This window comes from Cajanus cajan, chromosome 1, assembly GCF_000230855.2.
Source record: "Cajanus cajan strain Asha chromosome 1, NIPB_CcT2T_4, whole genome shotgun sequence".
In the NCBI taxonomy this organism is placed as follows: domain Eukaryota; kingdom Viridiplantae; phylum Streptophyta; class Magnoliopsida; order Fabales; family Fabaceae; genus Cajanus; species Cajanus cajan.
The window spans coordinates 11,434,363-11,489,749 of record NC_138517.1 but is presented as its reverse complement, the minus strand read 5'-3'; the positions used below and the strand labels follow the sequence as shown (position 1 = coordinate 11,489,749).

At 31.6% G+C, this 55,387-nt stretch overlaps 3 protein-coding genes and 2 long non-coding RNA genes across 10 annotated transcripts; 3 read left to right on the top strand and 2 right to left on the bottom strand.

Annotated features, from left to right (window-relative positions):
• Nucleotides 1-6,612: 6,612 nt before the first annotated feature.
• Nucleotides 6,613-8,254, bottom strand: LOC145958234 (uncharacterized). The gene is made up of 2 exons (XR_014433894.1): nucleotides 7,802-8,254; nucleotides 6,613-6,887 (listed from the first exon to the last, which is right to left on the bottom strand). It is a non-coding gene; the product is annotated as an uncharacterized LOC145958234 (long non-coding RNA).
• Nucleotides 8,255-13,494: 5,240 nt separating this feature from the next.
• On the top strand, nucleotides 13,495-20,078 carry LOC114915515 (U-box domain-containing protein 16). 5 transcript variants are annotated; one of them, XM_083074934.1, is made up of 4 exons: nucleotides 13,495-13,980; nucleotides 14,079-14,153; nucleotides 16,671-16,798; nucleotides 19,299-20,078. In XM_083074934.1, exons 1-3 carry the CDS (start codon nucleotides 13,564-13,566, stop codon nucleotides 16,737-16,739), a joined length of 561 nt encoding a protein of 186 aa, XP_082931060.1. In that variant the 5' UTR covers nucleotides 13,495-13,563; the 3' UTR covers nucleotides 16,740-16,798; nucleotides 19,299-20,078. The 5 variants fall into 5 exon arrangements, 4 of the variants coding, with proteins under 4 accessions (XP_082931060.1, XP_082931059.1, XP_082931063.1 ...); XM_083074937.1 differs by lacking the exons at nucleotides 14,079-14,153; nucleotides 16,671-16,798; nucleotides 19,299-20,078 and adding exons at nucleotides 14,875-15,004; nucleotides 16,142-16,216; nucleotides 16,336-16,417 and having other exon boundaries at nucleotides 13,496-13,980; XR_014433889.1 differs by lacking the exons at nucleotides 13,495-13,980; nucleotides 14,079-14,153; nucleotides 16,671-16,798 and adding exons at nucleotides 14,366-15,004; nucleotides 16,142-16,216; nucleotides 16,336-16,416.
• Nucleotides 19,904-23,847, bottom strand: LOC114915516 (FKBP12-interacting protein of 37 kDa). Of its 2 annotated transcripts, XM_083074945.1 has the most exons (6): nucleotides 22,719-23,847; nucleotides 22,344-22,632; nucleotides 22,152-22,216; nucleotides 21,979-22,056; nucleotides 20,281-20,340; nucleotides 19,904-20,041 (listed from the first exon to the last, which is right to left on the bottom strand). In XM_083074945.1, exons 2-6 carry the CDS (start codon nucleotides 22,363-22,365, stop codon nucleotides 20,033-20,035), a joined length of 234 nt encoding a protein of 77 aa, XP_082931071.1. In that variant the 5' UTR covers nucleotides 22,366-22,632; nucleotides 22,719-23,847; the 3' UTR covers nucleotides 19,904-20,032. The 2 variants fall into 2 exon arrangements, with proteins under 2 accessions (XP_082931071.1, XP_082931069.1); XM_083074943.1 differs by lacking the exon at nucleotides 22,152-22,216.
• A 14,918-nt stretch (nucleotides 23,848-38,765) lies between these two features.
• Nucleotides 38,766-40,790, top strand: LOC145958228 (uncharacterized). Its single transcript, XR_014433881.1, has 2 exons — nucleotides 38,766-39,285; nucleotides 40,413-40,790. It is a non-coding gene; the product is annotated as an uncharacterized LOC145958228 (long non-coding RNA).
• Nucleotides 40,791-53,988: 13,198 nt separating this feature from the next.
• LOC145958425 (F-box/kelch-repeat protein At3g23880-like) lies at nucleotides 53,989-54,684 on the top strand. The gene has a single exon (XM_083075686.1). The coding sequence runs from the start codon at nucleotides 53,989-53,991 to the stop codon at nucleotides 54,682-54,684; it is 696 nt and encodes a 231-aa protein (XP_082931812.1).
• Nucleotides 54,685-55,387: the final 703 nt, after the last annotated feature.

The following is a 55,387-nucleotide window of genomic DNA, read 5'->3' as shown; positions in this document are numbered from 1 at the left end:
AAGCCTCTCCAGGCTCAATTATTCTGAAAGAGTATTATTTCAGCAAGCCTCTCCAGGCTCAAATATTCTGAGAGTATTATTTCTGCAAGCCTCTCCAGGCTCAATTATTCTGCGGGAGTATTATTTAGGCAAGCCTCTCCAGGCTTTAGTTATGATGAAAGAGTATTATTTCGGCGAGCCTCTCCAGGCTCAATTATTCTGAAGGAGTATTATTTCGGCAAGCCTCTCCAGGCTCAATTATTCTGCGGGAGTATTATTTAGGCAAGCCTCTCCAGGCTTTAGTTATGATGAAAGAGTATTATTTCGGCGAGCCTCTCCAGGCTCAATTATTCTGCGGGAGTATTATTTAGGCAAGCCTCTCCAGGCTCAGTTATTCTGAGAGAGTATTATTTCAGCGAGCCTCTCCAGGCTCAATTATTCTGTATGATTTGTTGGATTTTCTGTATTTTGCCCTTTTTTCGATTTTGGCTTTTTCTGTGTTTTTGCCTTTTTTGTTGATTTTGGCTTTTTCTGTGTTTTTGCCTTTTTTGTTGAGTTCGGCTTTTTCTGTATTTTTGTTGATTTCTGTATTTTTGCCTTTTTGTTTGCTGCTGTCATACACAAGCAATTTTTCCTATTTTTTCTAATTTATGTAGTTGCCTCATGACGAGGTCTTTGAAAATTTCTTTATGGCCAATACGGCCGCATCCATTTCAGTATGCCCGTATTGAATTGAAAATTTGTTCATAACCCTAATTTTGGTACGGGCGTACTGAACATGATACGGGCGTATTGTTTTTTCTGAAGTTTATATATTTTTTGTTTTTTCAATAAACAGAGAATAAGTGATCTTCCAGTACACCTATCATCTGTATGCATGTATGTAGTATGATGCACCTAATTCTATTTGATTCTTTTTTCAAAAGAATTAACCGATGCGTTTTTGTGTTTGGATTTTGCCATTCCTCCAGACGGACTGTGCTCTGCCGATTTCTGTTACCGAGGAATGATGCATATTTGATTTTGGTGTCATCAACCAAATGATTCTTCCCTTTCTTTAGAAGATGTGTCAACCCTCCTATTGACCACTATATCTCCATGTTTCCACTAGATTATTCAAAAATCGTTGGGACAAGAGAGAAAAGAAGGAAAGGATATATATTTTCAAAAGTTTGTGTTTTAGAGGGGATTATTTTATTTTTGAAAAATGGATTTTGTAAGAATGGCTGGCCAATGGCAGGCTTATTGTGTTTAGGTTTGTTCGATTAAACATTTATGAAGTTAAGCACATCTTCGTTATTAATGATTGTGCTTTGACAACTTGGATAGCTTTTCTTGAGCTCCTTGTCGAATTCAATTGATGGTACCATCACGGATTTATTTTGTTCCCTTTTTTGACGGCCCTAACTTTTGCCTAAAACACCCATTTGTGATGTCTTAGCGGGCTTTTGTTTTTGTTCATTATTTTGTAACCCTAATTTTTGCCTAGGTCACCCTTTTGTGAGATTCCTAGCGGGTCTTTTGCTCTTATTTTGCGCAGTCCCCTTTTGGGTTTCCTGCCGAGCTTATTATCTTTAGGATTTCTTTATCCATGATGGCATTTATTGATGTCAAGAAAAGGTGCTCCAAGCTGTCATGCACATTTCCACATAAAAATGATGCGGGTTTATTGATTATTAAGACGATTTTAACCTCACTTATGTTCGTTCAAACAGGGTTAAATAATGTGGTCTAGAACTTTATTGTAAGCAAGAAAAGAATCAATAAGAAATTAATGAAGAATGATTTTATTATAATCATGATGGAAACATGTGCCCTATCGAGGCTCGGGGGTCGGGCTGTCCCCGAGGAGTGATCTCTAATAGTCACTGAATTTACACATCCCTATTAGAAGGAAAAGGACACTTGATGACGACAACTGGCCTTGATGTTTGTGAACCAGCCTTCTTAAAGATCTGGCTTAAAGAACGTTGAGAAGGATCTTGATTCCTCTTCGTTCTTTGATCTTTAACAGGGTTGTATCCTAACCCTTGTTTCCCCGGATTGTCCTTGATAATAGGTAGCTCCGGGATTCCTTGGGAGTACTTGCCCAATCCTTGTCCTGGCAAGTATCCGTTCTTTGTGAGCATATGGGCTACCTTCTTCATTTCTCGGGGAAACGTTTCAACATTGGCAATTTCCAATGCTTGGAAGGCGGTTTCCAAAGCTTCCTCTGCTGCATCCACATAAGGTATGTTGGATGGCTTACTGATGAGTATGTCATCTTCAGCTTGCACGGTCACCAGTTTGTCACCCACGATGAACTTGACTTTCTGGTGGAGCGTAGAGGGTACAGCTTTCGCATCATGAATCCAAGGTCGGCCGAGGAGACAGCTGTATGCGGGAGTAATGTCCATCACTTGGAATTCGACATTAAAGATAGTGGGTCCAATTTGGATTGGAAGATTGATCTCTCCCACCACTTCTCTTTTAGAACTATCGAAGGCTCGAACGATCATGTTGCTCGGGCGCATTTGGACCCCCTTGATTGCCAATTGCTTGAGCGTTCTTTTTGGCATCACATTCAAGGAAGATCCATTATCTACCAAGACTTTCGCGATGTGATACTCCTTGCACTTTACAGAGATGTGCAAGGGCTTGTTATGGTGCGGTCCCTCGGTGGGGATCTCTTCATCGGTGAAGGTGAGGTGATCACTAGCCGTGATGTGACTAACAATCCCCTCAAACTTGTCTTGGGAGATAGTGTGCGACACATATGCCTCGTTCAAGACTTTCGACAGAGCTTGCCGATGCGGTTCGGAACTTAGGATCAACGACAACAGCGTGATCTTTGCTGGCGTCCTATGAAGTTGATCCACGATGGAGTACTTGCTCTGTCGGATAAACTTTAACAGCTCGTCTGTCTCCTCCTCGGATTCTCTATCTTCCTCGGTTTTCTCCTTTTCTTTTCCTTTATTCTTGGGAGCTTTATCATGAAGATCATCGGGAGTGTAGATCGTGCCACTCCTAGTCATGCCCCCAAGTCCAGCGATGTTGGAGATATCGCTGTCGGCAGAAGAATGGATGTCGTATATCCACGGCACAGCCTTATTCGATTCGTAGGGGAAAGGCCTTGGAGCGATGATCCTTAACGGTGTTGGACCTTCCCCTTTGTTTGTCTTGATTACCAACAACGGAGTTGTTACGTTTTCGCTTGGCGCAGTTGTTGGCTTGCATTGAATAACCAATGGCGTGCGATCCATCTTGAACATACGCATCGATTATTTCTTTCTTTTTATTAATATTTATTAATGAATTACTAGGAGGGATGTACGAAATGCAAATCTAGATCCCTCCATGATGCATTGATAAGAATGCATGATATGAGATGATGACGTTGAATATGCATGCATTGTGTTTATTCAACTAAGCATTATCATGTTTTTAGGATTTTCCTAAGATGATGCATGATATTGCTTGGTTTGGGTAAATACATATTTTTCTTTTGAATATTTTGTATCTTTTTGTATTTTTTGGGTGAAAAGGGAAACTACCTATATGAATGCAAATGAAGGTAGATGTTAACACCATGTACTAGAAGATCTTTATTTCTATTTATTCTTTTTATTTAAATAGAATAGGGATGTTGTTTGTTTAACAAATGCAAATGTATGCTCATACAATGTCATATAGTCAATGCACAAACAATTCACTCATCCACGAACAGTCACGAGCAAATTACGAGGTAGGGGTCTCCTGCAGAAAAGTGCATATTCAAGGAGGATCTAACTGTTCTCACTTGGTCAAAGGCCCCCAAGGTGCCCCCATTATAGGGACCCAATTCCTCTTGTCGTAGGTCGATGGAAAGCTCCAACGCACCGTCGGACTCAAGTTCATGGTTATCACCTTGAGTGATGTTTTCCGACAACGGTCTCATAGGCTCCTATAAACCCATCAACCGGCCGTACTAACATCCACTCCCTATGGATTACCACTCATGCCCCCGGGTATAGAGGGAACTGTTGTGTGCAAAGGTTTGTGTACAATTTGTATTTCAAAACAATTGCGGAAATTAAACAAACAACAGTTATTAAAAGCCATATAATAAATCATGTTATCATACAAGCAAGGGGTAATGAAGTAATTTTAACTATTATTTGTTAAAAATAATCTGTCACTAAATGGGACTGACTCTCGAAGCTTCCCCAGTGGAGTCGCCATCTGTCGCCACCGGCCCGAAACGGGCTTTCGGCATTCGCGAAGGATGGTTGGACTCGTTTATTTTGTTTAAAAATAGTGGATTGCTAGAATGACTTATTCTCAAACTGAGACCTCGTCAAACGAGCAATTTTATTAAAAGGCTCACTAATCCATATTAATCCCAAGCGGGACCCTCCATGGATTAGTGGTTTTCATGAAAGGAGGGTTCGTGGAGTCGCCACCAATGTTTTACTCAAAACATTGGAAAAAGGGATAAGGCAATTGATTTAAAAATCAACTTTGGCCACTACAACCAGAGTTGGGTAAGGGAGTCGGTTACGCGTGGGGAAGGTGTTAGCACCCCACAGCGCCCCTTTCGGGTTCCCTATGACAGATTATTTTTTAAAATAACAGCGTAAAATTACTAAATTACCCCTATTTATTCTAAACAATTATGATTTGACTATCTACATGATGACAGTTTAAATATGCACACAGAAAGCAGTAAAAGGAAGGATTGAAGGGAAACCTCTTGAAGCGTGCTTTTTATAAAAAATGAACTGGGAAGCGTTTTGGCGTTCCCTCGCTCTACAAGCCCGCTCCTCGCTCTCCTAGAACAAAATTTTAACTAAGGGAATCCAAAAGATTTCCCCTCGACTAGGTTCGATCCTCAAGCAAAATGGCTCGGGGCTCAAGAACTTCGTCGGATCAACTCTCCGAGTGATTTCTAGGGCAGAACACTGCTCAAAAACCCCAGAATACTCAAGGAGAGGGTTCAAACTATGTTGAAAAGTGTGGAATGACGTCCAATTGACGTCATATTTATAGGGAATAGGCGCAATACGGCCTACAGGGGCAATACGGCCGTATTGAAATTTTTGAACTTCAATACGGTCGTAGTGAAGTTCAATACGGTCGTATTGAAGTTCAGAAATTTCAATACGCCCGTATTGAGTTCGCTGCGGTTGTATTGAAGTGTCAATACGGTCGTACTGACTTCAGTATGGCCGTATTGAAGCTTCAATACGGCCGTATTAAGTTCAGTACGGCCGTATTGGGCTTTTTCCCTCCACTTCTTTATTTTGAGCTATTCTAAGACCTCTGGACCTACAGAGAACCCTCCTAGGGCCTTCGAGGAGTCCTTCTGGCTGATTATCCTTCAGTCTTCGAGAGTCTTCAAGCTTTATTTCCGACCCGGACAATTTTAGGGGTCTACACAGTTTAAACCATGAACAGTTGTTAAAAAAAAAATTACTCACTGAATTTTCATATAAACTATCAAACAAGACTCCTGATTTTACTAATTGACTCAAGTATCTCTCACTTAAGCATAACTTAAGTAGATCTTCCTCCGCAAGAAATTTCATGGTCTAAAATACTCACCTCATACAATCCAAATTCATACTTAGACAATCTAGTTTAAATCTATTTTTTATGCCTAACAACTCAAAATATCATGATAGCATATATCTACCTGACAAACCGAGTTGTATTCATCCAAGTGATTTCAAACCTATCTCAAACGAAAGTTAAGTGAATAAGCTACAACTCTTTATGAAGACATAAGATTTCCAAGAGATCATCTCTTTAGCTAAAGATTCAAATATCACCACTAATAAATTCAGTGCTTACTAAATTTCTAATCACCAAGGCAGTCATAACTTGAAGTTCTAGATTTTTGTTTCATCTTATCCTAGTTCTATTGAAAAGATAATATCTAAAGCCATATTCTTCATAAAGACCTCAAAATATAAATTTTGTCGATATAATACTCATACTATCATAACAAACTATAATGAGAATATTTTCGACACCAAATAGCAATAATGTATCAATATATCTAATGCCACAAAATACCTCAACTTTTTCCAAATTCACTACTTAATTTCTCATTCAAGTCTCTCCTTACTTTTCTCAATCAAAACAACTCACATGCTACCTAAACCATAAATAATTAACATACCAATAATAACACTTAAGGGAATTAACATCATTTCGATCTCTCACCAAAGAGACAACCACCTTTAGATTCAACCTGCTACAACTATAGATGTCAGAAATTTCACCAATCATAAACTCTTAGTACACTCAATATATCACCTCCCATCCAAGGTTCTAATAATTCGAGTTGGCTAACACTATCATGATTATCATTCCTCTGATTACAAACTAACTTAACAATCTCAAACTCAACAATATCAACACAGGACGAACATCATCATCATAGTACACAACAAACAAGACATAGTCAGAGTACACAACAGAGTCATGATAAGCACATAACACACACGGTTGATAAAATCGACTTGCTCTGATACCACTAAATGTGACACCCTCTACCCCAACATCATTAATAAACATAAACTATATTTATAAAAGATTTTCATAGAATGATATAAAACAATAAGTATCATAAGGTAGAAGATGCACATTCATAATTCATACACATAAATATTAAACTCAAGAAGTTATTATAAAACAAAGATTATAAATTAATCCCAGTAAAGGTGGCAGAGCCTCCTAGTTAGGAATTAACTTATAATCTTTTAGTAAAATTATAATATGACAAAAATACACACTTTCAACATAAATAACATAAAAATTACAAAAGAAAAATAATAATAATTTAACAATAAGTCTAGCTAATCCCGATGTCACATCCTATCAGAGCGAAACCCAAACAGAAGCCTAAGCTTCACCACCAACATCCTCAGCCTCATGCTAATTATCTGCATCATAATTTAAATATACACAAAAATGACAAGGGAGTGAGAAACTTCTCACTCAGTTGCAGATATAGAAATAAAAGTTAAATAGCACACACACACGCAATATAATTCACATATATAATCAATCTCACATATATGCTTATGTATAATGATTTTCTTGACTTGACTCACTAATGTATGCATGTGGCGCCATACGGAAGTTTCAGAATTTATCACTGGTGACCCAAAGGTACACCTATCACTGGTGTTCATACACCTCGTTAGCATGTTACATCACTGGTGTCCCGAAGGCACACCTATCACTGGTGTTCATACACCTCGTTAGCATATCGTGGGTGACTCAAAGGTACACCTTGTTAGTCGTGGGTATGCGGCCTCAGCGGCACACCTGGAGTAATATGTGCATATGATGCATGTCATACATTCACAGACTCAACCTTTAGCATGTTACACATATCATATTCATATTTCATAATTAAGAATTATTTCAATAATCCAATTTAATAGTCCAATAGTCCAACAGTCCAAACAGTCCAACAGTCCAAACAGTCCAATAGTCCAACAGTCCAACAATCCAACAGTCCAGAGGTTGCTTAGGTATCATATTTTTCAATAATAATATATTAAGATCTTTTAAGTAAAGTAGGAAGCTTAAAAGGTAATATAAGATAATAAGGAGGCTCAGCCTTCCATTTAAATAATAGATTACAAATTTATAAATACTTAGGAGGCTTAGCCTTCCATTCAAATAACAGATTCTAATATGTAAATAAATAAGATATAAAACAAAACACATCAATAATACATATTCAAAGAAATAAACAACAGGTAAGGGATCGGGAGCCAATCCAACAAACAAACTATTTAACAATTATTCCCACACCCCCAAGCGAGGTTTCCCACTCCCCCCTTACCTGGGTTTACAGAAATTTGGGCAGAATCTCCTCCTCTCTATTTTTCCTTAAAAGGAATCGGAATTAGGGCAGAATCTCCTTTTCTTTCTCCTTCTCTCTCTCTTACTTTCTCTCTCTATTTCTCCAGAATTTCCTTCTCTCTAGAATTCTAAATTTTCAAAACCTTAGGCCTCTATTTATAGAATTTTTGAAGTTACTATGCACTATGCACTATTCATTAAAATAATATTATAAATTACTATGCACTATGCACTATTCATTATTATATTCAAATTAATTAAAATTTTGAAACGGAAAGAATCCGCAGCCCACGTTTCAGCCGCCCCTTCACTGTGCAATTGCATAGTAAAATACTATTCATTAAAATAATAATATAATTACTATTCATGAATAGTAAAATACTATTCATCCAAATAATTTGAGTTTTGCGTAAGCGCTTACGTTTTTATAAAATTACTATTCATATGAATAGTAAAATACTATTCATAAATACGTATTCGTAAATAGTAAAATACGTATACATAAATAGTAAAAATATGTATACATAAATAGTAAAATACGTATACGTAAATAGTAAAATACATAAATAAAATACTTATTCACATAAAAAAATATTTCTTTTCATTGAATAAAATTTGGGATGTTACAATGAATATCGGGCATGTGCATGGCCTATTAGTGCACAACGGCGATAACAACAAGAATTGTGGGATGCAATGTAATTGGTAGACCTCTAACAGCGTCAAGTGTCTTTAGTTCATATAGCTTGCTAGAACAATTATATGGTGTGTTAAGTTTTATCGATCTAGGTTTGGTTCATATAGCTTGTTACACCAGGTCCAACACATTACATCCAAGAGAATGAGAACTCATGAAATTTTCTTTTATTTTCTTAAAACTTTTTCTTTAACCTTTTTGAAATATGTGGGGAATTGTGTAACACCCCAACAACCCGCATGTGGATATTGTCCGCTTTGGCCGCAGCCCTCACGGTTTTGCTTCTGGCAATGCGGGTTGCTGGGGTGTTACATTTGGTATCAGAGCCTGGACCCGGGCCAGTGTGCCAGCGAGGGCGCTGGACTCCCATGAGGGGGGTGGATTGTGAAGTCCCACATCGGTTAGGAAGGAGAACGAAGCATGCCATATATATGGGTGTGGATACCTTCCTTGTGTGGACGCGTTTTGGGGTGGCATGAGTGCCATTGCCAGAAGCAAAACCGTGAGGGCTGCGGCCAAAGCGGACAATACCCACATGCGGGTTGCTAGGGTGTTACAAATTGTTCTATTTTTTTAGTGATATTTAAAAAGATTAACATGTTTATTTAATTAAAAAAATAAAATTAATTTTGTTTTATTAAATAAATATTTTAATTAAATTCAGTTTTGTTGACTTGGTCTTTTAGATTAAGTCTTATAATATATTTTGACTTGGTCTTCAAGAGATAATTACATTTTTTATCCTAAGACTTGGTAAAAAGGTGTTTTTGAGAAACAATTTCTCTTCATTATAAAAATAACATACAGAAGGCTTTGAGAGTATCTCCTCACACATCTTTTCTTGATTATATTATGAGTCTCATAGATTATTCTCACTTGAAAATTTGTTAGTTTTGATACCTCAATTATTAATTGGGAAAGACTTGTTATATCCTTGGGAGACTTGTGCATCTCGCAGATAAGTCCTTAAGTACAAAGTTATCACACATCTCAGGTTATTATTAATTCTGTGATTGTATAATTTTCATATGAGAAATAGGACTTATGATCAATCGTGAAGATGGACAGCATTGTACAATTACTACAAAAAAAAATCAAGTAATTATTAGCAGTTTTTATAAACAGCCAAAAAATGTTATAATTTTAGGGGTTATTTTAATTAAATTTCTTAAAATTTTTCGGCTGTTAGAAACGGCCGCAATGTTTACCAATTTAATTGAAATATTTTTTTAAATTTTTTTTTAAAAAAAGTTTAGGCTTAATCTATAACATTATATAAAGAGAATACAAACGTTTATAACTACCATTTTGTCTCCACTTTTACTATGACCTTTTTACCCTTAATAATATTACATATTAAATAATTAATACAATTAATTATGTCATTTTATTTAAGTAACTACTCACTCTTATTTCTTTTAACCGCATATTATTTAAGTAATTGCATTCATTGTTCGCACTTTCACATTCCTCTATTTCTTGCTTCCTCTTTTTTTTTTGTTAAAGTGACTTCATATCCCTGCATAATATATCTTCCATTTCATGGTACATCCTTTCTTATGGCAGTCGAGATTCGAGAGAAAGAGAATTTTTCCTCCCCCACTAGTCACTTTATTTCATTATTTTCTTTTCGCAACAAACCCCTCACACCTTTCTTCTTCTTTTTATTCTCTCTATCATATCCTGTTATCGTCTTTGTCTCTCTGTTTTCCCTTCAATCCCGTTAGGCCCATTTCCTTTAAATCTTTCTACTTTTTTTTTTTTTCATTTTTTAATCCACTTAAATTGCCCACAATAAACATTTCACCAATTGTATACATTACGACCATCATTGTTCGTTGGTTTTGACGTAGAATGAGAACAAATAGATGGACTAAGACCATGGGAAGGATTTCAAGGATTGCTAGTTTCACAATTGCATCTAAGGATTGAGAGTTTCTTACTTCTGCTTAGATTCCTCGGCCACGTTTTTTCAAGTTGATTCTCTTTTTTCAATTCTATTTTCTCACGCTTATTAAAAAATATTCTACATTAAATTATGTAAATTTAGTCATTTTTTACAATGATTTTTTTTGCATTACTTTTACAGTAAATTTAAATTTATTCAACTTTTTAAAAATTCAAATTTAAGATATCTCTATTTTCCAAATTCAATTTTTCCTTTAAAATTATAAAAATTCTTTTTTAAACTTATTATCTTAATAGATTTAAAATTTTACATATATAATTATATTTTATTAAAAATTCAAATTTAAAATATGCCTAATTTTGAATTTTGAATTTTATTTAATTTTCAATAGTTTTAAAATTACAAAAAAAATATTTTAAAACTTATAAATATTTGGTCTCCACTTTCTTTTATCCAATTTTACCCCTTATTATTATTGATATTGATGGTTACTTTCTTTCAAAATAATAACCGTAACGTAGTTACTTTCTTTCAAAATAATAACCATACTGTGGTTACTTTCTTTCAAAATAATAATCGCACAAATAGTCGTCGTTAAATATGTTATTTTCAAAAAAAATTATAAACCAAATCCATTCTCACTCTATTATGAGTCCCAATCCAACGTTTTGTAAGATAGTGTTTTTTTTCTCTCACCAAAATTTTCATTCAACGCTATCACCAAATCACACAATTATTGTATCTAATTGGGTTGCACATGATTCTTCTGACAACATCACTCCCTATACTTTCAAGCAAGAAAAAAGACATATTTTTTGTCCTAAAAAAGTCAAAATGCGTTGTTGAAATTGACTTACCTGCTTGAATCCTGGTTCCATGACTCATTGCCAATGATATACATCAATGTCTTCCATATTGTGTTTTGATCGATGAAGGTCATTAGTACCTTTGATCTTATGCTTTCCCATTCATAGTTTTTAGGTTAGTATTCTCTTATAACTTCTATCTATAACTTCTATAACTTAAGATTTTACCCTTATTGATGATTACTTTCTTTTAAAATAATAACTACACAATATATCTATAACTTTATCCATTTTTATCTTCTTGCTCTTAGAAATTTTCTCTACCTCATTTGTACAATTTTTTTTCCATTCTCCCTCTCTACATTTTTCTCATCCCAATCAATTCTCAACTTTCGCTTTATTCCAAACTCATCCCCACTATATCCGGGTATGAATCATATTTGCAAGCAAATTGTATTATATTTTAAGTCATCTTCTTTAATATTGGATATAGTGACACATGGTGTAGAAGAATAATACTCTGACCCCGATAAAGACACCATTAAGAAGGATGACTGTGGTTATGACGATTAGTACACCCTTGATAATCATGACTTACATGAGGATGAAGAAACGACTTAAGACTCACAAGTCCATCAAACAAAAGGTATGTTCTGTTTTTTTTTTTACATCATCTACAATTAGATATGCTAAAAATTAGAATAAAAGGAGTGTAATTTTATTTTTTTTTCTCAATGATGACATCGCATCAATGCTATTAGTTACACAAAAATGATATTTAACATGTCTACAAGTTATTCGATCTAAAAGTAATAGTAAAAATTACTTTTAAAAGTTTTAAAGTTTACAAAGACATAAATAAATTTAACTATATTTGGAGGACATCCTTTGCATTGAATTCATTTCAAGTTTAGTCAATAGTAAATTTAAATATATTTTTCTTTCATTTTATGTTTAATCAATTTTTTAAATGTCTATATTTAAAATATGTTTGTTTCTTATTTTGATTTTTATTTTCTAAGTTATAGATTTAATATTTTAAAATTTTATTTGAAAACTTATTATTTTAATATATTTAAAATTTTAAATATATTTATAAATATCTAATATAATTTCAGTAGATATTATAAATTAAAAAATGTTACAATTCAACCATGAAACATAAAATTTAATTTATGTTACCCAAATAATATAATCACTATGTTTGATTGAACTTAAATGTGTATCTTAAATTTATTCTTTTTTTTTCTCAATAAAATTGGGTTTACTAAATTAAATATGTTTATCAATTTTAATCATTTTTTTCATGAAATTATGTTAGTTTTTAAAAGTTATGTTTTTAATATCAAATTTTTTTTTTAGTGTTCAACTCTTTTGTATTAACTAAAATTTGAAAAATGGTAAAAAAAAATAAGTGTTATCTAAAAAATTAGAAAGGTAATATAATAATATGGTTGTGAAAATATTTTATATGTGTCAATTTAATAGATATAAAAATATCATTTTAACATTTCTTCATTTAAATCAATTCTAAAACTCATATTTTTCTCAATATTAAGACACTTGAAAATGCAAAATTAATTAATACCTGTTATATTGACAACTTTCATGCAAAATAAAATATCTCTATTGTTTAGGTTATAGTTATTTCTTTCATAAAACAATAAATTACATGAAATTTTAAATATCTCATATTGATACATGACATTGTATTATTTATTTTTGTAATTTTTTAAAGTCAAAGAAATTATGGATGATGTATTGTATAAAGAATTGAAATTCATTATTGAAAGATATGACATTATTCAATTTAATTATTTATTAATTCTGATATATGTTTTAGTTATGTTAATATTAACTAAATGTAATAGCAGAATGACATTTATTTTTATTATAAATTGCAAGAAATCTAAAAAGAAGTGTAATTTTCATTTAGTCTTCTTATTAAATTTTTTTTATGGTAATAAAACATTATATTATGTAAAATTATTTATATAATTATATATCAATAAATAAATTTATTTTATATATTAATTGTTTTAAATTTTTAAGATAATACCACACGTATTATAATAGGAAAATAGGAAAATACTTCATCGTCCCAAAAGATGAAGATGAAATATCGTCCCAATAATTATAAAATTAATTTAAATAATAAAATATTAGATTAAACAATTATTTTATTATAAACTTATTATAAAATAATAATATTTTAATAATTCTGACTTTTTTATAATATTTTAATAATTCAGACAGTGATTCGGAACATTTTTCGGCTTCTGTAGCATCGCTCTTCAAATAATGTCTCTGCTTCAACTCACGGATCAGATATGTTCCCTCACCAACACCGCCAACTTCCTCCTCAACCGCACTTCCTCCTCTACCATCCGCAAAACGCAGCTTCTTGGCGTCGTTTTCGAGGACCTGATTTGCGTTTCCAATTCCAACTCCGTTTTGTTCCCTTACTTTCTCATCCTCTGCGCCTCGAGAAAATGTACATCGTTCTCCACAAGATCAAAACGCTAATTGAAGATTGCTCCAATGGAAGAAGCAAGTTCAATCTGCTCGTGCAAATCGAAACAGTCGCCGACACCTTCCACGGGCTCACCGGAGAACTTTCCACGCTCCTCGATGTTTTCCCTCTCCAAGAACTCCACCTAAACGATGACGTTCAGGAACTCGTTATCCTCTTGCGGAAACAGTGCTCTGAATCCATACCGTTTGTCGGAGCCGAACAGATTTCTTGTGTAAGTTGTTGCTTTCTGTATAAATACGAAGATCTATGTTGCCAGTGTTGTAAGATTTGACTTTCTTTTCTTTTATTGTATTTTCATTTTATGATCAGGTTGGTGTTGATAACATGTGCATAATTGGAGATGTTGTGAAACGGCAACCGTTATTATGTATTTTGGACGGAGAATTTTATAAATTCAAGAAATTTTAAATTCTTGATATTTAAATTATTTTGATTTTAATTTTTATTATTATTAAAATATTTTGTTTAGATAAGTTAATTTAAATTTTTAAATTTTAAATTATTGAGTTGAATATGATAATTTGATTTTATCATGTTAAAATTAATTTTAAAAATATATTTATATATTAAGATTTTTAAATTAAATTTTATAAAAATAAATATTAACTAATTTTTAAATATTTAATAATTTTAAAAATTAATATTAGATAATATTTAATAATTTTAAAAATATTTTTAAATATTCAATAATTAAAAATATGAAGAGATAAGAGATAAGATAAAATTTATAAGTGAAATAAGAAAAAAAAATGAGGAATTTCAAATTTTCACTTTTTTGGAATAATTTAAAATTATACTATTTTAAGAAATTTCACAAATGCTTGAATTTTAAATTCCTTATAAATTCTCCATCCAAACAAGGTATTTCACCTCAAAAAATTTGAAAATTTTCAAATAAATAAATTACTCCATTTAAATTCTCTATCCAAATACACTATTAGGTTTACCAATTGAAGAAAAAATATGCAATGCAATGGGTGAAGTTGGACCTTCAATAACACTGGCCAGCTTATCAGAAATTCTAGCATTTGTTGTAGGATCATTTGTTTCTATGCCAGCATGCCGTGTATTTAATGCTTATCAGAAATTTAATGAGTTTGAACAGCAGATGGAGATGGTTGGGAGGATTAGGCACGACAATGTAGCTGCACTACGAGCATATTACTATTCAAAGGAGGAGAAACTTATGGTGTATGATTACTACGAACAGGACAGTGTCTCTTCAATGTTGCATGGTATGTTATATTGATAACCTTTTCTCCCTTATATTATTTTCAGATCATTTAATTCATTATCACATACCTATACAACTATACAATTAAAATTGATTTTCTGTAATGGTCAAGTATAAGTAGTCTTTTAAGAATACTAAGGCACAGTAGTGGTACTTCCTTTCATTTCTTTTGTCTTCCTTAAATGCATAGTAATATGGGTCTATTTAGACAAAACATCTCCAAAAATATTTTTAAGAGAAAAAAAATGAGAAAAAAATGAAATGAACTTCTTCATAAGGTAAAATTAGTTTATATATATGTGTGTATTATAATTTGTAAAAACTCTCTTTTATTTATTTTTCCAAAATTTTATTTGTAACGGTGTATAATTTAGTTTATGTTTATGAAGAAGCTCATTTTCATTTTTTTTATTTGTCTCTCCTAAAAGAAACAGACACTATGTCATTAAATCAAAATTTGTCACTGATTGTAATAACACCAAAAATTGTGACTACCTAAGTCTTGGAAGGGGTTCCATGCAGATATTGGTTTAGGTGAAAAAATGATTAAAGAAGTTACAAAATGAATGTTTTTTTCCCCAAATTCATGGAAACGTAATTTCCTTCCCTTCTTAATTAGCAAGAACAGGATTTTGGCTTAAATATTCATTTCTTGCAACAAGTCATGAGACTTAAATACGTAACAAAGTTAATTTGTTAACTTTTGGCATTAAATACACGGCATGCTTATCAGAAAGTGATTTTACAATTTCTTAACTCAAAGTGGATTTTCTTTTCTATAGCTTTGGCGGTTCTACTGGACTTCCTTCTACAGATTACTGCCTTTGTAGCTTTGGTTACATTAGACTTTAATGCTTCAACATGAAAGGACTCTCATGTAATGAAACATCAAACATGTTAAGGATATAATTCACTCTTAGTTAAATAAATAGGGGAGAATGAGGATGGAATGGGCATTCAGTGAGTTGGAACATTTGCAAGTAAAAGAGAAATCCTCTGTGAAAGGGAAACTGTTGGAGAACTACTTTTCCTTGTTGTGTTTAGTTTGAATAAATTGGTAAAGTTGTAGCTGAATTGGTGATGTTTCTATGTTTATTTATTTCACGATGACTAAATTCATAATCATGTGTTCATGTAGGTTAGGGTAAAAAATCTTAAACTTGTTGGTAGTGATGGCTGGAACCTAATGCGAGAAGGTGAAGCAGAGAAGCAGGTCTTGCATTTTGATTCCTAACTGGTTACTTTTATTTCTCTGTTCATGGTTTGCAGCTTTGATTCATCCATTATTTTATCTATGCATACATCCTAACTTACAATCTTAAAATTGTGTAGAAACAATATGCTGCTTTGGTGTGGATTTCTCGACCTCTAAAGGATGAAGATTTTCAATGTGTTTCTTCTCTCAAGGATTTGGTGAGCTTTTATGTTGTGTATTTCTTGTTATCAAACTTGTATTTTGTAAAAGAAGTTTAACATACAAAAGCATCACTTGTGTTGTTTTTGATCTTTTTTGCAAGTCTGCATAATTCGATTTAGGCTGAGTAGTGCTCAAAATTGTGTGTCTACTTTTGTAATGCATGCTGATTTTAATTCTGTCATTAAAGCCTGTGATTTATCCATGTCTGTTATGACATAGCCCAAAAGAAATAGTAAGAACAGTGAGAGAAAAGAGAAAACAATTCATCTCTGCCAAGGAAATGGATCCCTTCAACCAAGAAATCAGTCATTACAAATGAGTATCAAAATCTGACCCTATACAGTATCTGAGTTTCCCTATATTTATATTTATCCCTAGGTGCAAAACAAATTCCCTTCAATTACTAATTGTCTAACTCCCTTCCTTTTCCTTCTAGTGTACACACACAGTAAATATATGCATGCCATGAATCCATTTCTGTGTAGTGCTTATATAATTATATTGATATGCTATTGCATCATGTTTTGATGTAAATACTGCTACAATTGATTAAAAATAGGTCCTATTGTTCTTACTAGTCAATTTGGTTAATGTTGTGATTGTTGTCCAATCAATCACATACATGAGTATCAAATTTATTTTCATCTAAAAGCCTGATGGAAATAATAGATCCCAAGTTTCAACTTCAAGATAAGATTGAGGAAATGAAGCATGATAATTGATTTCATATTCTTGACTTCTTTGAAATTTTTTTATAGCTTGAGCAAGGTTCTTTAATGGGAATCAACACCTACCACATAGAACCACCTAAATGTATGTGAAGCTTTGGTGGGTTAAGTAGAGTTTTTTAAGCAAGTAACCATCAAATACAGTTCTTAGCTTTTGGAAATCAAGTACAGTGTAGATGGAATCGATAACATTAAATATAAATGCTAGACTTATAGTTAGATGTTGTCTTGATTTTTTTTATAATGTTAAAAGTTATTACTTTAATGTATCTTTATGTAATTATATTTGGACAAGAAGCATACAAAACACATAAATATTATTATAATTATAAGTAGAATTTACTAAAATAAGTGATCCTACACTACAAAAAAGGTATTGATTAGTGACAAAATATCAAAATATTTTGTGATTCGGTTTAAGTTCCCTTTAATACGTTTTTAGTCCCTACATTTTAACATAAAGCCACATCACTTTTGGTAAGTGTAGCAACTAAAAATCTATTAATTTTTTTATAAGAACTAATAACAAATTTTTGAGATATTTGGAAGAACCAAAAGCATTTTATCGCCTTAATTTTTTTTTTTCTGGTAATCATATACAGTTTGCTAGTGTGCAGTGCTATGCAATTCTATTGCCATATTCAGCATTCGAGCTTAATTGAATTTACTTTAGCTTGGTCATCACTCTGCTTGTTTCAATTAGCTTGGTCATCACTATGCTTGTTTCAATTTGAAATAGTTTCTGAAACCAAAACCCAAAAAGTGAACGCAAAAAACCCATGTTATATGCTTCCTAGTTTTGCAATCTCTTATGACTGAACTTTTCTATTCTCAAAAAAATAATATTTAACTATAAGTAAATAAAAAAATTATGTTGTGTAGTTTGACAGAAAATGTGAGAAAACTAAAAAAATGGTTTGCGGCATATATTTTGTAAAGGATAGACGTTAGAAAATTCAATTACTTTGTGGCGGTTTAAATCACTACAAAATGCATTTTAATGTATACAGTTTCTGATGACTTTAAACCGCCACAAAGTTCATCTAAGTTTTTCTTGATTTAACATTTTTGGCAGTTTTAAACCATCACAAAATTGCATTTTTTTTATCTGCCTCACATTTTTTGATATACAATTATGATGAAACGGCAAACCACAAATACTCAGTATCTTTCCCTTTAATCTCTTTCAATTGCAGAATCTTAGCACAATTGTTCATTCTTTATTCTTTATGTTTGTGTGTATGTTAAAATTACCTTTCCAAGTTAGTTATTTTGTGTTGGCAAAACTCATTATTGGTTTTATTGCTCAGCAAAATTGATCACAAGTTAAGGAAGAACACAAAGTTCAGAACCTTTTGCCATAGTGTGTACAAGGTGATGATCCATGAGAGGATCAGTATAGTTACACTAGGACCCCTGTAGAAGAGGGCATTGGGTTCTTAAATCATCAAATACTTAACAAATGTTGCTTCCATTTGCTAGCTTAGAGGAGCTTTGCTACTAAATAAAAACTTGGTTTAATCAATTTCTTTTACCTCTATAATATCATAAACTTTACTTTTAGTTAAAAATGTTCAATTTAGTCTTTATGCATTGTTCTTTTTTAATCTTTGTCTTCTATTTGTATAGGGTATAAAATTTATGAAACTATAAAAAGAAGGTACACTAAAATAAATTATTTTTAATTATAAAAACTAAAAACTAAAGTTCATGTAACTATATCAGATAAAAGGATAACTAAAGCTAAAAATTTCTACTAAAATTGGTAAACATAACTGATTTTGGTCTTATTCTTTAATATCAGAACAAATTACACTCACATTCCATGTAATTTATTTAAATTGCACACAATACCCTACCTCTTTAATCCATGCAGTTTATTTAAATTGCACACAATACCCTGCCTCTTTAATCCTTATGGCAATTCTCCTAAATTATTTGAAAGACATTAAGCTGTTATACCTCTCTTTCCTAAGAAACACATTACACCTAGTTTCTCGTATAGTGCACTATGCTAGTATGATCTATTTATATTATTATTTGAAAATAAAAGATATTTTAGAATTTAGAATGCAGTATGCAATATTTTTCTTGCTTATAACACAATGGCATAAAAGTATGTTTAAAAATAACATTATTTTATCTTATAGGAAATAAGTTGAAGCTTCGATGCATTTTGGGTTTTAAATATACCATCCAAGCTCTGACACAGCATAGGGAAGACCAAGAACACGAGCTCCAACCATGGCAGTAACATTGTGGAAAGCTGAGTACCACCATTTGGAAGCCACTCTTCAATTTTCCTATCCCTCTCTGATTTTTCCTATTTTATCAACAAACAACAAATTAAATGAGCCTCAACTTCAAGCTACACAATGGCATAAAATCACTTAAACAAGGGGCTATATGCTAAAAAGGAAATACAAGAAAGTGTGTAACCAATTCACAATAGAAAATCTTATGAGGCGCTACTAAGATGATTTAATCAAACATAACACATGTATACAATGTTTGCTTACCTTATAAATGCATTCTTCTCTAAGGAATGATTTTGCACTATCTCCACTTTGCCGCCCTGAAAGAGAAGTGAATGACATATAATCCAAGTCTCTAAGGAATGCAACTGCAGCTTCTCCTCCAAGTCCAGACTTTAATGCATAACAACGCAGTAACTGGGAACTCATGAAGCTTGCTGAAGCAGACACTGACACCGCCTTCAGTGTTGTTCATATGGTTACTTCATCCGGCACAAGACCTTCATCAATCATCAAAGCAAAAAATTCAACCACATCACCAACCGCATCACAATGAGACAAAGGTCATCAATGAGTTGAAACACTCCAAAGTTCTCTTGGGAACGCATTCAAATACAGCAACAGAACTCTCAATGTCCCTGCACTTTCCATTGAATGAAGAGTTTGTTTCTTTAATGCAAGTGTGAAATAATTTTCTCCATATAAAAACTGGAATGAAATATAGATAGAGAGAAATGCTAAAAAAAAAAGGGAAAGAAAAAATATATGCAAGAGGAATGAGACATAAGAAATGAGAAAAAATTAAGTTAGTAGCTGGAACTAGAGCTATTTAATCAATATCAAAACTATATTCATCAAACATATAATTATATATTACCTTAATGCCAGCTTCAATGCATACTCTCACAGCATCCTTGACTCCAGGGCGACAAGGATCCTGAACATTTAGATTAATGTAGTTAGAGGAAGGAATACACTATAGACGATTGATTTGAAAGCATAAGGACAAAGTAAACTCCAAAGCATTAAGTTGATATATCAATACCATTACCAGCTTCTAAATGTTTTTATAAGAATACTTTCAACATCAAAAATTGCAATATTCATTACATGTGATACTGAAGTACATTTAGATCATCAGGGTTGTCATACTTATGCATCCTACCAAAAATTGGATGGGAGGAGTTGACCAGTAAATCATGAATTCATAATACAGATTACAGAAAAAGAAAATAGATACACCTAAAGAATATTTTGCAACAATATGCAAAATACCTTTAAAATCACAACATGCTTATAAACCATTATACAAAATAGGAATTCTGTACTTGGTATAATAATTGGTTATGTGGCTCATTGTCTAATATCTTGGCGAAAAAGAAAGTAGAGTGTACTGTGTTTTTTATTGAGTGAGGATATTTCCCTCAGCTCTCCCGAGTCCCCTCCAACCATTGCTAAAAAAGAAGACCCACAAAGCAAGAGATACAACAGTTTTAGTCTTGCAGAAAGGTCTGGCATCATGGTTATAATCATAGATTTCAATAATGCCTACCATCATCTTTATGTCAGCAAGCCACTGTCAGTTAGAATATATCTAATTTTAGGGTACATTTGGCCTTAACTTTCTTTAGGCTTAAAAGTTGCTTTAAAAATAAAAAGTATAAGTTATTTAGTAGTTTTAGCTTAAAAGCTCCATTCCATTGTCTTACAACAATTGACCTGCATTATTTATTCAGGATGGGAGGGAGAGAGAGGTTAGGGTATGCAACTTTTATTAAAAGCTACATCAATTAGGCTATTTTTTAAAGCTACTTTTCCCCATTTTCTTTACAAAAATTAAACACCTTAATTTTTCAAGAGATTTTCTCCAAATGTCCTTGACTCAGCTTTTTCCTTTTAAGGGTAAGAAAGGATAAAAAAATAAAAATTGGACCAAACACTACTTTAATTGTAGATTTCATTAGCAGCCAAGGTCACAACAGGCAAGCAGCCACAACAATTTGGATTTCTCATCTCCATCAGTCTTCAGTTGTCATCTTCAGGGTTTGGTACGGTCCTTTAAAATGTTTGGCAGCTCATTCATCTGCATTTTATGGCTACGGTGGGTTCAGTAGGATTGTAAGATCATGACAATTATACGACAAAACAAAATATCTGAATATGATCCAAGCATAAATGAGTATGCTGGAATCAAGATCACTCCACCATTCCAATCTCACAGTAGCATTTAAATTTTGACAACCATGATAACCAGACATTTTACTACTAAACAGAATGAAACCAAAGCTCAAATCTCAAAAAGAGAAATTCAATTTCGAGTGGTGCAAAAATACTTTCTAAGTTCCAACTGCAGGTCAATAAGTGATACAAAACCCTTCATGATTCAAGGATATATAAAGTTTTGCAGCAATTTCGGCAAACAAAACATTGGACATCTCAAGCAAAATATATATTTTTTAAAGGAAAAATAGGAATCTACTCTGGTGACATACGTACACACAAAATAAATAAATAAATTAACACATACACATGGTATAAAGAATAAGAACCTTATGTTCAGAATATTGTTACCAACCTTCAACTCTGCTATCTCTTGTTCTCGTTTTGCAAATGTGACAATGAATGCAGCTTCCTTTTTCTTTGCTTTTTCAAGCTGATAACCAGTAGAAAAGTGAAATGGCTCAGTGAAATATGATCAACGTATATTGGATCATTTGAAGCATAAAAATTAAAAACTAGATTCTGAACCTGCTCTCTTAAAGACTCTTCAGGTGATTTCAGATCTTGAAGATAATTAATCACCAATTTTGGTGCTAGAAAGTATAAAGAAGAAATAATTGCTTAGCTATATATTTAAAACACAGAAAACAACTATTAACAAAACCATATCATGAATAAAAAACACAACTGTTACTTGCAAAATAATAAGCATAAACTAACCTGGAGTGGTCCCAGCAGACATAAAAGGTTCATTTTGAAATGAAAAATGCCACTTCTTAATCTCAGATTTTGCAACCTCAAGTTCATTATGGAATTATACAATGAACTGGTAAACATTTTTAGGAAACAAAGAAGGTACAAGTGAACTTATATACTGAACTTTGGGCCACTCTGTTAGGATACTCAACTCCAACAGCTTAGGCTCAGCTATCTGAATGTTTTCGAACTAACAAATGGAATTAAAAATAGTGCGTAAATTTTTTTGTAATCTCTGAAAAATTTGTTCCACCTAAAACGTTTGAACAAAAAAATTATTATGAAATATTATATAAAGCAAAAATAAGAAATCAAAATGAATATGAATCAAAAACTCACCTTAAATGGAAGTAATCGAAGAACAACATAGAGAAGAGAAAGCTTAAAAAACTCTTGCGAAATGCTTCCGTCGCAAATTGGCTCACGAACGACTGTGTTGTGCGTGAAATGAAACTGAAGGTTTGACGGAAAAAGAAGTTTGAGAGTGAACTATTCACATCACCACCGTCATTCATAATATAATAGACCATATTATTTGGTTTCAATTACATTCAACCAACTCAACATTACAATATATAAAAGCTCTCCACACGATATACCAAGTATTTTCCTTTTAAAAAAAGCAGTGCACCGTGTTTTAATAGAATATTGAAATTTTGCTACTTGATTTAAACAGTTTACGTACAGTTGGTTTTCATTCACAATTATTGAAGAAACAATGTATAGAATAAAACTTCACGACCGAAACTTCATAAGACACTTACGGGAGAAATAAAATCCATTTATATGCCAATCAAGCCGCATAATCCAACTTAATAATTCCGATTCTAAAATCTTTATAATATAGGTTCAACAATTCGAAATTAATTCTTTATCTTGTGTGATACTAGTAGCGAAAAGACTTTCACGAATCAACATTCTTATTTGCAGCTAAAAGAGAGAAAGAAATCCCTGTATTTTATAATTAGGATTTATGCATAACTGAAAAAGAAAATATCATTCATAAACACTATAATAAATAAACTTTTACTAATATTTAATATTATTTATAGTGATAATAAAAATGGTTATCTAATATTTTATAAATAGATTTGTAAGATGAAAGTTGTCTTATACTCAATAAATATTTGAAACTCATAATTTTTACATAACAAAGGAATATTGTGTATCTTTCTCCAAAGTGGGAATCCCCTTTGACCTTAAAGCACATTAATCTTCTTGATAGAAGATGAAAACTAAGATTTCACTCCCTTTGACTCTTCTTCTACACTCTTTATTTTTTGTGATTGCTAGGATTTAAGAGAATATTTTTCATTAAAGAGGGGGAATTTGTTTCACATTAGTGGATATTTATAATTGTTAGGTGAAAAGACAATGTTAGACTCCCTTATTCTTAAGTTTTGTTGATAACAAACATAAAAACAAATCATTCACTAAGACGCAAATCATTAATAAGAAGAATCATGTATATAATGATATGTTCATTAAGATGATTCTGTTAGAGGATAAGACAAACCCTTAGTCATTAAAAGAGATATGCATTAAATCTTTTATTATTTACAATCTCTAAACCATATATTAACTATGTTTGAGCAATTCCTTAACAAATCAATTTTTAAAATGTTTCCTTGGTACCAACGTTGTAGAAAAAAGAAAGAAATACATTTTTTGCATTAGAAAAGGATAAACAAATCTCTACAAACACAAAAAGTTGCAATCAAAATTTGTTTCATTACTGCATCATCCTAACACATGCATGGTCTACCTACTTGGTGTCAAAAGGTGATAAAAAACTTCCTTAATCAAATAACAAGTGACAATTTAATGAAAACATTTAGTGGAAACATTTATTACACCAACAAACACTTCTCTTCTTAGGGAGCAAATCATGAAGACAAAAGAAGCAAGTCATAAGAGAGAAGCCCAATAACTTGCAACTATCATCTTCACTAAAACCATATAAAAGGAAACTTAAAGTTAAAAAAAAAAAAAAGAGGTCGATAATTGCAAAAATTACATTTTTTCTATCTGTGAAAAGACTTTGTACTTAATTTATTGTATCATGTCTTGATAGGAAGACAAAACAACGTTGTAAATCTTAGTAAATCTAAGTTATTGGGTTTGAGCAGGAGAGACTTGACTATAAAAAAATACTTATTATTGAAGCTTGGACAAACTTTGTGCGAAAAAGAATACTATAGTAGATTGCTTGAAGAGACAATTCAAAGAATACTTAGGGTTGAGTCAGAAGTGACTTGGGAAAGAATATTTGTATCTTTGATGAGATAGTGGAATTTGATCTAGTTGGATGAAAAACTAGACGTAGTCTTTATGGTTGGGATGAACTAGTATAAATCTCTAAGTTCATTCTTTACTTAATTTGTCTGCTCTTTTATATCTATATCACGGTTACTACTTCACTACACTACAATAAGTGGGACTTTTTAGCAACACTATTTAACTCCCCTTTTCTCCATAGTTTATTGTTGGATCGAGTGCTAACCACTAGGCCAAAAACTATATTTGATAGTCAAGGCGTTACTCTTTCTACTTAATACTAGCAACCCAAATGCCATATGTCTCAACTGTGACTTGACCCACCTAAGCCTCTACCATGGGACAATTGATGTCACCCGACAAACAATCTCTCCCTCAACAATTGCTCCTATTGAGAATCAAATAGACAACCTTAGCTTTGATACCAATTGTTGGATCGAGTGCTTACCATTAGGTTAAAAGTTATAGTTGATAGTTAAGACGCAACTCTTTCTACTTAACCATAGCATTCTAAGCACATGTGTCTCGATTATGACTTAACCCACCTAAACCTCCACTATGGGACAATTGATGTCACCCAACAAACAATAACCCCTTAAAATTCTATTCCCACCAAATAACAATTTATTTTCAGAAACTACTTCATTAAGTCCATTTACAATTTAGTCACTAATTATTTAATTATTAGTCCTTTTATACATCACATACCTCTCGCATGAGACATAATTATCTTGCACAACTAAAATCCTTTCGCTATAATGCATTGCTTTCTAATCTCTACAATTAAATAAATGTAATGTGACGTGCGACACTCTCTACTCCATATACTAACATAAACATATAAAATAAGAGGATGGGAAAGAGTTTGAAAATAAAATTTACTGTAAAAGAAATGTTCACAAATTCCTTTAGATAGAGGTATCACATATAAAACATATCAATCACAAAGTAGTAACGTAAATCCTACTATGAATGGAATCAATAAGCCATGAAATCCTTGTTAAAAATTATTATGTGGCTCATATAAAAATTTATGTTTAGTTAATTATCCTATTAATATAATTAATTAATTGATAATAAAGAGTTGTTATAGAATAATAATTAAGTATTAAGAGTCATAATAAGTATGTTTATTAGTTTTTAATGGAGGAACTAATGGAGGATTATTATAATAATAAGGTACATGGCCCCTGATCTTGCCTATAAAAAGACCTATGGTGTTCTATTGTCTAACGAGCTTAAGGAAAGACTAAGATTAGAAGAGTTCTCTATTTTTTTAAATATCTAAAATACTTGGTTGCATATTTAGTAGTTTGGTAGCAGTGATTACAAGAGGTATGTTTTTGCTATTATAAGTTATATATCTTAAGGTTTTAATTTTCTTACATTTGGTATCAGAGCCTACTTAGTGAAAATAACAAATTACAATGGAAATAAAAATTCAACTACTCAAATTAAATAGTATGAATGAAATCTTAATTAGTCCTGACTAATTCCCCTGTGTCATGTATCCTATCAGAGCAAAACCTAACATTTGAGGTCTAAGCCTCATCACTAACATCATCAGCACCATGATGATGATCACCTATAATAGCCACAAGAAAACAACACAAAAGAAAAGGGAGTGAGAAAGATCTTACTCTGGCTCGCGATAAAGGAATGTAAACCAGTTAGCCAAATACAAACAATACATACAATAAGAAATAACATACATAGTTACACATTATCAACATATCTAATTCATTCATATCATAATCAACAATAACATGTAAGATTATGATGCATATGTAATGGGCATAGATGACATGTTGTCATGCACGTGTCCAGTAAAATATCACTCTTGTGCATTGCCACTAGCAACATACTAGAGTAGTCAAGGAGTATATGTCAGGTCACACCGTTTACGCACTCTCACTAGAAGGACATACTACCAAGGCTTGGTCAGGATAACTACCACGAAAGATACATCCCATGCTCACGAGGATAGGATTGGGACTTCCAAAACAAGTTATCCCTAAGGTTGGTTCCCAAGTTTTTACACAAGGGACCTTCCCTTCTAGTGTATTCCATATCGTACCCTTTAAAAATATTTTATGCATATGATGCATGTCAAATAGACTCTATGCATTATGTTCGTATGGTTCCATGATCTCACATTAACATTCTCCTCATATCACATTACCCTTCATTCATATTCATATGTTAATAAATTGATATCAATTCATATCACATTAACATTATAATATAGGATCACAACATAAGTTATTCATATTCATATGTTAATAAATTGATATCAATTCATATCACATTAACATTATAATATAGGATCACAACATAAAACTTAATAAAAGCATAATAGGAGATTCGCAAGCAAGACAGTGCCCAATGACACACACCTGACACCTTACACCTAGCATGAGTCCTCTAGAGGATCACATTGGTCTTTATTTAAATTGTTCTTGACGTGACCGAGACTACGCCCAACAAGAACACCATCGAGAGCCCTCTGGAGTGTCCACACCCAACAAGAGTCAGCTCGTGCTCAATGAAAGCATCATAGGGAACCTGTAACAGCCCAGCAACCCGCATGTGGATATTGTCCGCTTTGGCCGCAGCCCTCACGGTTTGGATTGTGAAGTCCCACATCGGTTAAGAAGGAGAACGAAGCATGCCATATATATGGGTGTGGATACCTTCCTTGTGTGGACGCGTTTTGGGGTGGCATGCGTGCCATTGCCAGAAGCAAAACCATGAGGGTTGCGGCCAAAGCGAACAATATCCACATGCGGGTTGCTGGGCTGTTACATTTGGTATCAAAGCCTGGACCCGGGCCGGTGTGCCAGCGAGGGCGCTGGACTCCCTTGAGGGGGGTGGATTGTGAAGTCCCACATCGGTTAGGAAGGAGAACGAAGCATGCCATATATATGGGTGTGGATACCTTCCTTGTGTGGACGCGTTTTGGGGTGGCATGCGTGCCATTGCCAGAAGCAAAACCGTGAGGGCTGCGGCCAAAGCGGACAATATCCACATGCGGGTTGCTGGGCTGTTACAGAACCCCTAGAGCTTTCAGGCTCTAAGAGATTCATCTCACACTTGATGTGAGAGACCTTGAGAGAAAACTTTGCTCTCGACCTCAATGACGCCTGATGTGCCCCAAGTGGCACCTAACGACGTATCAAAAGCAACACGCAATAGAAACACAAATTTTGTGAGTAACATTTCAAATTACCCAAACATACAACTCAATCGATAAAAGCATCCTATAGAAAGAAATAAACATTCCATATTATTCAATTTACACTTACAACCAATATCTTTACTCAAAATAGCATCAAGTCCCCTTAAGGTTTCCCATGAGAACTCAAAAAGACCTCAAATCATACAATTATCATCCAGAACATAAAGTTAATCACACATTCAAATAATCCATGTCATTAATTAGGAGTAACAAGAACCGGGAGAAAAATATAAGCATTAAGGGTGACTCCTCATACATAGGCATGCATACAACATACACAAGATTGGGACTAATCCCTCTACCTGACATACAAACTCACACTCAAAGCAAGGTTTCTCTCTCCCTCTTATCTGGATAAGCTCTAGACGATGGGTGCATGACTCTAGAATGATTTTCTTCTTACTCTTGTTCTCTGAGTTCTGAAGTGAATACATGAAAATAGAGGTGTAAAAGGGTTTAATCAAAAAACTCCTCTTTTAATAAAACTAACCTCCCTTTAACCCTTTCGTTAAAACATACTAACCATAGTTACAAATCCTTTCCCTTTAATAAAATATTATACTATTCATTAATAAAATATCATATAATATATTCTAAAATATTTTACATAATTAAAACAAATATTTAACAACCCTTGTTAATAAAATAAAATATCAAAATTATTAATAAAATAATTATATTATCTTTTATGAAAAATGGGGTGTTACAATATTCAACTTATTTTTGTTTGGTTATTAATTTCAATTTCAATTAATGAGTATAATATGTTTCTTTTTATTGAGTCCTCGTTATCCGGTAAATGTTATATCAAATATAATTTGATATGCACTAATGACCAACAATTTGTTGTTTTTATTTTAAATGAATGGATATGTGTATTGTTTATATAAAGATATGACAAGTCACTACACTTAGTACAACACAATTACTATGTAGCAAAAAGCATAAAGAATCAACTTACCTAGAGCTATCATGCAACAGTCCAAGCAACCATGTAAACAAATATATGTATAGGGTGTAGAAAACATAAAATAATCTCTGGCAATTTTGACTTGAAAACTTAAACTCTGTTAAGTCAAAAGATAATCTTAGATCCCTCAAATTTTGATGATAACAAACGAATGATTTTCCTCTAAAAAAATGAATTATCTAAAAAGATATTTTATATCAAATAAAATGCGAAAAATATATATCATTTATAAGATGAAAAAAATTAGATGAAGCATACAGTCTGTTTCATTATACATTAAAGGCTAAATGCCTAATTTGGTCCCTCATAATAATTAAAAATTTCAATTTGGTCCCACTTTATTTTTTAGTTTCAATTTAGTTTCCAATAATTTAAAAACACATTATTGTGGGACTTCCGTCCAAATTCCACAAACAATGTTAAATATGGATGACGTGGATGCCACGTAGATGCATAGGTGGCAAGGTCCCATACGTATATTGTTATCCTCCTCCTCCTTCTTTAATGCATCTGGAATGACCCGTTCTAAAATTAGAATGGCTCGTTCTGCTTGCACTCGTTATGTGTTAATTTTGCATCTGGAAGCATTGACTGATGTTTAAATTTAAGTGTTACATTTCAACAAAATGTTCAACAAAATGCAGCAATGTGGTTCAAAGATTGAAAACAAAAATTCATAACATAACATAAATTCAACGACTGAAATATGGTTCAGAGACTGAAAACAAAAATTCATAATATAACATATACTAAGAAAGTTCAAAGAAATTACTGAGGAGGGAAATCATCTGGATAACGCTGAAGGTGCAAATTATACATGTTGTCCACCATATAATTATATTGTTGTTGGCGTTCATCCATCTCTTGTAATCGACGATCCATACACTGAATGGTTGGCAAGATATCAGCATTATCTACCTGTACATGTGGTTGTGTGGTGAAATGTTGGTCTTGTGTGTCCTTTTCCTCTACTTCAGGTTGTACCTCCTCAAGAACAAGTTGTTGTTGTTGGGGTACATCAGTCAATGACTCCAAGGGGAAACACCATGTCATTTCATCCTTGACTATATAGTGCCGATTCGGTAGTTTCATCCTTGACTGTATATTGCTGCATTTTGTTGAACATTTTGTTGAAATGTAACACTTAAATTTAAACATCAGTCGATGCTTCTTTAATGGTCCTATACGTATGTTTAATGCATCTGGAACAGCTCGTTCTGAAACCAGAACGACCCGTTTTGCTTACACTCATTGTGTGTTAATTTTACATCTGGAATAGGCCGTTCCGGATGCAAAATTAACACATGACAAGTGCAAGCAGAACGGGTCTTTCTGGTTTCAGAACGGGCCATTCCAGATACATTAAAGTGGGACCTTATCACCTATGCATCTACGTGGCATCCATGTCGTTCACATTTAACATAATTTGTGGAATTTGGACGGAAGTCCCACATTGATGTATTTTTAAATTATTGGGGACTAAATGAAACCAAAAAATAAAGTGGGACCAAATTGAAATTTTTAATTATTATGAGGGACCAAATTAGGCATTTAACCTACATTAAACGTATATTCTAAGTGAGACTAACATTAAAGTTTATTAAATATATTATTCCTTAACAGATCAAACTAAAAAGAAATGTTGAAACTCTCAAAATTTGTTAAAAAAGGAAAAGTCAATTTATTTGTTAGAAGTAAAAGGAAAAATCTTGGATATCATAAAAAAAGGCTTTGTAAAGAACTGCTTTACGTTGACTTCAGCTACTCTACACTAACATTACTTCTACCATGCTCATTTTAGAAGGAAATGATGATAAGTAGCTTGTTAGATCAGTTAAGAGATACATGCCTTATTGAAAGGTATTTAATGCTCACATAAAATGCAATGATGGTAATTTCTCTAGGATCTGGAAAAAAGACAGAAGAAGCAACTCATGAAGCAAATTGTGAGTTCAACTCAAAAATGCCACAACAGTGATCTTCTCTAAACCTATTATAAAAGGATCAATTTTTCAAGAAAGACAAGAGAACAAACTATGAAGAAACATAGAGACGTGATACACATTGATAAAATTGTATAGAGAAGCATACTGAAATACACAGAGCAGAAAACTATAAAGAAACACTTATTGTAAATTATATATATATATATATATATATATATATATATATATATATATATATATATATATATATATATATATCTTTATAGATTACTTGTGTTTTTATTGTCGATTACACCATATTTAGAAGAGACGGAGCAATCTTGTGTCATCCATTACCTTTGTTGTAAGGGGTTGAGCCTGGAGACTTGTTTGAAAGAATACTTAGTTTTGAACTTGGAGAGACTTGTTTGAAAGAATACTTAGTGTTTGAGCCTCGAGAGGCTTGGTTGAAAGAATACTTGGTGTTAAGCTTTGAGAGACTTGTTGTTCAAAGAATACTTGGATAGTTGCTTGAAGAGGCAAGTCAAAGACTACTTAGGATTGACCCTGAAGTGACTTGGAAAAAGAATACTTTTAACGTTGTTCAAAGTTAGTGGAACTCAATCTGGTTGGATTGAAAATTGGACACAGTCCCAATGATTGAGACGAATTAGTATAAAAATCTCTAGTGTTTCATCTCACTCTTTTCCAACGCTTCATTTGATAAGTTATTTTCTTTTCACTACACAAATGTGAGTTTTTTATGCATACTATTCAACCCCCATTATTCTAGTGTGTCTTTTCTCCACAAGTTCTCTTATGGGGTTACAACAAAATCCTATATTTCCATAATTTTATATGGGATTTCTTTCTTAAAACTTCATGTTAGATTTCTTAGGGAAGATAAATTCCTTAAATTATGATTGGTATATATATATATATATATATATATATATATATATATATATATATAGAGAGAGAGAGAGAGAGAGAGAGAGAGAGATAGAGAGAGGAATGATTCATTTATTTAAAGAATATGTCTATTCACTTAATAATTTACATTCTACATTAAATTTTAAAGATCCAACTGTTACATTAAAAATTCTTAATACATAGATCAAGTTTACAAATTTTTAAAAAAATTGAAAACTATTGGATACTCTATTTCCTTAATTAAAATTGGCAAATGATCATAAAAGTATTTTATACGTTGATTTAAATTAACGAAACAAAGTATCCAATAGTTTTTAATTTAAAAAAAAACTGCAGATTTGATCTATACATGAAAATCTTTAATTTAACAGTTGGATCATTAAAATTTGGGGCAAAACATGTTACTAAGTAGAGTAAATAGACTTATCCCTAAAATAAGTAGATCCTTATATATATATATATATATATATATATATATATATATATATATATATATATATATATATATCCACCAAACCAGTTACTATTCAAGATCTTCAAGCTAAGATCAACAATCTTAAAATGGAAATTAGGAATATTAAGGAACAACAGGTCCTTCATCAAAGTATTCTTTCCCAATTACAAGATGATTTCTGACCAAGAAGAACCTCCATCTGAACCTGATTTAGAAAATAATAAAATTGATTGGAGTGATTTCTTAGGTCTTAAATTCATTTATACCTTGTGTACTATATTTTTCTAATTATGTATGATTTTTTTCTTATTTTTATTGAGATTTTGTTGCCCAATTTTAATCATTAAATTTGTTTCAGTAATAAGTATATAAAAATTTGTTCTCATCATTGGATATACGGCAATGGAGTAGTGGAATAGGATGGATAAATAAGCCAAGTTACAAAAATGAAAATTCATTACAAGAATAACATTAATAACATTTTCTTAATCCTAGTTAGAATAATTTTTTAATTACAAATTAATAATGAATATCAAACTGCTAATTAAATTGTTGATAAAGTGTTGACATAATTGAATATTCACTTATTAAATGTATTTAATAATTTATAACTGTCAATTAAATGTAATTTATAATCATTTGTTATTGATTATCAATTATAATAATTAAATATAATCCATAACTATCAATTACTAATTATATGTAATTAAGCCTTAAAATTTTATTAAGTTAATTGATTTTTCTATTAAAATATTTAATACAAGTTTTAATTCTACTATTATACTCTTTTTTGTGTTTCGTATTTCTTTAAATTAAATTAAATCAATTTAAGTTAAAGGGTCATCAAGTTTATATAAAACTTTTAAACCTAGATCTATCGGCATACTTCAATTTCAATAAATAAAAAAAAAGTATTAAAAACATTTATTTATAATTGTATATTACTATTAAATTTATTTTCATATAATTTTTAAAAATAATTTTGATAAATTTAATATTTAATAAATTTATACTTTGAACTACTTAAACTTATATATATATATATATAATTCATCTAATATATTTTTTTTTATCATATTTGCATGTTAAATTTTATAATACATAAATTAGGTATTTTCAAATAATTAAAGTCATTTAATTTTTTTCTTTTGGATTTTAAATGTTAATTAATGTGATTATTTTATCTTAAATATAAAGGTGACTTCATTTCTTTGTTGCATGGACACGGTATGCGATTGTCGTGGCCCCAAGTTTAACACTCTTAAAGAGCGAACACATTGTGGATGCAGCTCGGACATGTCGTGGATGCACCTCGAACACATCTTGGACTTGGACACACCTCGAATACTTTGACAGATTGTGTCCACACAAATTAGACACGTCTCCATCATGGACACCTACAAAATTGACGTGTCATCATCTACAAAACTAAAACTAACCTGTCTTCATTGCAAACACCTACAAATGAACACTTCTTCATCTCGATGTACTTTTAGATATGTGGATTCAAGATTTTTTTATATAAAAAGAATAAATCTCAATAAAAACAAAAATAGAGAAGTGATGATTTGAGAGTTTTTTTAAAACAAAAGAATAATAAATCTCAATAAAAGTATAAATAAAAAAGGGAGAATTTGAATTTTAAAAAAAAAATCTCGATAAAAATAAAAACAATGAAGGGAGGATTCGAGATTTAAAAAGAAAAATTATGAACATGATGTCTCTTAATAAGTTTTTTGAGACCTAGTAAGTTATTGTTATATTAATGTGTAATATTTTTGTCATGTTATTTATATTAAAATAAACATCAAAAGAGAACCACCTCTGACATGACTCACCACCGAACAACACTACCTGACTCACTAATCTTGTCTTGCTCCCATATCAAGTATGATCATAGCAGTTCCAAACCACAAGGGAAAACACAGGGTAAGTTAAGGATACAAAATCATTGTCATACAACAACTTGCAACATAAACAACTTAAAATGAACATCATTTATTACATCATAGCAAGTCTCATCATACAACTCAAGGCACTCAAACAATGTGTATAACTAGGCAACTTTATCATGGATAGAATACAACATAAAGTCATTGGACAATATCACACTCACAACTTTCATCAGATGACAACTACATCTTTACACCTTCAATTTAACCATTTTCAGTATGCACAGATACACATCGTTAGACAACATGTACAATTATATCATCAATACATCATAAACAACATAAAACAACACAAACACACATTAGACTATCATCCACCTCAATACCTTCAATAGAACGACATAATCTACAAACACATAAATCAATTGATGCATCGTCATGCATATCAGTTATAGAGATCTGCTACTATTGAGGTGAGTAGTTTAAGTGACTTGACTCTACCAAATCACAACAACTGATATGAAACCAGAAACAACAGTTGACATTATGGTCAAAAAACATTGGTTGACACTAAGGCCAGAAACAGGGACTAGCACAAGACTAGAAACAATGGTTAGCATTAGCTAGATTGATTTCTCAGGTTTCACCACTTAAACAAGAAAGTATGGTATTATGTCAAGATATAACAGTTTGGGTATCAGCCTATCACAACATTAGTCTGCAACACTAAGCAACCTATGGGATTAGCCCACCGACTACCCTTTGAATACCACAACCCTCCGATACTTGGTTAAAGACTAAGTCTTCGACCAGATACTTTACTCGATTGGTCACTTGTAATCAATATAGCTCGACCTGACCCCTATATTGTGGTTGCTTCATACACGTGTGTCTCGACCTTGCCCACACACTGTTTACCACGTAGAACCTAGAAGAGACAACTAAAAATAACATACCCATTTAGAAGCCAACTCACCTATTGAAGGGTGCAACACAACTTATATCCACACAATGGGATATAAGGTTCATAAACATCTTTAACTCTCCTCTAGTTTCTATGTATCATAACTAAGATATGTATCTAACTCACATATTTATAATTTATCAACTTAATAACTTATTCATCTTTCAGCATTTAACTTAACAGCTTTAACAACATGCAAAGTCCAACTTTCAACTTCACATCATGTCAACTTAAACAACATAACCAACATATATCCTTAAAACATTCACATCTTGAGAAAACAACATCATACATCAACTTAAGCATCTAGAATGACTTACAACTTTACAACTTTCAACTTTAACAATTATCGGTATCCATCTCACAACTATAGGGCAATTTAAAACATCAAAGTAATATAAAAAACTCAAAATCAAATTAGCTTTACAACTTTAAACACATCAATAGAAATGACATCTTGACAATCAAGTGAAAACAGCCAAACAATTTAGCAACTGAATAACTTAAGGCAAAACCTACAACATGTATAGTAGTTTAGCATATCAACTTCAATCACAACTTAAACAACTTTAAACATCCTCATACATCATAATCCATATAAAAAAAATCATCATACAATAGCTTGGGACACCATGTATTTACCATATGCTATAAAGGAATTAACATATATCATTTTCAACATGAAATCAACAATTAGCAAACCAATGCTCATTATCATTTTAAATACACAAAGATAGCACAACAATGCTAATTATCATCACCCTACATCACAAAACATGCAATAAACACAAGTATTATGTTCATGTTCACCAAATTCACCTATCATACAACATGATCAACATGCAACTTATCCAAAAATCATTTATCCTACACTGACAACCTTCACATAAAATGACGTATAGGGAGTTATACAACTCCTATCATGCTTATACTTATCTCATATGAAAGACAAGAATATTTTTTATAACTTTCATGAAGAACTCAGGTTCTAATTCCCTCATCTACGATGTTAAAAATGGTAAAAACCACAACAATTTACCTAAATCCTTAGAGCTTGACCCTTGCTCACTAAAAGATCATAACTGGAGTTTTAAACCTCTTTTTTAGGTGATTCCAATGCCATTGGAAAGCTAACATCCAAGGATACAACTTTCATGCAGACTTCAAGACCAAATTCGTCATCAATCCTCGTCACTGCAATGCTCAATTTATCACTCCAACTTTGGCTTTCTACTAGTTTCATTTTCTTTCAGGCTGTAGCGCCCAACTTGGAGCTACAACGTTGGATTTCAACTAGATCAGTTCCTCCCAAGGCTACAAAGCCCAACCTAGAGCTGCAACGTTGGATCTTGGCCTCCTTGTTTTCTCTCACAACTGCAGCACTGGTTCAACACTCTAGCGCTGGTTTAGCGCTCCAGCGCTAGTTTAGTGCTCTAGCATAGGGATGGCAACGGGGCGGGTCGGGTACGAGTTTCATGATACCCGTCCCCATCCCCGCGAGTTAAACCCATCCCCGTCCCTGTCGGGTATCAGGTATACTCGTACCCGTACCTGTCAATTTTGTTATTTTTTATTTTTTGTAAAAAAAAATGATATTTTAATTTTTTTTTAATTATATTATAATTATAATTAGGTTATTTCTTTATCTCATATTATAATAAATAATCACACATAAAAAATATTAAATTTTTTTAATATAATTAAATTGAAAGTGAGTATTAAATTAAAAATGAGAACGAGGACGGGTACTGGTACGAGTACGGGGCGGGTAAGTACATACCCGTACCCGATTTAATATATCGGCTTTTACCCGTACTCGTACCCGTACCTGGTCAAACCGGGTATTTCCCGTCAAAGTCGGGACGGGTTCGGGTATTACCCACGGGTACGAGTATATTTGTCATCCCTACTCTAGCGTTGAATGTAGAGCTTTCTGCACTTTCATGGCATCCAACTTTCATTTTTCACCCATAATCCATCAATTTACCTCTAAATATGATCTACCTTCATAATCTCTACTCATTTTGTTCATATAACCCAAAAAACCCAAAAATTTCAACATGCATGCATCAAGATTTCAAAGAATCATCGTATTCTTCAAAAAACTCAAAACTCCATTCTTCCAACTCAAAACCCCTCAAATTCATCCCCGTTCAGCCAATGCATCAAACCACATACAACTCATTGCTACACTCAACATTAAATCAACAAAGTTTTTAGCTTCCTTTACATCAGAAGGGAAGAAAATTCAACTTCGTGCTATCCGAGGAAGAAGAGAACAGGGATGAGAATTTGACTTTGGAGTTTTGAAGCTTCCTTGTACTCCTAAAGTTCAACAACCTTTGAGAACCTAAAAATGAAAGAGTTTAGAGGGAGTAAGGAGTAGAATGAAGAAAAGAGAGGGAGAAATCTCGGGTCTTACAAGGTGTTTTGTTATTACAAACTTAACTTACTTCATTTTTTTTATTTTAAAAACGATGCAACAAATTAAAATGAAATATTAATTTTTTTCAAGATCTAGACGCAAATCACAATGATTGATTTTTTAAGTTTGATTTGTTTGATTATAAAATATTTTTACAACACAATTTTTGGTCAATTTTTTTTAAAATTGCAATCATATTTTATAAATTTGACACCATAGATAACAACAACCGATTTTTTGTATCTTTGACAACTTTCTTAATTCATATATAGAGATATTTAGTTATTTAATTTTAAAAATATAAAATTTTATTTTTACCATCAAATTGACATTTATTAGTCATTATTAAATTTTAACATTTACTCATATTTAAGTGATGTTATTTAGTAACATAACATTTAGAAATTAAAGGAAATTAAAAATATATGTAAATAAGATTTTTATTGATAAAATAAATATCAAGCACTTGTAAAAATAAATATAAAAGAATTTTTTGTATATTATTTTTTTAATTTTATCCATATTTATCACGTTGTTAAATATTATGCCACTTAAGTTATGACATATCACTAAATAACATCAAAATTTAATAATCAACAAACATCAAATTAATAATAAGATCAAAATTTCATATTTTTAAAGATCAATGAACATCAAATTAATGGTAAGACAAGAATTTCATATTTTTAAAATAAGATACCTATATTTTAAAATAGAATTAAAATTGCATATTGACAAAAAATAAAAAAAAAAACTAGTAATACAATTTAGCCTAAATATTTCGCAATTATTTTATTATATGACTTAATAAAATATTTTTTCATTAATTTCAATTTCTTCAAGATATATTATATTTATTTATTTATGGAGTAGACACTACGGATAAATATCTGTAATGACCCAATTTCGCCCAGAAAATATTAATTTTGTATTTAAAATAATAGCAAAAAAAAGGTATATAAAAAAAGGTTATAACTAATACAAATAAAATATTAAAATAAAATAAGTTTCAATTTGAATTTTATGAACAACAATCATTCAAAAAGAGATATGTGCAGAAGATTTTCGATTTCCATTCGCAACACGTAAAGTGATAGCTACGCATTTATTGCGAAGGATACGCGTGCAGCTGCAAGAAAAACAAAAATGGCTATTTCAACTTTTGATTGAAAAAAGCAAGCTCAGACAGGGTGGAGCAGGAGTTTTTTTGGGAACTTTTTTTTCATGTCATTCTCTCGAGGCCAACGGGAGGATTCTTGATAACCAGCACTCAAGCACAACCTCAGGGTACTTTTGTTTCACGGTAAATTCTCTGACGGACCAGTTTAACAAGTGGTGCATTGGTGGTCAATTAATAATGACCGTAGATGAGAAGTTTAAAAAAGTAAATGGTTGAGATTGAATTTAATGTTTAAATTTGAACAATTGCATATTAGTCCTTTGAAATTTGATATTGACGGACATTTTCTATTGTTTAGGGTTCCGTTTAACATGGGTGAAGTACGAGTCTCCGACGGTGGTGGAGGTGGTGGTGTTTTGTTACGATTGTGGCGGACATTTGATATTGACGGACATTTTCTATTGTTTAGGGTTCCGTTTAACATGGGTGAAGTACGAGTCTCCGACGGTGGTGGAGGTGGTGGTGTTTTGTTACGATTGTGGCGGTAGTTTGTTGGGAAGCATGGGTGAATTACGAGTTTGGCACGGTGGTCGTGTTTTGTTTGTCGCAGGCCGCAACCTCTGTGAAAAGGGTTTGTTGATTGTGGAGTGGGAAGAGCGGATTGATGATGCGTTAATGCAGGGTATTGCTTAGAAGAAGAAAATAGTGGTGGGTTGAACATCGTTGATGGCTGAAGTTTTGGTTTTGTTGTTTGTTAACATTTTTGTTGAAAATTGTGTTTATGGTAATGATATTATTTGTTGAGCATTGAAATATGTTTGTTACTAGATTGATTTTATTTTTGTAAAAATCTTATTGACAAATTTGATGTTTGTTAGATTTGATTACATGAAATATAGTTTTACATGAATGGAAGACAGTGGGGCGTGGTATGCAGAGTAGGCGAAGTGAGATTGAGGAAATGCAGTGTGAGGTTGTTAGATTTGTTTTAGGAAGTTTATGAAGTTGATCCTTGATTTTGTGTGTATACGTTTGTACTGCTGTATGTGCCCCCCTGTATTGTTAAACAGAAATTTTGGTTAGTTGAAGCATAGAATGCAGAGATACAGCTACAACTTAAAGAAGGTGGAATAAGTAAGCAAACTTTATGAGGAGGTGGTCGTGATGGTTAGATGTTTGTGTAATCGTTAATGTTGTGAATTGTTGTAGAATGTTGTGTTTGTTAGTAGAATACAAATAGGATGATGATGTTATGTTAGGAGTACCTAATTGTAAACTGGATGTGAAGTTGAATAGAAGTGTTACAGAAGCAATTTGAGTAGTCCCAATTGCCACTACTGCGACCCCCCCATTTTGTTTTGGCTGAAGATGAATTTGGTTATCTACACCGTGGAATGGTACCTGATGAGCAGGTTGTTGCAATGATGAGGTATAAGTTAACTGGTGCTCAGGGTGATGAAGAATTTTTGTCAGAAATAGAGGTTTTAAGTTGAACACAACATCATAATGTTGTGATGGTTTAGGGTTTTGTGTGGAGGATGGAAGAAAATTTATGGTTAGTATGTCGAAGTCCAATAATTTTGTAATGTTAAAATGTATGAATGTAAGGTTGTTTGTTAAGTCTATCTTTTTACCATTGCAATTAGTAGGTTGATGTTAATCTTGTATGTTTTTTTTTGCTACATCTTTATTATAGTATGTTATTAGGTAGTTCGTGTTACGTGGTTATTCTGAAGGATTGTTTATGTTAATATAAAGAATCATGCTTTCAGCGGATAAGATGTCTGAACTAAGTGCGAGTAATGGATTTAGTTGGAAAATTTTGGCCTTGGCAGGTGGCATACGAATGGAGAAAAGGATGTGGAAGTGGAAAGCAGGGTGGCTGGAACATTTGGTTAGTGTAGTACTGAATGAAAGACAATTGTTTATCATTAGTAAGTGATGGTGGAAAAATTGCTCTTGTATGGATACGTATTTGACTCCAGAATGCACTGAAAGTGGTAAAATCAGTAAAGAAGTTGATGTTTTCTCCTTTGGGGTAGTAGAGCTTGTTACTGGATGTAAAACTTTACATAAAAGCAGACCCAAAGGGCAGCAATGGCTCCATGAATGGGTAAGATTGTTAGTTACCTATTTACGATTCATGAGTTTAATGCTATCACATTTATCATGTATATGAAATTGGTGTTTAGGTATTGATTTGAAGTTGTTAATTTCATATATACTGGTTTAATAATGCCAGTAATGAATAATTATTAAAATCATGTGATTAAAAATTGATTCGTGTGTTTTTGGATGTAGAATATAATAAAAAGCATGTTTAAATAGTACATTAAAATTAGAGATAACGAAGTTAGTTTCATTTAATAATGACAAAATATGAAATACAAAAATGTGATTGTTTTTGGCTGAGTGTTTCAAAGTTGTGAAGAAAGGTAGAATTATATTGGACCTCTTGCAATATATATATCCAAAAAACTAATCAAAAAATAATTGGGCGAAGTGATACAATATTTTGGTTGCAGAATAAGGATCCAAAAATGTGCAGCCCAGCTGATGATATTAATCCTAAACGTGTAGGCTCATTCGTGAAGTTGTTTTCTGAATTCTATTTACGATAGTCCAATACTTTGACAGAATTCTGCAGCTCTGATGTGGATGGTGCGTTTATATTCATTATGATCACCGGAAACCAAATCTAAAGCAATTTTCATTCGAACAGTTTCTTCATCAAGGCTCTGAAAATGTTACATTGTTTGACATATATTAATATGCATAAGTAAAATAGAATGTAATTTGAAATGTATTGCATTATTTGCTCACCACTTTGATTAAGTTTGGTTGAAATGCATATTTCATATCCATCCATTGTAAAACCCAAATAATAGAGTTGTTACTGTTATGCATTGGAAAAAAAAGTTGTGAATATAAAATTCATTATGAAAAAAAAATAAAGTAAATTAGTATTGGTTACCTATGGCCACAATTTGGAACTGGCCTTCCTTGCAAAATATCCCAGCTTTCTCCATGTACTAATTCTTTAACAAAATTTTGAGGATAAAAACTTGATTCCATCAATTGTATTATGACGTTGGACTGAACAGGAAAATAGTATATATGAAATTGATAGTGAAGTTAGGATGGTTGATTTATTTGGAGTTATTTGTGACATACAATTTGCATCATGTTGTGACGTCTACGATCCATTGTTTCGTCCTTCAGATAAGAATCCAAATGGTATATTACATTGTCTTCTAAGCTAAGAACCATCAAATACCAGTGTCCGCTATATTCCTCAATTGGCACATATATCTATGAAAAGCAAAATATTTTATTAAATGGGTAAATGAAATGTAGTTAAATAAATAGTTTAGTATTTCATTTGAAAGAAATATGGAATGCAGTATACATATTTTAATTTTTGATATGGTTTCATCCAGTGTTTTGCATATGTTTCCAATAGGTCTTCAATTGTGTCGCCTTCAATGATAGCTCTCTGTAAATATGACAATTTTGATAGATGTTATTAGGTGTAGTAAAGAAGGAAAACTAATGATGAAAATGTTGATAATAGATGTTATTTGAAGTTTATAATTGTACATTAAATAGATAGGAAAATTAAAATTACAGTAATTTAGTGTAAAAGTTATATGATAATATTTACAAATTGTGAAAATTATTAGTCAGAAAAGAAAAGTAAAGTGTATTGGGTTGTGGAGTTGAAAAAAAAAAAGTTAGAAAAATAATAAGAATGAAAGGTTACCGCAAATTCAGGAGGAAGACACCAAATGGTTTGGTCAGTAATCTTGTCCTGCATATCAGTGATCTTCATTGACATCCAAGCAACAACCTAATGAGGTTAGAGAGCAGAGAGGGTAATGAGTATTGTTGTAGATGATTAAACATTATGAAATATTAAATTTATACGTATACCTGACGTTTGATTTTATTTCCAGGACTTAAACATTGTAATTGTTGTCTTGTAACCTCTGTGTAATTCATCTTTAGGAGTACTTCACTAGAGGAAAAGAAATAGAAAAAAAAGTATAAATAAGAAGACAAAATTGTAGTTGTAAATATTTAACACAGTATGAATGAGTTATGAAAATGGTAACCTGAGTTTATAGTCAGGGTAAAAAATATAGGTGGAAAGTCGTAATTGTTCTTTTGTTAATGCAATGTCTTGGGTAGGCCTAAAAATTGAGTTGATTTTCTACAATAGACATGTGTTAGAGGAGTTGTATTAAAAAAAGATGGAAAAGGTAAAGATTTTTACCCGTGGCAAAATGTGGCCTACAGCAACGATACCATGTAACTCATCATCACTTGATGGTATATCTTGCACATCTGTCTTGTTTGGCTGTTGAACCTGGTTTTTTGCATTCTGTGTTAACTCAGTTGGTATGTCAGGTATTTTAACATTGATTTGTGCAACTGAGTCGTTAAATGTCAAGTTTCTGTATACATTGGATGGCAACGATGTCTCCAATGACCCTTCGTTAATTGTTGGCTAAAAAAAAGGAATTGTAGTTTTAGTGGAATTGAACAAGTAATTTCATTGACTATTTTTTTGAATGTATTATAAAGTAAATGTAAAGTAAAGTATGCATACGACCTTCCGTTTGAGTGGAATGGAAAAACTACTATTTTGATTGTAGTTGGGTGGTTGTGTTGACTGACGATGATGAACTCCCAGTTGAATTGCATTGGTGTTGTTCGAAGATGAATATCCAACTATATTGTTATTGCTCAAGAAAGTATAAAATGTTTGATGGAAAACCTGAGTGATGTTAGAAATGAGTTTTTTTGCGGAGTATATGGCCTGAATAGTTTTGTCAAGAAGTAGTACTTCAAATGCATTCTACAAAATGAAGCATTAAATGATTTGAGCATATAGATGTACATAATGACAACGATTTTTGAGATGTAGTAGAATAAGAGTAATACCTTGGAATGATTTTCATGTTGGTTGGCTGTGTCAGGATTATTCGTTAAAGCAATAACTTCTATTGGCCTGTAAAAAAAGATTTGTTTACCAAGCATGGAACTTTGATGAATGAATACAACTGTTTTACAATAAATGCATTGTTAAACTAACCCAAAAGAAGTTGAAGTGTTTTCAAAGGGTTCAGCATTTGTTGACGACGTAATGGTTGGAGTTTTGTTTGTTGCTGGCGCTGTGATTCCCATAGTAATTGCTTCTGTGTTCATGCGGGTGGCATCAGGAGAATTCATAGCAAGTGGTGAAGAATGTAGTTCCTTATTTGTGTCCATTGTAAAGGAGTAAAGTGTGTTAAGGTTTTGTAATTGAGATTTAATTTTATTATATAAATTTTGTAGACTTAGGGTTAATAATGAAATTCATTAATAGTTGATTTAATGTTTGACATGTAGCAGTGAAGAATTAATTGCATGCAGCAGTGAAATATTGTAAGAAATGTGTGGTAATTTTGTACCGTCAGCCGTAATAATTAATGTTGTTAAAATTATTTTATAATTTAATGATTTGTGACATGAATACTCATATTGTGACGCTTCGGTGGATGCTAGGTTAATGGATTGTGATAGTTGGATTAATAATTTAATATGGAAAAAGTTATGGATTTATTGATGAGTGGGACGGAGACAGGTGTGTTGCCAAATTAATGAGCTTCCTCGGGACAGTAAAAGGTTCATCAAACCTGTGATAGACCGTCCATCATTACGTAGAGCAGTAGGTTGTAAGATTTGGTTGGGCAAAATTACGGTGCTTTGTTTGCCCTTCCGTTTTGAAAAGTTTATTTGTTAATGAATGAATATTCAAAAACAGCATATGTAAAATGAATTATTGATGCAACAAGTTAGTGGGTAAAAATGTAAATGTTATGTCGTGAACAAAAATAAATAGTATTATAACAAAATTACTTATAATTTAAAATTGATGATACTTACATAATATTTTGAAGACTTTAAATTCATTTGTTTCATACTTAATAAATTTCATATTAATGTAATGTTTATAGTGTACAAATGCAGAACCTTTGATTATGATAGTTATTTATATAAGACTTTATAATAAAAAATAATATAAAAAAATTAAAAATAAAAAAAGAAATACAAAATTTGTGTGATTTGTTAAGAGAATGGTTAATTTATTTATTATAACAAGATTTGAATAATATAAAATCAATGTATATAAACCATAAATGTTTAACGGTACACAGAAATAAATAATTTATAGTGTTTATAATATTGGTATTTGAGTTATAAATTTTTAATAAAAAAAATGTAATTGTTATGAATATATAATAATTGTTTTTTAGTGAAGAGAAAAAAAAAACAATTGTTACAATAACATATTAAATTTATATATGTTGTTATAATATATATTAAAGTTGTTACCATTAAAGGCTTTAGTCATACAAGTTAGGTTTAAGTATTAAGTACATAGTTCAAAGAATGAATGTTAATATAAATAGTATGAAGTACATTTTTATTAATTGTCATGTATGTGAGTGTTTTTGGTGTAGGATTTAGGGTTAAGCGTTAGTGTTTAAGGTTTATTTTGTGATGAAGCACTTATATAAGTGGTATATAAGTGAAGCATGAATTGTAACCTAAACCCTAAACATATAAAGTAATAGAACATAAGAGACCATATTACTATGGATCCAAATTTTCGTTAATTTGAGTTAAAATAATGAATTGATTTTAAAAACCAAAAAATATGACACGTGTTACGATGTAGTGCATCAGTTGGTAATGATTTTCGAAATATGTCGTACTGACATAAGAACGGCCCGTTGCAGATATCAAAATAAGACAGGAGGAATGGATTAGAACGAGGTGTTGCAAAATCTCAGTGGACCGTTCAGACATTACGTCGGGCCGTTGCAGGTTGAAAACATAGTCAATACTAGTTAAACGACAACAGACCCTTGTGCAATCGGAACGGTCCGTTGTAAGAACATATTTGTGATAACAAATTTATAAAGGAAAAATATATATTATTTTCATTCTCCTAAATTACATTTAAAAATTAAAGTATATTTTTAAAATCCATAATGTTTATGTATTACAATTAGAGGTTTACATTAAATTAAATATAGTTTTTCATTTTATAATGTGTTTGTATTACAATTAGAGGTTCACATTAATTATATGCGTAAATTTGTAACTGTAATTAGAACAAAACTCATGGTGAACCATGCACGACTTCTTAAAATGGTGTATCACATGACATATGGCAGCATTTAGGATATGTACGTAAGACTTTAAAGTTTAGGGTTTATGAAAGACAAAAGCTTAATCCTAAAATGTAAATCATAAATAATAAAGAAAATGCACAATTTAATGTTTTTTAAATTTTTTTTACTTTCACTTATGTAGTTGTTAGTTTGTATAAATTGTAATTTATATATAATTATATATGTATATATGTATATATATAATTAATTGGATTTATATAGTTATATTTTTTGTATATTATGTTTAAATAAATATAAATGTTTGTGTTAAGATGTTAAGGACATAGGTGTAGAAGTTACAGTTAGAATAATGTATTTACTACATACTTGAGATAGGGAAAGTTAATATGAATTGTATTATGTAAATTGAATATGAATTCTAATTTAAGTAGAAGTTACAGTATGTATGTTTGGGGTAAATATTTGTAAGATTTAGTCATAATATAGCATAAAAAGGTAAACCCTAATCTGAAAGCCACATACCATAAATGATATACACAGAATATTTAAATGTTTGATGTTTATAGTTTTAGTTTTTATTTTATTGTTTTTGTTAGATATTTATAATATTGACTATAAATATTTTATTAACAAAATAAGACAATACTTATAAAGCATAAACGAATTCACAGTATATTTATAGAATTTTTGTGAAAATGTAATTTGGTTATAATGACGTTTACATTTTTATAGGTCATACTTCGATTTTTGACAACTGAACGTAGAGTTTGTGACAAATTTTGATAAAATTCATTATTATAGTAATTGTTAAAAGTTATTTATTTTCTCATAAAGATTATTTATAACAATTTTGAAAATTAAACTTGATTTTTTTGAATTATTTATGAAATTGAAAGTTCTGATGCATTGACGAGTTGGTAAGCCACGATACCAGAAATATAGGAATATTTAATTGTAATTATGCAGCAAATGAAAATTTAACAATGAAAATAAAACATTTAATAACAGTCATCCATATTTAAAAACAACATACACTTAAAATACAATATTGTTATGATGATTAAGTCATATATCCTTTTGAATTACCTGAGACAAACATGCAACAAACAATTAGTAAATAATATTAATTGGTTTATATGCAATATAAAAATGTTATTAAATTAAAATTGACTGTGTATACTAACCCGTTGCACATTGTTTTTGGTTATGTTTAAAAAGTATGGACCACGAAAACGGCCTGGGGCAAAGACCACAATCTGGAAAAAAGTTAAAGTAAATAAATTGGACAATTAAGTTAAATTTGATATATTGTTAGTACAAATATTACCTCCCTCAACACTAAGACACAACCAACAACAATGTGTTGGCCGTATTGTGGGTGGTCCTTTGCTTTGTAATGTAGGCTTGCCCCAATGGTTGCAGTTGGGTGCTAAATTAAGCATTATGTTATTATTAAATGAAATATTTTTAATGAAGTATACGAAAGTTTAGTATTGATACCTTCAATTTAATTGTATAATTGTCGTTGCCTGTTGGGGTCATGGAGTCGACAAAAGCAACAACAGTTGCAACCCTTTCTAAATTATGGTCTATGTTAATCAATGGTGTCACTTCTGGTAGTCCTATTGTTAATAAACAGATACAACACATTATTTGAATTGCGTTGGAATATTTAAAGAGATAGACATAAATAATGGAAGAAACATCTGGATTTTACATAATGTAGAGCATAACGCCAGGGGTTAGTGTTGAACACCATGTTGGCAACTCGGCCAATATTTGAATGCAATTGTTGTGTTGATAAAGGATTATCAGATTGCCTGTTGGTGATCTCAGCTTGCACCATACCAGCAGGTCCAGAAATAACAGTGGGTATGTTAAATGACCTAAATGTGTGGTCATCATTATCGTCTCCAAGTTCCTGCGGTGGTGGTGATAATGGAGACAATGGCCGTTGTTCTGTAGCGTCATCAACTTCCTTAGCTGCCCTAATCCTTCTCCATTGAGATAGTAATTGTTCATGTATGATTTCTTCCTCTGACCGAAGTAAGTGTTGCTCCTCATCGACATCGCTGTCTGGCACGTAATCCACTCCTCTACGAGACATTTCTAATAAAAAAAAAAACAAATATTATTGTAATATTATTATTTGATTTTGTCATTTATTTTATATTTATCATGTATTTCAATATAAATAAATTAAAGAAATTTGATGTACGATTTTTATTTACAATTATTAAATAATACATTCAGTATATATATATATATATATATATATATATATATATATACTTTTTTTAATGATATTTATAGTATTTTATAATTTAGTTAAACACGGTACGTACAATTATTTAAATTAATTGAAATGATTTAACTTATAATATCTGGAAAATAATATCATTTGAGTAGGTTGAGGATATTTCATACGTTTGTGTTTAATAATTTCAATATTTTTACTTAAATGTGTTTATTATAAAAATTAAAATACTGCTTAAATATATTATTTATATTAACTTAGAATATAAGTAACATATATTCAAATATAGGTTTTTTTTTATTAAATTATTTAATTTTAAATTTTTTTATCTTACATAGCATTTATTAAGTATCAAATTTATTAGAATATGGGTTATAATAAATATAGTATTGTATTTTAATAGATAGTTCATATACATGACATTTGATTAGAACATGAATTTAAGGATAAACTGAAATATTGAATTGTTATATTAGACTTACGTGTAAAGATGAGTAGTAAAATACGTCAAAATAATTTCAAACCTGCAATCCAAGAAGACAAGTATATTGACAAAATATATATGAAGTATTAACAATTTATATTATTGTCATATAAATATGATATATAAAATGATACATTAATAGGAAAATAACACTTACAGCAAGGAAGTCTAGCGGAGAACAATAAATGTAGGCAAAGCAAAGGATGAACACTTGGGCGGAGAATGAGAGGCATGATGTATAAATAGAGAAACTGGAAATTACAAAAAACACTGGGTCCACGCGGCATTAAGGGAATGGTTGGTCAAAGGTTGGTGAGAAGTGATGTGATGCGCCATGTCCGTCGTCACAAGTCAGACGGTGGTGAGTGGTCACCTCATGCAGCAATAAAACAACACAAGGCGTGAAGTAGTACAACTTGTGTAGGCAGCATTTCATACAGAACACAGTACAGAAGTATAAGTAAGAGAATCCTAATACAGAACACCACGTGTTCTTAAGTAAAATAAATTAGTTAAATCAATATAAAATTTCATTTGTTGTACAATAGATATATTTTTTTAAGATGTACAGCAAGCCGAGGACATGAGACCTAAGTTCCAGCATTTTGGTTGTCTATATAATTAACTTACCATTTATACAATACATATATTTTTTGAACATGGACAGCAAACCGAGGACATCAAATCATTTCAATTGTCATCATTATTTGGCACCTTCATCCGCAGAAGCTACTGACCGCATAGTGGTGGAATGGAAGTGATTCATTTATTTTGTGTGACTGGCAAAGTTGAAAGATGGCAATGGTTTTCCAATAGTTTATTACTTTTAATTTCGTTGTCCAGTGTGTAGACCTTTGTTTTGGTTTTTCATTGACGAAATAAGATGCGAAAACAAAATATCAAATCATATGGTATGCTTTTTTATATACGTGTTGTAGAATATTAATAAAATAATAAATGTTTTAATTATTATTTATTAGCGTCGTAATTTGATTATAAATGGTAATGTGTATTGTCATTTGTGAGGTTCAGTTCATCCCTACCTCCTCTTTCTACAGGAAAAAAATGAGTACAAACAGCTCTCAGCCAAAGGTTTATGTCGTCTTTGAGGGACGGAACCCAGGAATTTATTACTGTTGGGAAGAATGTGAAGCACAGGTTAGTGGCTACAAGGGTAACAAGCATAAATCATATGCCACGTATGAAGAAGCATGGTCCGCTTGGATAATGTACTGCAACAAAGAAGCCAATCAAGACAAAAAAAATAAAAACAAAGGTCACACAAAATGTCGAAAAGAATCAACGAGTAGCGGAGAAGGTTGATTTTTCCATTAATTTATGAATAAATATGTATTTTAAAAATTCTTAATTACTTTTTGTTTTTTTATTTTCTTATTAGGTAGTAAGCCACATGATATTGCAGAGGACAGTAATTGTGAGGTGTTTCTTGTTCATCAAAGCATGGGAATATTGTTGTCTGACATATGTGCCGTTCGTGGTTATCCTGACCCAATGTTCACACTGGAGCGAAAACAGATTGTTGACGGAGTTTAGTATCGTAGGTACTATGGAACATTGGTTACAGGTGATGTTGGGAACCTGATTTCATTGGGAAAATTTGCAGCAAATGACTACGATGCTCAAGAGGATGTGTCGGCTTCATTGATTCGTCGACTACTAGCAGCAACGGGTAAAAAGATTCGTGACTACAACTACTATAATGTTCAAATCCTAGAGGAAAAACTTGAAAAAACAATGAATGAAAATTTGGAGCTGGAGATGGAGGTTTGTATGTTGAATCAACAGATGGCAAATTTCAGAGCTGCGAAGGAAAAACAAGAAGAATGATTGTTTGAAAGACGTTTCCTACTCCGCTCTAGTGACTGCATGTTTTGCTGGTATGTTAAGGACATCATAAATGTATTTCTTGGTTTTTTGATGTTTTTGGATGGGGGGGTGGTTATTTCCTTTTATGAGAATGTTTTGTCATATGCTGTATGTATATAAGTTGTCCCTTTTTTAAAAATGACGAATGTGTTATCTTCGTCATAATTGTTGAACTTCCACTCAAGTCACCCAACATTGTCTTTATTTATTTATGCACTCAACAGTGACTGTTTGCGTTATGCGGTGCAATTATTTGTCGTGAATACACATGTTACATACACTTGCATTTACTTTTCTTTTAACATCCACAAATTGATTCATATTTGTTATTTCATGGGAGTCTGGCTGTTTTAATTCAGTCGTTAATTATAAACATTTTGTGTCTATAATTTGTGTTCATTGAATGCAGTCAACTTCATTATAAACTAACAATACAATTGTAGCGTGAATGATTACAAATTATAACTCAGAACGAAGTCATGTAATACAGTATGTCTTGCAATAAAGACAAACACCATTACCCTTTTTGTACATATAGGATCTTCGGATCATGAGTAAAATAAAATTGAAGGACATCGTCGACCAAAAAGTTGTTTGAACACACAAAGTCATACCATCCTGCAGCCATGTACCTTTTATGACAACTTCCCTTAAGTTGACATAAATATTGATTACCTTCTTCATCTTGTATGACTATTTTTTGTTGTTCATTTGGGATAAAATCTCTAACAACTTCAGATGGAATAGTCTACAATAACAAGATTTTATAATTAGTCATCAAATAAAATATTAATTAAAATCATTTTGAGTACTTAATTACTAACAAAACTTACCAATGCTTGTAATTGAAATAAATCATCCTGACTAATTATTTTGATCCAACTTTTGTCAAGCATAAACGATTGTAAATTATCTTCGTCTTTTCAAATATCATAATTAATCTCGAATTTGCTTGCAGAAAAAACCCTTAATAAGAACTTATTATGCTCCACATAATGAATCCATAGCAGATGATTCTTTTTAAGCTGATAACTTTGTACCAGTTGCAAAGCACCTCTCAATTGGAAATCAACTCCACGTGAGTCGTATTCTAATTGAAAACAAAATTCATTTCCTGCAGGATCACTAATCAGCGCAACGCCAACATTCATCTTATGTTGCCAAAAGAAATTAAAAGTTCCTCCAAGTGGCAATATATCCTGGTATAAAAGAATATAACATCAAATTTAAACAAATGAAATTACATAATGATACAAAAAACTACACACATTTTTTTTATGGAAGATTAAATGTAAAATGAGTACCTCTTCCTTATTTAGGTTGGTTTTGAAAGTTTGCCAAAAGTTGGTTGAAAAGTCAATAGTACTTGGGTCCATCAATCGATTTGGAATTGGATAATCTATTTCAACATATTTGTCATTGTATATACGTACATGGAAATAATTATTTCCTATAAAGTGCAGGAAAATAATATGAACTGTCTTCATTTCATAGAAATTTGTCATACGAGTGCAGCCAGTTCTAAACCAATGCTTATGTTTTCTTTTACAAATTTCAAGTGTGCTGACATTCCCGTTCGGATCCATGGCATAACATAAATCAGTCAGCAGATGATGACCCCAAAATTTGTTAAAGTACTTGCATATTTTCATTGAATCCTGTATATTCAAATATAAAGAGTTGCATTACAAAAAAAACGACTTTATAAACAGTACTACTTAGCATTACACAAAATTAACTTACTATTCCCGGGGTTAATTTTGAACCGGAAGTTTGAAACCAGTTTTTGAAGTTCCCATTGTTTAGGGTTGTGGATGAAGATGCCATTTTTAAAATTTGAACCAATAAATTTGTTTACTAACAATTATTTATGTTGTTGCATTGTGTAGTTGAAATAAAATTGAAATTGAAATTGAAAGTGAAAAGCGACATACCTGGATGACACAACGATGAAGTGAACTAGAAATAGATGGTTTTGGGTTGTGGAAGACGGAATGTGAAAAGCCTGTGTTTCGTGAACAAAAACAGCAGTGTTGCTTTTAAGTAGAAAGTTGAAAGAGTTTACATATAGCCTTTTCCTCATGAACGGTTCCTATTTCAGAGTTAAATTCTTTACAAAAGTTATGATTACTCTCCGAAGAATTCAATAAAGGGTTTCACCTTTTTGAACGTGCACAACCCATAATGTCCCTTTCTATTCAAAAGACAAATTTCGAATTCCACAAGCAATAATTATCCGCAGTATTGAATATCGGGATGAGATAGTCTAAGTCATTGCATATATTATTACCTTGCATTTACTTCAAATGCAATATTACGGAGTTTTTTTAATAAACACCAATAATAACGTTTGAGTTATGAAATAATTTATATCAATTAATTAACTGTTGGAAAAAATAAATTAACATTTTTTTTAACATAAACATTTTGTTACGCACATATAGTTATACTTCAATAATCTTAAATAAACCCTAAATATATAATATCATTTTACTTTTGTCATTTGGTCATGATTAGTTAACATTAGAGTCATCATTGTAAGTAACTAGCATAGTGTATTCATATTTTTCTCCTTACACAAACATACCTAAACTCTATTAATGTTAAATATAAAGTACATATGATATGACTTACTTTAATTAAATATAAAAGTCATATTTAACCCCCTTAAACACATACACCTAAACTTTAATTAATAATTTTAAATATAAACTACATATAATATGACTTCCTTTAAATATATACAGAAAATAATGTATTTAAATATAAAACACATTTTGTTAGTATTTACACACATACAGATAAAGTATATTAATATGAAGTATACAGTACATATAATTAATTTTGTATTTGTTAATTCATTTATTAAAAATTGTAAAGTAGTTAAATTAAAATATGCGACTTTAATTACGCAAAGGAATGAACCTGATCCAGTTAAATTCACTTAAAATAAACGACTCATTAAAATTAAATAAAAATGATGCAAATTAAAATTAACGGTTGTAATGTACGGATGTGGGACCGAAGGGAGGTCCAGTTATTGTGAACAGATGTGGGGTATATGGGGATGCAACTTCTAGTATACATATAACTCTTCGTATATGTCATTTTTGGTATAAATATGACCAAAGGGATTTGTTAGTCATCATTGCTTTACTGCAGAACACAGAGTGTACGGTAATTATCTACAGTAAACATCATCCTCAAAAATGGAACTCCCAACAGACTTAATAGTTGAAAGTTTTGTTCGAGCACCCGTTAAATCAGTGTGCAGAGCCAAAGCGGTGTGTAAACTTTGGTTTTCTTTGTTTGCCCAATCGGACTTCGCAAAAAGGCACTACAAAGAATCCAAAATCACTAAAAAGGTAATGTTCTTTTCATGTTTCCTAACTGAAGTACTATCCGTAGACGCAAGCAAGCCTCTTCTTGCTGCAGATGCAAGTTGCATTGTTCCATACCCAATGACCTACTCAAATGCATACATGAAAATTATGGGTACATGCAGGGGCATGATACTTATTTGGCTTCCTACATACTTCTTCATTTGGAATCCGTCAACCGGGTTTACTCGTTGTTTTTTTGCATATCCACCTACTATGAAAATCTGTGGTGATTATTTTGGTCTCAACTACTATGGATTTGGTTATGACCCATCTGAAGACAATTATGTTGTGGTTCAAATTTATCTTAGTAAATGTGATCCGTCTCATCGCGCTCTCGTCTATTCTGTGAATGGTGCTTCATGGAGGGATTTCGAAGATGAGTCCCTTTTGAGAATTACCTATCCTTCTATTTCTGTTCATCAGGGAAGTATCGGTGTGTATTTTGGCGATTGTCTTCACTGGATTACTTCAAACTGGGAAACCAATGTTGATGTTATTTTGGCTTATAATTTGATTGAGTCAAAATTTTATCAACTAAATATTCCAACGGAAGTTAAATTACAGGACTATACTCTTTGTTGTTTGAGAAATATAAGAGATTGTTTGGCATTTTGTACTGTCATGAGAGATGAAAACTGGGACTACATGGTCGACATATGGGAAATGAAAGAATATGGCGTGGACACTTCTTGGACTAAGTTGACATCTATGGAAGTCAGTAATGACTTTCCAGGATTTATGTTGCCGGCTTGTTCTTCAGATGATTCTATTTTATTTGTCAACAATCAAACGAGACTTTTGGCAACATGGAATGCAATAGATGAGACATTACAATATAGGAATTTTGGCCATGTCACAGAATGTGAGCACGAGATGATAGTGTGTGAAGAGACACTGCTTTCAACCTAAGTTTAATGTAATTTTATTATTTTTATGCTTTTGTTACATTATTTGATGTAGTATAATCTTTAATATCATGTATTAATTTATTAAACATATTATGAAATCCAATTTCTTGACTATATATTCAATTATATAAATATAATATTTGATATTATACATTTTATATCAATGATTTTTTCAGTGCAATTTCAATGAACAACTTAAAAAAAATGGCTTATTCAATACTTTAAAACTGATCATATGATCTAACGCATTTTTAAAAAAAATAAGTAGCTAACAAAATGCCTTATTCATGGAATTAAACCCTAAACTCATTAAACACAGACCATTCGGTTGCTTTTCATACATACACGTATGCAATTCAAATTCCAATACACGAACGTAGCATCAAAAGCTAATAATTTCAACTACTGTAAATTGAATTTAGTTTTTAACTCACTTAAGTGCACTCGAAAATCAAAATATGAAAACTCGGTTTCAGAAACAAACTTGTACAAGGCTATAATTGATGTTGTTTTAACAATCAGTAATTTTGCACGATTATTCACACCTTACATTATTAGCTGTAATTTAATATTTAACATCATTGGTTCAACATATTATGAATTGGTTTTTGAATACTATATATATGTTATATATTATATAATTTTTATGTGAATCGTAAGTGAATTATTCGTTGCTAAGTGGAACATTCAAGGACCAAAGACAC

Coding starts and splice junctions, on each gene's coding strand:
- LOC114915515 (XM_083074934.1), top strand. CDS start 13,564: ATGTTCCCTCACCAACACCGCCAACTTCCTCCTCAACCGCACTTCCTC. Junction 13,981..14,078: donor GAGCCGAACAGATTTCTTGT/GTAAGTTGTTGC, acceptor TTTTATGATCAG/GTTGGTGTTGATAACATGTG. Junction 14,154..16,670: donor TATGTATTTTGGACGGAGAA/TTTTATAAATTC, acceptor ACAGTGAGAGAA/AAGAGAAAACAATTCATCTC.
- LOC114915516 (XM_083074943.1), bottom strand. CDS start 22,460: ATGTTTACCAGTTCATTGTATAATTCCATAATGAACTTGAGGTTGCAA. Junction 22,057..22,343: donor GTCTGCTGGGACCACTCCAG/GTTAGTTTATGC, acceptor ACTGGTTATCAG/CTTGAAAAAGCAAAGAAAAA. Junction 20,341..21,978: donor AAGAGATAGCAGAGTTGAAG/GTTGGTAACAAT, acceptor CTAAATGTTCAG/GATCCTTGTCGCCCTGGAGT.
- LOC145958425 (XM_083075686.1), top strand. CDS start 53,989: ATGAAAATCTGTGGTGATTATTTTGGTCTCAACTACTATGGATTTGGT.